Source organism: Lampetra fluviatilis, chromosome 2, assembly GCF_964198595.1.
Source record: "Lampetra fluviatilis chromosome 2, kcLamFluv1.1, whole genome shotgun sequence".
In the NCBI taxonomy this organism is placed as follows: Eukaryota; Metazoa; Chordata; class Hyperoartia; order Petromyzontiformes; family Petromyzontidae; genus Lampetra; species Lampetra fluviatilis.
Window position 1 is genome coordinate 4,034,590 of NC_136276.1, and position 72,089 is coordinate 4,106,678.

At 42.8% G+C, this 72,089-nt stretch overlaps 2 protein-coding genes across 2 annotated transcripts; one reads left to right on the plus strand and one right to left on the minus strand.

Annotated features, from left to right (window-relative positions):
• Window positions 1-7,325: 7,325 nt before the first annotated feature.
• TMEM101 (transmembrane protein 101) lies at window positions 7,326-16,903 on the minus strand. Its single transcript, XM_078866746.1, has 4 exons — window positions 16,725-16,903; window positions 15,325-15,505; window positions 14,024-14,170; window positions 7,326-9,603 (listed from the first exon to the last, which is right to left on the minus strand). Exons 1-4 carry the CDS (start codon window positions 16,853-16,855, stop codon window positions 9,295-9,297), a joined length of 768 nt encoding a protein of 255 aa, XP_078722872.1. The 5' UTR covers window positions 16,856-16,903; the 3' UTR covers window positions 7,326-9,294.
• Window positions 16,904-21,865: 4,962 nt separating this feature from the next.
• On the plus strand, window positions 21,866-34,805 carry SH3BP4 (SH3 domain binding protein 4). Its single transcript, XM_078866747.1, has 5 exons — window positions 21,866-22,156; window positions 26,658-26,801; window positions 27,477-29,815; window positions 30,725-30,913; window positions 31,330-34,805. The coding sequence occupies exons 2-5, from the start codon at window positions 26,684-26,686 to the stop codon at window positions 31,552-31,554; spliced, it is 2,871 nt and encodes a 956-aa protein (XP_078722873.1). The 5' UTR covers window positions 21,866-22,156; window positions 26,658-26,683; the 3' UTR covers window positions 31,555-34,805.
• The last annotated feature ends 37,284 nt before the right edge of the window (window positions 34,806-72,089 follow it).

A 72,089-nucleotide genomic window follows, 5' to 3' on the forward strand; every position in this document is an offset into this window, starting at 1 on the left:
GCTTGATGGACGATGGCAATTTTAGTCTAAACACTTCAATGTTCTTTGCAATGAATGCCCGTGGCATTATTTGTGGTCGGAAAAATACAACTTCCTCGTATGTTTTGTTTGCACAACTGAGCATTTTGATTCATGGATTGTAATAAGAGACAACCCTGTCAAAGTGCTGCATGCTGTTCTTCAAAGGTTTATCACATAGCGCATCTGCAAAGGGTCTGCAGCCAGATAGTATATCAGTTTCCTTTAACTGTGTGAGAGCATCAAGCACACAGCCATTCATTGTCCGGGTGAGCCCGATCATGCAAGAAAGATCAATATGTACTTTACATAACATATATATTAGTGTCATAACCAGCAGGTTGTAAAGGCAAAATGAAGATGTCTGCAAACACCCTCCTCCAATTTTCATGAACTTTGGTGACTGTTAATGATTGGCCCTAGCTTAACTCCGTGATGTTGTTAACCTTAATGTTTCCAGTTATTCCCTCGTTCATACATGACAGAGTTATTTACAAAATAGCGTTGTTGAAGTGTCATGTCAAATTCATCGTCATTATCATCAGCAGTGACGATTGCACTTCTGGATGAAGGCCTCCTCAATGCGTCGCTATCTTTCACGATCCTTGCGATTTAACAATCCACCTAGCACCTGCACGCGGGCTGATTTCATTGCTCCATCTCCTTAGAAGCTATCCTCTCGGAGGTGTTCCATTACCTGGCTGCAACTTAATCAAATGCAATTAAATTTTGGGTAATTTGTCATTTCTGGATATTGGGTATGGCACCGGCACAAATGGTCAATTATCATGAATGATATCACACGATCTCTTCACATCCATTTAACTGCAGATAACGTTGCTCCAGTGGGCTCATCAAAAAGCAGGATAATACTCCGAGGCATCACTCGGTCTCAAGTTACTCCATATTACTTAGCGTTGGCAATGCATTGGTACAAGGCCAGTTAAGTTTACCCCAGGCATGTGCACTATAATTAACCTTAACCCTAGCTATGGTGTATTATTTGGGTCTTTCGGTAAAGTCACGTAGATAGGTTCAAAGAAAACAACCAAAAACTACGTTTCGATCGCAACACAAGCGGTCGATTGTCAATCCCACGCCGATAATGTCACCGAATGCGATCTCGGCCTCTGTCATAGAGACGCAGCGTGGCACTGCGGCTACTGCTGTGACCTGCCTCCTGATGCTAGGTGGGTGGTCTCTTTTTGAAAGCCTGACAGCACATCACGCATTTGCTCTTACAGCTTTCATGCTCTTTCCTCTATTTTCTCACTATGCGGCAATTAATGTCATGCTACCCTATGGCTAATAGTATTTAAAAACATATATGCAGTCTTATACTGTGTAGATTTCTTTATTGCTATTTTACACTTTATTGATATTCATCATCAACAATTATAATCAATCTACTGCTGGATGAAGGCCTTCCCAAGCCGTCGAAAACTCACGATCTTACAATGTAGTCAGTTTTTAATGGAAATGTTAAGATGTAAAAGCCACTTCTTTCACTTTGGCAGATTAAAGTATCTCTTGTGAGACATACAGTAGCAGCATCCATGATGCACATTTTCAAATTCTTCCTACACTTAACTCACTTCTTTAGAACTGCTCTTTGGGTTTCGTTACATACATACGTACATACATGTATAATTATTTCTGCATAATAATAATAATAATCCTATTTATGAATCGCATTTCATTAAGGATCTTAAAGTGCTGTACATGACACAGCAGATATTCAGCATGACAATAAATCATGAAACGAAAGAAAAAGGGCAAAATCATAAATTTAATGCTGAAATCCGTTTGCTGAATTAGCGACAAGTTGAATAAATGGAAGTGTGCGGATAAGATTTAAGACGAGTTTTAATCATGTTCAGACTCGGAGATCCTGAGAACTCGTGGAAGAGAGCCTCTACCTGGGAACGCAGAGATGATCTGAGCATTGCATATCTTCCTTTAAACCGTTTAGGATCTCACTGCCTGCTGCACGATCCTCTATTTTTATGCTAGGCTGGTGCCATCCATGCTGAGTGTGTTCCAGGTGTCTTCAGTAGCCCTTAGTCCTTCCCTAGGGAGCCAAAAGACGCCGTTTGATTAAGCCGGTGAATGAATATGGCCTGCTCGTATGGATTTAAGATTATGTAGTTGTACGTGCCGACATAAAAATGTTGGCATTTATTCTTAAAGGTACCATGAGAACAAGGCTTTGTGCCGCATTACCGTCGCTCACACTTTGACACAAGGTCGCCACTGCTGCCGTGGCAACGGCTGGCATAGCGGGAAGCGTCTGTGCGGCTCTGGGAAAATGCTAATGTCTTGTATAACATTAAAAACACTGGGCGCTCTTTGCATAGCTGAGAACGAAGCAGTGTTGGACACAGCCTCAGATGCACTTGTTTATCTTGTGAATATAACCCTCATTTTTTAAAAATACAAACATACAATGGTTTGTGCTTGAAGCAAAAAAAATATGCTGTGCAGCACTTCGCATTAAATAGTTGGTTAAACTTCTGCGCTGATATTCGTACCCTGATTTAGAGTACATTACTTTCGTGACGAAAGTCTATCATGAGAGACATCGTCATGGTAGTCAACAAAGTATTAAATCACGTAGTTTCCATGGACACATAATTTCTCCAGTAGTTTAAAATCCATTTGTATCTTAACACATAGCCAATATTATGATTAATAATTATAGATGTTTCGGCTATCCCACGGAAAGATCTTGACCCTCCACAATTTAGAAAGGCAGACTTCCCGGATTTGTATTATGGCTGGCTCGATCTTCTCCTAGAGATGTTTGACATGGTTTCAAATGTAACGTCTAACATAATTGCTAGATTTGGTTGTGAGAATTGTTGTTAAACTTACCGGTGAGCTGAAACAATATAACCATTGGTGCGTTATACAACGCGACAATTGAATGTGTACCCGTGTCTGGTGGTGGAGGGGCTTGACAACAACAATTGGCCAAATCATTGTAGCCTTAACCCAAAAATCAATCCTTTTATAATCACTCGAAACACTTTTGTTTTATTACTATCAGCAGACACTTAACAAAGTACATGTTTTTGGAGCTAAGCAATGAGGGTTTGAATATTACTCAATTGCCACTAAGCCATAATTAGCTTATTAGTTAATTTGCAACAAATATAATATATACATTGCCTAATGTACATTACAAACCCCCTTCACTACACGTCAAATGTGAACATACCAAAGTTGGGAAACTCCCTGCTCAGGATAGGTTAGATTTCAGTTGGCAGAATGGACGGCTGTTGTGAGTTTAAATCTTGGCCGATGTTTACTCAGCCCAATCATCATTGGGCTGATAGATCAGTGCCAAAGTGATCACCGCTTGAAGAATAGCCGACAGTGGATTTGTTATGAGGAGACTTATCATGTGCGAATTTGCATCCACCCCTGGCTCAAGGCCATCGAGGGAGAAAGGCCACCACCCGAATCTCGTTCGACCTTGGGCGCACGGATTCCCCTCTCCCCCCACGTTCCCATGGTCATTTGCCCATGGGAACGTGGAAATGTTTTGGGCCCAGTTTTTAATGTGTGCTACTAGGGAATGTTAAAGTTTGGATTGAAAAAGAATGTGTAAATGTCTTCATTACAACTTGTGGAATGTCACAAAGGAACGCGTTGTAGCAATCGTGCCAAAATCTTCATCTGGCCTTTCGACTTGAAATTTGTTTTGTTTACATTAAATATTTTAATCAGGTACAACGAAATGAGTACTTCTAATTACATACAAATGATCAAAATATAAAAGGTTTTACAGCCTTATTAAATGTGTAGCATGAACCTATTCCGAAAGTGTAGCGAGTTGAATTAATTTTAGACGCAGCTTCAAAATAACATGCATGTCTGCCAGCGCCATTATATACCAATTCTGTGATATATAAACAAAACACAAAATCTTTGTACGTGCACTTGCATGGCCTTCGCCATTGACAACGAAGCTCTGAGGGCAGGCCCAGTGTGCTTGCTGTGTCACAAAAGGTTCATTGTTATCGCGGACCATTTATTTTTTCAGAAACCATTACACAAGGCACTGGCCATGCAATGTTTTTTTCTGCACATTTGAAACACTGTCCCTATTCCAAACCTTTTTTAAAAACCTGCTCAGATAAATGTTGATAAAGCTCAAGGGAGATACACGAAAATAAGAAATTGACCAGACACATGTTGCTAATAAAGCATAATTTTGTTTTACTTTTTAGCCTTGAATTGTATTCGGATTTAAATAAATACAATCGCTAAGCATTCACTATGTAACACAATTTTTTTTATTGTTTATGCCTAAAAAGTACAGAAAATGGCTATTATTCCCAACAAACTTTGCTTTTGTGACCAGGATTTTATGTGAACGAAAGACACAAATGCACACCACGTTTTCTCATTGAAAATAGGTAAATTTCAAAATATCACTGTCCTGGTCTCAAAAGCAAAGTTTGTGGGGAATAATAGCCATTTTCTGTACTTTTGAGGCATAAGCAATTATGAAATAACACTTACTACCCAGGAACAATTTTTTTTTGTTAAACATAATTATCTGCATGTTCGTCACATTTGTTTACCAATATAATTGCACGTTTCCAATGATCAATGGGTGCACAATTTGTCGACTCATACAATTGTTTCTGGACATGAAACATGGCATTATACATCATGACCACACTAAATTGCTTGCGAATCAGTGTTCGTTAGAATATCAGCTGTGAGTGGTAGTCTAACAGTTAGCGCACTGCGTTACGAACCTGGCGACCTGAGTTCTGTTCCTGCTCCCAACACCAATCACGATATGAGCCGGTCCTGGGCCTCCCCTATGTCGACTCAGCCTTAAATGAGTACCTGTGTCTCCCACTGGGGAGACAAAAGCGGCTTGGGGTGGTGCTGGTCACTCACCCCTCTGTGTGCTGTGCTGGCCTTCATAGGTACGAGCGAACAACACTTTCCCTAACAGTATGTTAAGGCTATGTGGGGGGATCTTTGTATTTGCCTTTGTTAGAATAGCAACAGTTCAGGAGTTTAAAATTTTGATTTAAAGCTTTCGTGACTGCAGGGATTCATATTATTGGTTCTTTCGGTAAAGTCACGTAGAAGGAAAATAATAAAATAATAAAAATATTAACCAATTAAATTATCACGACGTTTCGACTGCAACACAAGCAATCGTCATAAGGTGTGAAATCTACAGCAAGAAAATTTTCTTGCTGTGGATTTCTCCTGAAGCCCTGCCGTGGATTTCACACCTGATGATGATTGCTTGTGTTGCAGTCTAAACGTCGTGATAATTGAATTGTTTTATATTTTTATTATTTTATTATTTCCCTTCTACGTAACTTTACCGAAAGAACCAAGAATATAGTTCAGAAGTTGGTAAATACTTGAACAAATTGTAGTGAATTCTAGCTTATGTTGCCTCTTGTTGGCACAAGATTATAAGTGTAATATATGGGAAGAGTCTTCAAGGTACAGTATTTGTAATTTAAACATGGCCATTCCAAATTTGTAACCACGTGTCATGTATTATATAATAGCTCTCTGGTGTGTTTTTGCATTATGCCGTGTGTTCTTCGGTTCCTAACGAAGCTCAAGCACGTGAAGCACAACGTCAGACAACATGCCGAACAACACGCGATAGAACCTAAAAGGACGTCAAGAGAGTAGCAAAAAAAACGTACGCAGCAGTACGTATGCATTTATTCAGTAATGTTTTATTTCAATAGCTATGCCAGTTTCCGTGTGCATCCTCCTCTAGGCGTTGTCTATGTTCCGTCGTTTCATGTTCCTCCCCCCAAATGCCACCGTCAACGCGAGCCGCATCTCGGTTAAGCATTCTGGCGAACATTCTTAAAATGACTGCACGAATGAACGAAAACAGAAGAGCAAGTCGAAACAAAACAGCCATCGCCCCCCCCCCCCCATTCCAGATGAAATATATGGAACAGCATTTATAAAATTGATAAATCACATATGAAGGCGATGTATGCATGTTGAACTTCTTTCGCACCGTGCGTAGTCAACTGTCCTAGTCAGAGGTGCAAGGCTACGTAAGCCCTACCACTTTAAAATGGAAGGCTTTTAATTATGTAAATTATGCAATTGCACGTGATGTAAGGTGCAAGTAAAATATTGTGGAGGAAGACACCTTCAGGATTAGATCACTCAGGTAAATACACTTATCACGCAGAAAATATCACATTTATCCAACACAAAACAAGTTTTCAATGGCTTTTTGGTCTCAGAAATCATATACGTACCCACAAAGGATTAAATTAGGTGCGGTCATGCTATTGCAACATGTAATAAGCAGACTGCAGTTCACTGCAGTAGTGGCTGTTGAGCAATTGCATTTTATGATGACACATCCAGCTCCCAAACCGTTCCTACGCTTTTGGTGCAAGATCTACAAAATGCAGCATTGTGCTTTTGCAAACCCTGGCACAGAGCTTGTATTTAACATGGCGTTACACACATTGCCACCACTCTATTGCAAAGACCTTATTTGACAACTGTAAGATATTCAGAAGAGATATATTGCTGTGAATAACTGTGGTATGTCACTGGAGTGGTTATGAGGTGATACTAACGCACCATTATATTCGTAACAATGGGTTGCGTCATTTGCATGTTTACTGACGAAATACATTGGAGAAAAAAAACTTTAAAACATCGCAAAAATGTGTTTTATTGAACGTGGATCGTGTTTAAAATGAGAACAGAGAGAGGGTAGCACCCAGATCAGGGTATGCAAATTAGAGACAGTCTAAGGAAAGTGGGCTTTGGCAGGGCACAATACTATGAAGGATAAACATATTCCTGCGGAGGGAGCTGGTAGGAACGTTGGGTTGCTCGGTCAATGTCCTGGGTCAACGGCGGCGTGGTGTATTCCGCAAATATGCCCGACTGTGAGGGCGGGCACAAGCCGGCGTGAGTAGGTTAAACGTTGAGTTTTAGAAGGGCACCACGGGGTGACCAGCCCCTCCCCACCCATCCCACCCAGCCCCACCCAGCCCCTCCCTCCCCACCCAGCCCCTCCCTGCACGACGGACGCAATAATCCCCTGTGGGCTGGTGTAACCAGGAGGTTCCTACCAGTATAATGGCAGTCAACAGAGAACATGCTCGATAGTATGACAACTGTAGAGATGGAGCAATGGGATCAATCCATGGGCAGGAGATGGATTGTGGCATCAGAAAACCGCCAGGGATGTTGACAGCATGGGCAGGCCTTCACTAAGCAGTGAATAGACAATGGATGATGGAAGATGATGAAATATAAAGCTCACATTTCTTAAAAATAACAAACTTTATTCACTAAATATTTCATGCGCAACAATTTCGAGCAAATGTACATCACCCGCTTCCTTAATAATATTAACACAGGCAATTTTAATGTACGAGTAGAAATGTCATGAGCATACTGTAAAAATGGTGAAGGAAACATTTAAATGCAACAAGTTACGTAGCACTCAAAACTACATCATAGCTGACAGCAGCAGCCAAGACATGGTAAGAATGTTCATTGCATTCCCATAATTTGAATCGCATAAATGGATTTATCCATAACAGGTTGCGAAACAAAAACGTAAGCTACATTATTCTACACCTTTGTAAAGCATGTGAACCAATTTTATTCCATATTTCATTAAATTTAAATAGCCACATCAACCCAAGAGGCCATGTCACAATTAGGAATTTCCAGTGTTTTGTTCTAGATCTCTTGCATATGTGTGTGCAAATACCATTTATAGTCAAATCAGGTAATACCACAGTAGCACAGTGATACGATTAATGGCAAGATACATGTTTGAAACAGTTCAACTAAAACCTGATGATTGAACAGGCCTGACAACCAGGATAGATAATAATGTGATGCCAGTGCATGAACATTAATGAAGGGAAGACAAGGCCATAAAATAGCCTCACTACGATAGCATGATACAGGGGTGGTAACTCGAGTCATGCTGATGGCTGGAACTGTGCGTATGATGCGAGTTTACTGCTTTGCCGTGATGTTGTTCACTCAAGTGTTGCTGGGAAATCCTTTGCCAGTTCGACATGTAGGGGACAATGTAAATGATATGTGGCAGTAGGAGACGAAACAATGTGAAGCTTTCCAAGAAGAAAACTTCATTCAACACAATTAACTACAGCATGCATAAATGTAATCGTTTTCGATCTGTATTCATTTGTACAAACAATGTGAAGGTTTCTGCAGTATTAATTAGTTTAAACACCAATTATTTTTAATTAACACATTTCTCAAGGATTGCCATGCACCCCACTGCATATGTATAACAGCCTTTTTTGTTGTGCTTGTACAATCAATTGTTTCCTGCTAAGCTTAATTTAAAATAGCAGGCATGCATTAATTATATTTAGACATATTGTGTAATGTGAATTTAGAAAAAAAATCTCCAATACAAATTTTTTATCAACCCTATTTACAAGCATGGCTTAAAGGGTAACAAACATTTAAATATGAATTTGCAACAAAAACATTGCCAGGATTTCATATCTGTAAACACGAGTAAAAAAAATCCCAAACACAATTCAAACTGGCAGGTTAACTCTGAAATTACTGTGCTCCAGAACATGCATTTTTTGCCAGGTGAAGCAAAACTTTTAATTAAATAAATAGATACACAATTGTGAATGAGAACACGAAGGCAGATGTATAGGCCAATAAGCTCAACATCAATTCCAACTATTACATCCAAACAAAAGTGCCACCTTATTCAGGGCTGCTCTGATAGCCTATTACCCACAATATTAGTGTACTATATATTTTTTATGTTTGGACGGCAAGTTTTATGCTTGGGCTTGTACAACCACTACCACTTGTCAATTATGGGACTACATTCTGGGCAGCGGAGGAGAATGCACCAAAAATGCATTGTTGTACTGTAGTTGTATGCGCCCTCATCTATGCTTCTCGCCCTTTGCCAACCCACATTGACCAGCGTGAAGCATGGCCAAATAACCTCCCATGACCCATACGGTGTGGTGGGAAGCACTCAACCAGAAGTGGATTGACAAAAGGCCATATGTGTACAAAACGGTCAAAACACTCCCTTTTACAAAAAATGTTGAACACAGTAACATGAACACATTTTGGCTTGCAATGATTGTCTCTTTTATTGTATTTTCAGCACACTTAATGCCACGAGCGTAAATGTGCAGCAAGAAAACTAAATTATATATTTGTCATTACACGACGGCACATGAGTGAGGCAGCTGGAGTGATTGGAGTCTCCTATCCATCCGTGGCCAGCAGCAACATGGCACCTAGGATGGCTACATTTTGGCCGACAAGACGCAACTGCAGCCAGAATTCCACTTTGCGCAGACTGTGCCAGTAGGACAGGTTCCCGTCGGTGAGCAGTGTGAGAATGGGCAGTAGGATGGCCAGTAGCTGGGCAGCACGGCGCACGTATTTCCCAGACAAGAAGGCCAGCGCCAGGACACCGTAGAGGAGAAAGAATGCCTGCAGCACCAGCTCACCACCAGCGATGTGTGCAAGGTAAGCTCCCTGGTCCTCCTTGCTGTACTGCAGCGAGTAGGCCTGAGTGAGAGCACGCGGATTTCACGTGAGCAGGGTGAGAGTGATAGAGCAGAAGACAAATAATGCCAATGATTAACTGTGGATTTTGGACTGTAACTAATGCGTTGGGGAAACAAAAACGATTTTAACAGCTAAATTCACAGTTATGTGCCCTTATGGACCAGTTGCATTCGCACGGCTTATGATGTATTTCTAAATGAAGAATAACGTCAATAATTATTTAATGTTTAACAGCAACTACGAGATTAGTTAAAACACACATCTAAGCACGTGCAAAATGAAACGTGGGAATACAGGTAGTCCTCTACTTACGATGAAGATGCGTTACGACGACCCCATCGTAAGTCAAAAATATCGTAAGTCGAAGATGGCCTAGCCTACCCAGGAGTCTTAAAGAATGGTGATAATATAGCAAAACAGAGCAATTTACAGTACCGTACTGTATAAACTATATACTGTATGTATTTATTAATTACTATACTATATTGCACAGTACAATGTAAAGTAAAAAAACAAGGAAAATTCTTAGCCTACCGATATTTACTGCAATTTAATAGAAAGTTTTTTCAGGAAACAATCCTATCTGCATCACACAAGGCGAGAGATGCGTACATCCTGGCAGCGTCCCAACGTACAGTATCGTACCTCGTACGCTGCTGCATTTACCTGCCGCGCAAAATTGAAAATATTTTACAATTTTGTCGTATCACTATCGCCATCGTAAGATCGTCGAAATATCATAAGTCAGACCATCGTAACTCGGGGACTATCTGTATATAGCAAATGTGAACAAGTGACAACCAACAGCAGTACACTTGAGTGAGGTCACTGGTAATGGCGGCTGCTACAAGTGCGAGGATAATAATTTCACATGAAGAGGAATAAATTGGCCAGGTTAAGAAATAGCGTTTGAGACGAGGATGAGAATAGTTAACACGAATGCAACAGCATTGAGAGGCACTCAACCATATTATAGTGGAAAGAAACGAAGCAGATATGCAATCAACGATGTTTTTTTCACCAAAACTCTACACATCTGATTACAGACTTCAGATAAAAAATACTATGCGGGAATAGTTGGCAAGTGCTCCAATGAAATAACACGATGAATAAAATACTAAACATTTGAGACAGGGCAACTCCCCCACTGCACTAAAGTAAAATGTACCTGTCAACATGGCTATATGTGTACATATTTTAACACAAACTGATACGAAATTGTTTGCCATTGTGGTCAGTAAGTTTATTGGGTTAGTTGAAAAATGTAAAATAATTAGGGGCGTTTGCACAAATGATATCTGACTGTGAGGCTGCAAATAAAGTCTGAGCACAGTGTTGCCCATTAATTTACTGCATCACCTTACCACTATAACACACGACTGGAAGACGATTGCAAAATACAAAATACACCTGCCACTGTCAGCAGGAGTCCAGCAGGCTCAGCGCAATCTCGAAGAGCTGAAACAGCCCTTTGTGTAACCTGATCTTGAACTGTAAACCAGCTTCATCCATTAAAACTCTTGTTGGCACACACCCTGATTCCTACAATATTTCCTTGAGCCCCAAGAAAAATTATGCAAGTGTATTTAAATAGGAATGAATGTATCATTTAAAGATCACACGTAGCGATATTTAACAAGAAACGTGTTCCTATACAAGAGTGTCGATACAAAAAAACAAGTGTTTATTGCAGTTTGGGGCCACTAACAACAACAAGTGCATCAGTTTTAACCGTGCCATTCCTGCGTACTCGTAATAATGCACGTTCATCTACAATGCATGGTCTGGTAACCAGGGTACATGTTCAGAGCTCTGCACCTGCCCTGTATTTTGTGGACAGATTTGCATTGGTCAGTCAACATATATGATAGACCTTCGTAAGTTACCATAAAACTCCAGACAACTGGCTGATACATTCAATACAGGTTTTGTTTGTTACTGCCTATCCTGTCCAATTTGAGCATAAATATAGGTTTAACCCCACTGGCAGACCAAATGATTTGTGCACACACGATTCAATTGCGTGTGGCTTGAGCTCCAAAATTATCACACTATGAATGGATGCAACATTACACCCCTCATGCACAATACACTTAAGACCTATGAGCTACCACAAGCAGATTTCAAAGTGTTTCCATGGATAAACGAGTTCAGCAGAAGCCAAGTAAACGTGAACTTATTTTCAATATTGAAGTAGGACAATTTTTGATTTGTAACTTTATATAAAAATGTAATTTATTTCATGACAGCAATATAATGAAGACAATTGGGCAAGGCTAAGGTATCATACCATTTTCTAGCAATGATAAAAATGGGATGTCTAACAATACAATTTTTCTGAAAAAAATATCCATCAGTCAGATTTCAATTTAGATTGAGCATTTAATTATAGAAAAAGAGGAAAATGTTCCACTCAACAAGAGTATGCAGAATATATCATGACAAGGGAAATTATCTGAGAGTACAATTCCATGAATAATTTAGCTGTTAACTGTCAAAAGCTCCTTTATATAGACTTTACCTTTCAGGCATTCTGTGAACAATTAATGAACCCAGCCATATATTTCAGAGTTTGAACATTGAAATGGCTTCCCTGCAGTCAGATGAAAACAGCGTTTTATATATATTTTCTTGGTGCAATCATGCACTTTCAAAGAATATATGACTTTCAAAAGAACACAATTTTTAATCAATTTAAAACATTACACAATATAACACAATGCAGAGTCAAATATTTTCAAATGTACAAGTAGAAACTGTAAAGACACCTAAAATGTGTAACTTCTCTAACACCCTGATTAAAGCTAGATCTCTATTTATATTGATTCAATAGAACCTCAACGCAAGTGTCAAAGGTAACTGTCATATATATAAGTAGATTTCCATTAATTTATCTTCATGCTGTGAATAAATGTTTGTATGTTCAATTTACCCATTTATTCGGTGGTTGTACTGCAAATAAGGTGACATATTCGTTGACGCATCTAACATTAATTAGAGGTGAATGCTACACAAATGCACGGCATGGCACAACAGCAGTTGGCAACCACAGCTCACAATGCAAACCTTGTGGATCCAGTGCAGTGATAAACAATGTACTAGTCACATCCAACACAAAAATTACATTCCTTGCTCCGAATGCAGTCACCTTGGCCCTCTGCAAACCCCTGCTAACAATTTTACTTTACAGACCACTCAATTAAGATTGCAGCCATCTTGGGATCCAGAAAGCTCTGGTTGGGAGCATCTGGTAAAGCCAAATTTTATCCATAATACAGATTTTTTTTGGGGTTAGATCCGCGCAAATTCTGGCTGTCGCCTGTTGAAGCTAGTTGCAATTATTGGCGAAACGTCGTACTCAGATTATAAATGTTGTGGATTGGCTCTCCAACACACCGGTGTGCTGTACTAGTAACGAATTTGCCTGTTCTGTTTAAGTGACAAACCTTACTAATTGGCTGTGTCGGGTGGTGGCGGGTTTAATGACACATTTAGATATTTTACGCGATCTAACCCAAAAAAAACCTACATTATGGATATTGGTCGCGAAAGTCTACGTGCCAAATTTCATATTAGCAAGATTAATATATGTGCCGCTTATACAAACTAATATTTAGAGTTGCAATGCATCGTACTGAACTGTATGCAACTGTGCAAAGGGAAGTAACAGCGGTTTCGAAGCCACAGGTATGACTGAGCATGTCATGATGACTCAAGGGCTGTTTAGTGTATCAGGTTACACGTGCACACCTGCACCACAGTATGCGCATTTGACATTTAAAGAAATCTTTTGTCCGATTTGTTGACCAGTGCAGCAAAAACATTTTTTCATACTGTATTATGTCCCATCTATGTTCCCCCCTTCTTCAACCCATACTGACCAGCATGGTTGAAATATCATCGAATGACCTGCATGGCATGGGGAAGCCCTCACCCAGCAGAAGATTGACATATACGGTAATTTGGCAATCATGTTTGAAATAAAAAGTTAAGTTTAATGGTTCAGTAGATGGCACCAGCACATATAAACACTATCATCAGCTATCACAAAAATAAAAAGGAAGCTTATGACAGACCTGACAAACTGGTTGTCTTCCCACGAGCATGGCAACTCATTAGCTTGGAGAAATTTCACAACAAGCTACATCGGTTTCTAGTCTGCCAACATGAACCACATAGCTGGAAATTACACAAGACATTAGACTAACTGTACATATTATAGTACTGGTGGCAACTTTAAATTAAATCATATTTAAAACTGATGGTTGGTCGATACATTGCATGTGATCATTAAATGCGTTTTCCCAGAGGACAGACCTTTTTAAAGAAATCTCCACAGCTGGTAGCATTGGTGTAAACTTTGAACGGGTACTTTCTGAGGTACCAGTCGTGTCAATGTTCGCATGTGCAAGATTCCCACCTGGCAGATGAGGTAGATGCCAAGGAAGACTTGGCCTATCGTCTGAAGAGACCTGGCTCGGGCCTTTTGGCGGTAAGGCTCCCCAGCACCGCTGGCCAGCACCAGGAAACCTCCCACTGACGCCACTGTCCGAGAGTACATCCTTACCTGTAATCCACAAGGCAAACACAACCTTTCCGTTTAAAAACATCAAGTTCAACGCACGCCGTGTGTATTCTGATGCAAGAGTCACTCACAATGTATACACTTTCTAAAATTCAAGTTTACATTAAAAAAATATGTAGAACGAGGCTTTCTCGGTAATATGTTCTGCAATGAACATATGTTGCAATAATAAATATGGATATTTATACACGGATTATATTGGTACACACCATCAATTTAATGAAAAACTGCACGAGGCTGACTAGGAGAAAAGTTATGAGTTATTGTAATCAAGTTTGCACCATTCCAATCAACAGTGTTGGCTGTGCATGAGCTTTAAATATATTTAAATCCATTGATAACCAATTGAGGCAAAAAAATAAGCAATTAATTTTGTGAATATAAATAAATATCTGGGTAAAATTATTTACAGAGCAATTTCCTCCAAGCTTGACTGCCCATTGAAAAATTCAATTTCATCTTCGAATCTGTGTGGTTATGGCATAAAGCAAGTTTGGAACCTCAACAATATTAAGTGCACATCCATTCAAATAAGGATTTTAATAGTTATAGGGAAACAGTACAGCAATCACTTCCTTTTTGCAGAACTAGGTGAGAGCCCATTGTTAGACAATGTATTTCACAATGCATACGTGGATGCAAGGCTTAAGCCACTGTATGGAAATCCCAATTAATAAACAGGTGCTCCACATCTAGTTCAGAACACATTAGTCGTGATCACAGTTGCCGGTGAGCGTTGGAATGCTTGACAGTTTGAATAGACGCGGAACTAGATGGCAATGCTGTGAATTCTTACCAGCAAAAAAAAACCGTGGTAAAGTCGACTTTTAAAATCTTGACATAAGCAAGACGAGGATAAATTTAGTTGAGTGCTAGTGTGCTGGCTTATGTTGTACATGTTTAAAATGTTTCATGATAAAATACATTATTTTAATAAATAACAACCTAACCCAGTCACCACTACAATGAGCTCTAACCGAATCTAGAAAAGTGAAATGGGTCCTCACATAGTTCATTTTGGAAAAGTAAGAGTTCTATACTGTTGTGTACATAGCATATGCGCAGTATGCTTAAATGTGAAACAGTATATACAACTGTATGTGTGGCGAGTGTGATATGCTAACATATTTCCCCACCTTGAGCCACTCTCCATAGAGAACCTGCCCACTAATGTGGGCTGCATAGGCACTGAAGGCGATCTGCAGCGCAGCCCCCAATGCAAACCATCGCCGCTTCACTCCAAATGACATGAAGCTGGCACACAGCACAGCCACTCCCAGGTCCACATAGAGCAATGGCACTGTCAGATCTGGCTTCCTGATAAAGAAAACAGAACACCATTGTTATTTCACGTGGTCAAATCGCTTTATTGTACACAAAGTGGATGATTAGTGCAGTTGCAATGGGACAGAACAGTTGCTAACCCTAACCATAGCCATACTTAGTTTGGCTACAAATTGGGTTAAGGCGGTTAACCTACTTAATTGAATGTACTTAAAGAAATTCCCATTGAAATACATTTTACACTACAATGAAGATTATTGCTTGTACACTCTTCAAACTTAAAATTTTGGGTAATGTCACCAGCACGCAATATCCTACTTCTGCAAATGCTTTCAAAGTTTAAAAGTACAATTTTAACACCAGACAAAAGGTTTTGGAAACCATCCTAAAAGTAATTGTCATTGGTGGCAAATGACTACTTGGCTCCTTGTGTACTAACACAATGTCCTAAAAATCAGCCACCATAATTGATAACCATAAACAAGTGGTGTAGTATGCCTACGTCAACATCCGTAGATTATGTATGCCTCCTATGCAAGTCTGCTAATTCTGCAAGATGTCTCCAGACAACAGAGAAAACCTTACAGATCTCAATTAAAGTCCTCGAGATTCGTAACATATGACCGATTGCTTTGCCAAAAATCTGTCCAATAACCTTTAAGGAATGCAATAACCCTGCATACCAAAATTATGCGTGGTTATAAGGGCTGATGACCAATGATCATGCGGAGTGACAGGCAAAGTGAATGGACCTTCTAGAGAAGAAGAGACGGGGCGATTAATCAGCCGGTTATACATCTCAAGAGCGTAAAAGATTTGGCTAAAACTTATGAAGGCCTTTGCTGTGGAGATTAACCACGAAGCCGCGTGACGCTGACACAAGATGGCAACGGGCGATACAATCGTGTTCGTCCCCATCGCTCGGGTAACAAAAGAGGATTGACTCCCGGCTGATCAACGAAAAGGGGGTCTCGGTATCCAGAGGTTAAAAAAAAACCCTCTGATAGCCACGTGCAACCACCCCACCAACCAACCAATCACGAGCCGAGATAGCGAGCGGGGGGGGGGCGTGTCTAAGGACGCGCACGCGGTCCAATCGGACGTGGGCACTCGAAGCTCCATTGGGTACACTTTGCAAAAGCGCCTCGTGCGCTTATTAACGCTATTCAACATGGGGCGGCGCGCGGCGTTCAATGGGGTTTTGGGTGGGGGGGGGGAGCTCTCGTCTCGGGAGCACCGCCCGCGTATATACCTCTTGCTGTCGGCGCGCTCGGCGAACAGCATGAGCATGCTGAAGCAGTTCCAGAAGGGGAAGCGCGTGAGCACGATGGCGCCGAAGCGCATGAGGGCCGCGTTCACGCGAAGCCGCGTTAGCGCCGCCATCGCTGCTGCTGCCGCTGCCGCCGCCTCCGCCTCGAAAACCGGTGACGTGGATCCGTGACGTCATCGCGCGCGCGGGCGTCCTCGGATGGCCATGGCAACGGAAGCGAAGCACGTGACGCACCCCCGCCCACACCGCCCCGCCCCACCCCGTGTCCACCTCCAACATCCTCCTCCACATTCTTGTTCGGGAGGCGTGCAATGTCTTGTGTAAAACAAGGAGAGATACCATTTATATAAATATATTATAGCAAATATATTTAAAAAAAATTGTACGAGCACAAATAAAAAAAAACCGCAATGTCCCGTCTGTTTTGAAAGGACAATGTCCGAAACGTCGCGAACTTTATATATATATTTTATCTATTAAGGTTGTTTTGTATGTGCTGACGCTCAGATATCAATCGGCCATGTGGTGGCTCAGCGGTAGGGTGAAGCGGCTCAAATTCGAAACGAGGTTCCGAGTTGAAATGCTGGACGGGGGTTATCAGCCCATCATCCCACTCTCCGACACAATAATGATTGAGTACCACTTGGTAAAGAAAGTCAACAGTGGTTTGCCCTGTGGACAGACTCCCGTATCATACATGTGATTGTTTCACCACTTGCTCAGGGCTATGAACGGGAGATGAGATAATTTGAGCAGGTGATCACTTTGACTTTTGACTGCCTACTTACTGCGAACGCAAAATGTTTGTCAATAGACATCAAGTGACTTCAAGTCTGGTTGAACTATAATAGAATAAAACAAATGATTAAAATGTCTCCCCAGCTACCACCTAAGTTCCCTCCAAGGCTGCTCACACTTTACAGCCAGTAAACACATTCCTGCAGAGGGAGCTGGTAGGAGCGTTGGGTTGCTCGTTCAATGGCCAGGGTCAACGGCGGCGTGGTGTATTCCGCAAATATGCCCGACTGTGAGGGCGGGCACAAGCCGGCGTGAGTAGGTTAAACGTTGAGTTTTATAAGGGCACCACGGGTGACCAGCCCCTCCCCACCCAGCCCCACCCCTCCCACCCCCCACCCAGCCCCATCCTCCCCACCCAGCCCCTCCCCACCCTCCCCACCCAGCCCCTCCCCACCCAGCCCCTCCCCTCTCCACCCAGCCCCACCCAGATTATTGTGACGGACACAATAATCCCCTGTGGGCTGGTGTAACCAGGAGGTTCCTACCAGTATAAGCACCTCTCTCTTTGATCTGACTGCTGGCGACACTAAATCTCACGCCATGCACTGGTCAAAATGACGCATTACCCACCTTAAAATCTTGAGAGGTCTCCCCAAGCCTTTAAAACGTAAAATAACTTCTCATAACAGTGGTTATCTTCCCCTTACACTCGGTCTGTCCTCATAAGACCAACCTTTTAATCACAATGCCACAACCCAACATTGTACAACCCCACTGCCCTATGTCTGATATTATTTGCTAAGATTATGTAGCTAAAGGCCAATTTTATAAAGTAACATATAGTTAGGTGAAAGCTAGTTAGCGAGGTGAAAGTTAGTTAGTTTAGACAGTACTGTAGTACGTACATACAAATTGGTCTTGTAAATCAGTGCAAGGTGACGCTTATTAACATGTCAAGTTTGTCTGTAACCTGATTAATCCAAACCATTCAAAAGGTTACCATAATGTACAACACAAGGCAGCAAGATGCTCAGTCAACGTTCAACACTTTCTGGTAAAGTATCACTTGTGATTTGAAAAGAATGCTACATGTTTAAACAAGACCCTCATGATTTAAGTTACAGGATTTGGCAGTCATGCCCTAAAGGCAAACTGGCATAGGTCGCCTTATACAAGATGTATAAAGCAATATAAGGTGAGATTATATACCTAATGCCCCCAGCAAGACATTGAATATCTATATACTGTAGTGAGCACAACGTTTGAAGCTCATTGACGCATCTATTTACATAACACTTTGCTTATCAAACGTTTGATGTGTTTGGCATACGTAAAAACATCACGCACTTTCTTACGCGATGTAATTTTACTCTAGTATATTCTTTCCGTCTCAACAAGGACACAAACACGACTGTACTAAAGTAAATTTAAAGGTGACCCGATGCAAGACCTCTAAGAACCCCCCGGTTCCCTCACTGCTATTCCACTCCAGGTTTTTAAATCCTTTATATTAAGTTCGCTTGCTTGCTTACAACCGTGCAAATCTTTCGGTCGTTTTTTAACCCACTTCCCGTGATCCAATCGAGCTGACATTTTCCACACAGACTCGTTGTGCGTGACAATTAATGTTCGTGAAAATGTTTTTCCAAAATTTTACACTTTTTAGGACAAACATATTATATTTAATTACCAATTGCTTAATGGTGCAATGCAATCATCTGACCCATAGGTGGCAGCCATCTCAAGCCAGAGGACGAGAGGACTCTAGCCGCCACGCATATAAAGGATTTATAGTGAAAAACTTTGTTTTTACGGGTTAATTTTTTTTTTGTTGTCCATAGAGGACCTTGGCTGGGTTTCTGGAGTGGGGGGGGGGGGGTCATCGTGCAGATGAGTGAGCCACAGGGTGAGTGGTGGGGTAGCAGAAGAAGCGATGAGTGGAAGGCGGATAAGAATATCGCATACGTGGGTGATCCGAGAGAGTTGAAATGATCACATATTAGGTAGACAGAGGACAGGGTGAGTGGATGAGTAGAAGGGCAGAGGACAGGATGAGTAAAAGGGTGTATATTTTGGGTCAGAATAATGTGAGTGTCGGTGTAGCTTCTAGGCATGTCGATAAAAAACATTTAGTACTACAGTAAAAACAACCCTAAACATTCTACTCTATGGGAACCTCATTTGCCAGTAAAAATATGATAATTGGTTTTTTACCCTTCTATCTGGCAACAAAACTGACACCTTTTTACAAGGAGTCATGTTTGCATAGACCGCAATACCTGCAGTCATATTACAAACAAAAGACATAACTCTGATAATGTGCACTGTCCTTGAAGTTGATTGGTCCACACCCGAGACAGCTTTCCTTAGAGCCTAGTCTCACATGGGTTGGACCAGATGACGCCAAAAGGCGCACAACTCAAAGACAATGCACCATCAGAGTATGAGAGCTCGGGGCAAGCATCTACACTATGGGAACCTCATTTGCCAGTAAAAATATGATAATTGGTTTTTTACCCTTCTATCTGGCAACAAAACTGACACCTTTTTACAAGGAGTCATGTTTGCATAGACCGCAATACCTGCAGTCATATTACAAACAAAAGAACATGCCAGAGCTCTCATACTCTGATGGTGCATTATCTTTGAGTTGTGCGCCTTTTGGCGTCATCTGGTCCAACCCATGTGAGACTAGGCTCTAAGGAAAGCTGTCTCGGGTGTGGACCAATCAACTTCAAGGACAGTGCACATTATCAGAGTTATGTATTTTGTTTGTATTTATGACTGCAGGTATTGCGGTCTATGCAAACATGACTCCTTGTAAAAAGGTGTCAGTTTTGTTGCCAGATAGAAGGGTAAAAAACCAATTATCAACCCTAAACATTCGTTCATAGCATATGCTAATAAGAAGGGCTATTGTCCAAAACGTCGCTTATCACTGTAGATATATTTTTATTTTAAGGCAGTTTCATTGACGAATGTGTTTAGTATGTGTTATATGTAGTATAATGTATGTGATTGGTGTATGGAAATCCTGTAGATTCGACATGCACGAAGACCAAAAATATTCTTTTGAAAGGAATGGTGAACCTGAACTCACAATTCAACGGAATCGTGAAGGGGGGGGGGGGGTGAATGGTTAACAAGAAAGTAAATCACAAAGACACCGTTTCACAAGCATATGTTACTGGGTTTCCAAGTCACGTTTCTATGCAAATACATTCCGTCTACTCCGATTAAAGTTATTCGAACAATCGACAGGAAGGTTAGATATGCGCAACAAAAAATGCATCCTATTCGCAAACAAATTAAACATACGACCCGTATATTGCGTCGAGTATTCAGGATGCAGCGAGCAAATGCTAATGTAATTCTAAATATCCTACAAATGAGGGATTTGTTTTGTAACAGATTAATCGTTAGGTTCATTACAATGACCAAGGCAATGGATTTAACGAAACCATTTATTTTACCAGGTAAGGCCCACTGAGCTATATATCTCTTTTCCAGAAGCGACCTGACCACAAATGAAATCTTATTGAAGCGGCTTATCATGTGGATATGTATAGCAGCCAAATAAGGGCCATTCCGCTATTAAGAAGGCCCATTGCCCGGAACGTCGTCTATAAAATTACATTTTCAAGCCAGTATTATTGACGAACGTGTTGTACCATTGGAACCTCATTTGCCAGTAAAAAATATGATAATAGTTTTTTTACCCTTCTATCTGGCAACAAAACTGACACCTTTTTTACAAGGAGTCATGTTTGCATAGTGCGCCTTTTGGCGTCATCTGGTCCAACCCATGTGAGACTAGGCTCTAAGGAAAGCTGTCTCGGGTGTGGACCAATCAACTTCAAGGACAGTGCATACATTATCAGAGTTATTATTAGAGTTTGCATTATGACTGCAGGTATTGTGGTCTATGCAAACATGACTCCTTGTAAAAAAGGTGTCAGTTTTGTTGGCAGATAGAAGGGTAAAAAAACTAATTATCGAACTTGTTGTAGTTTGTGTTATTTGTGCGACACCGCCAAACGCAGTAACCACCAAATAATGAGTTTAGAGGGCTTCAAGTTGAGGAGCGAGGGTGCGGGAGTCGTTGGCTCAATCAAGTGGGTGGGGGAGTGGCTTGGGTTGGTGTGTGGGCGGAGTCAGCATACGAAGGTAGGCGTGGCCCTGTGTGGCTGCGAGTGAAACAGCCAATCCCGAACGGCGCGGGGGCGGGGTTACCGAGAGTTGGTAGGGAGCGGAGGGGGAGTGATGGGGGGGGGGGTGAGGGGGGGGAGGTTCGCGCGCGCACGCGGTGGGGGGGGGTGAAGGTGTCTGGGAGGGAGGGGAGGGGCGCGTGAAGGTGGTGTGGGGGAGGTGTGGGGGAGGGGCGTGGTCAGACGCGCGTGACGTCACGCGCGGAGCGAGCCGCCTGTTGCTGCTGTTCGCGGTGGTGTCGGTGGAGCCGCTCCGTCTCCCGCATTCGCTCTCGCGTCTCTCTCGCACGCTTCTCTTACGGAGCAGTGGTCCATCACAGATTTGTGTGTTTTTTTGTTTTAACACGGACATCATCTCGAGGAGTCTTCTCCACCCATCCACCCACCCCACCAAACACCGCGTGTGTTGCGTTGAAGCCCTGCCGGAGTGAGCGTGGATCCGCGTGTGTCCGTGGGTGGCCGGCTCAGGTGCGTGCGTGCCTCGCCACTAACCATCACCAACACCATCATCATCAGCATTTCTCCACTTCTCATTACGTGCGCACTGTAATCCCAGGGGCATCATCACCGTCGACAACAACCAGTGGCTGTTTTGGTGAGCGCCGTGATTGTCTTGGGGCTTGTGAGGGGCGCTCAGGGCGGGCTCGTTGGCATCGAGCTGTTGTTTAGTAATGTGAATATTTGTTTACACGTGGAAGGGCATGAAGATATGCGAGGGTGGCCTATTATATGCGTATATGTTGCGTTAATATTTGGCACGACGACGCGAATGATCATTGTGTGGTTTGAGGTGATATTCTTTATGGCTTTAACGGTGCCACACCAGGGAGATGTGGAGGGGGGGTCACCCACTTGTTGTTTGGGGTCATTGGCAACAAGGGTGCCACGGTGGCTAGGAGATGTTAACTACCTCGCCTGGTGTGCAGGAGGTCGTGGGTTCGATCCCGACCCTGACGCCTGCCGCTGTATATTTGGAGTTTGCGTCTCTCTCTCATCATCATCACGGTGGCTAGAAGATGTTAACTACATCGCCTGGTATGCAGGAGGTCGTGGTTTCGATCCCGACCCTAAAGCCTGCCGCTGTATATTTGGAGTTTGCGTCTCTCTCATCATCACGGTGGCTAGGAGATGTTAACTACATCGCCTGGTATGCAGGAGGTCGTGGGTTCGATCCCGACCCTGACGCCTGCCGCTGTATATTTGGAGTTTGCGTGTCTCTCCCCGTGGTCGCGTGGATTGTTCTCCGGGTTTTCCCTCCACATTTAGAGAAACACGCGTTGAGAGTGTTTGGCTGCTATAAATATCCACAAAATAGGCAGCTTCGTCGGGCTGTCATTCGTGGAGAAGTCGCTTCTGATAAAGAGTTACACAGCTCAGTTGGCCTGACCTGGTAGCAATAGAAATTCTGCAGTTTTAACATTTCACGACGATGTATATGCCGACTAATCCCAGCGACGAGACCAGCTTCAGCCTTTTCCGTATCCAGCATTAGTGTTGTTGACTTACACAAATGCGTGGGACTATTGTTAGGGAGTGAGCAATTATGGTGCCCTGCTGTTGTCCCTGTGACCTGTTGTTGATCAGATTAGCGGTTATTGGGGCTGTTTGAGGCTGGTGGTCCAGATGTAGATCACTTCGCTTTTGTTTAGAGTCTCTAACTCCGATTAGCACGGTTGGCTACGTATGGTGCGAAAGAACGTACAACAAAATGCATTTGTCCAACCAGCCGCCAAGAAACATGTGCGTTTTCCAGAAATGTGGTCACGATCCAAACGAAGTACCTGTTATTAAAATAGGCAATTCAATTACGTTTGTAATTGCTATCAAAATTGCACGCTTCGAAGTAATTGGTCATGTGTATCCGGAGTAAACGTCTCCAGTAAATTATAATTTGAATGATTTTAGCCCGCGCCTGTGTTGCCGATCATTGATTGAGCTCACTTCGTGGCACCATTCCAGTCAAGGCTGGGGTGGCGTTTTTAGTTGTTTCATGGAAGCAACTCCTTTGTGTAGTAGCGTAGTTCTTAGCGCAACGATACCCTAACAATCCCGGCGACCCGAGTTATATATGCGACTATCGCGGACACAAGTGACGATTATCCTGAACCAGTCCTGTTGCCACCCTTAGGTTTACTCGGCCTTAAATGAGTGCTGTATCTGAAGCGGTGTGTAAATGCCGGCACTGGGCGTTTCTGGCCACAACCACCCGCTCGTGCACTGTTGCGGTCTAAGTGCTAACAACATTCACCCCCCCCCCCAACAGTATGTATGCATCTATTGGGGGGTGTTTATCCACGGGACTTCAATAGATGCTCGCCAACAGTTAACCCCCTTGTGGTTTGTACGTCAGAACAGAGGGGATGTTTGTCTTTATCTCCGCTGTGTTGGACCTGGACCTGTCCGGATCTCGTGCCCGCGTGTGACCTCTAACTTATGCATAATGAGATACCGTTGCGCTTGGTGGCATTTAATGTTTAGAGTTCGTGTGGCCCTTTGCTCCTTTGAATCCGTTCGGTATCTCCACATAAGATTATTTGTTAATACCGTCAGTCTATTAACTTTTCAGACCTACATCTGACAGCATCTGTTTTAATAAGCAATTTGTGAAACGGTGTTGACATTCTTGGACTTCTTTAGCAATCAGGCTGGATACATTTTTGCAGAGGCACGCTTGCTTTGGTGGTCTGATGTTGTACAGACCCAAGTATGTAAGCATATACTGCGTGTAATCAGAATTACAGTATCATTCACAGCTATTTGTCAATTCACTGCTGGATGAAGGCCTTCCAAAGCCGTGTTGGTCAGGGGGTTTGTTTGACCATACTTCACCACGCTAGTCAGTACGGGCTGGTGAAGTGGGGATCCAGGCCCGGTTCAAAAACAGTTAGTCATGGCCGGGAATTCAACGCAAATGGTCGGATTCATAGTGTTGACCCCACTGTGTCATCGCTCCAGCCTTGTGCTGTGTGTACCTGTGCTTGTATACATACACACTGAAAAAAAATCTATTTCACGTGCTTATCTTCTTTGGTGGCCTTGAGCCATTCGTTACCAATGTACCTACGATGGAAAACAATCTCTGTAGAAGTTCAGTAAGTACTGTACTGTACTGCCCCATACACCTGGATACCTGAGTTTGGTTCCTGGCCCGGCAAAGACAAACATCAGTTGGCGAATGATGTCTGAACCGAGTTTTGGTGCCCAACCCGCACAAACCAGTGGGGTAAAGTATGGTCAAACAACTCCCATTATCTGTATGGTTTAGGGAAGGCCTTAATATAGCAGTGATTTTTCAAAGGTTAATGCAACAAGGGATGTGTTTATGTATCAGTATTGGTACATACTGTAGTTGTAGAACAATATCCAAGTGCTGGTGAATGGAGACACGTGTAGATTAAAGAAATCAAATCCACAGAAGCTTAATCTGGCTCAATAATTAAACCTGGCACCTACATATTGCACGCACATCTGATACCATAGAGTACTATACAGTACGATGTATTGTGGCTGTTCTGCCACGTACTCATATTTGCGAGAGAATGTTGATTACATTTCTCAGATAAGTCACTATGGTGCAGTACATGCGCTGCTCATTTTGAAGGAGATAATGCTTGTACTTGAAATACTTGGCACGTAAGTCGGCCTTTTGGATTTAAACAGTTTAGTTTTATGGCTGAGGTGTTTTGATGGGCTGTTATGGCAAGTGCCCTAAAGGATTGTTGAGTAAACCGGGACAAGTGAATATCTACTGTTTATCAGCAAAGGTGATGAGGTGTCTTTCCACTGCTCTTCTTTCCACACTCATGCTGTCTTTTTCGTGCAAAGAAGTAAGCTTTTGAGCATTCTAAACTATTTTATGAAGCCCATGATTTACTGAATACTCTTGGTGGATTATACAACAAGACCATATATCAAACCTTTTCCAATTTACTACTATAATGAGCCAATAATGTCTGTGTGTCCCGCGCATGACGTCACTCCACGTTGGCCAGCCCCCCTCATTAATAATAATTAGCGGGTGACGTCACTCCACATGGGGGGGGGGACGAGGTGCCTCCTCCCCCCTCCTCGGCGTCAACTTACAACCCACACTACAAAGGCAGAACCCTCACGTCACGCTATCTCCTAAACGCTATTGAGACATAGAAGTAACAAGGACGTCATGATGAAATATGTCTGTGTCACCGCGGCCTTACAAATTGCACACGAATTGATGCAATGAATATCACGTCGCGGTCTGCTTTTCGCTTGCAAGTTTCAAATTTACTGCACTACACCCATCCTTGGATGGGCAACAGGCTCGTGTTTTTAAATAAATTTCCAGTTTTTATGTATTGTATTTATGTTATTATTTAACGATGTGAGCCCTATAGAGTTATTATATTTTGTGCAAAGGAAAATGTGTATTTTAATAAATCAAAACATTCATGCTTCTATAAAGAAAGCTACGGTAAATTTTAACTTTTAATTCCAAAACGAAATGCAGAAAGACCCTAAATCAAAATGCAATCCTTTTGTTGTTCTCATTTACATGTGAAACACCACCTACCAGAATACAGTAACTATCTGCAGTCTGAGTCACAACACTTGAGTATTCTTTGTCATGCAGAGTTAATTAATTACTCATTCTGATCAGAAGGACCTGTGATTTTGATGCTGACCTATGTACATCTTTAAGGTAAAGCAGACTCACCGAAATCATTGATTGAGGGTAAAATCAAAGAAGGCCTCAGGTCACTCATTCCTTGAAGTTTTATTACAGATTCTAAATGCACTGCAGTGGTATGGGGCGATTCCACCTTGACGTTTTATAATTCCTTTGATGCAAATTTAATTGCGCATACATACTAGATAAAAACCAAGATCAAATCAAGATAGATAAGTGAACACTAATTTAATGCAAAATGCCACATTAGGTTTCTCTTGAGTGTCGAGGACTGGATTACATTTGCGGACTTTTATCCCACAGTGACATGAGATCCTGGTGCTGACATAATGGCAGCCAACAGAATCCGTGCTGCAACTGGTGGAGGCTTGCCCAGGTGCAAGTCAGAGGGGACTCTTATTGACCTGGAAGATCAACCATCGGAGCCAAATTTCCATGATTTAGATGGTGGGTAAAATTTTTACACACCCTTTTCACATTCCATTTTAGCTGTGCTGTCGTGCGCTCATGAATTCTTCACTTCTCTTGTGCCAAGGTGTCAAATGTGATAATAAGCACAACCGCTGCTCAGAGCCAAAAAATGTTTTTGAGAATAGAGGAAAGTGGCTTCATTGAAAGTTCACTTTTATGTGTATAATAACATTCTTAAGAAAGCTGAATGTATTTTCTCACCGCAAAGCAGTACGGTGTTATAATTTGATTTTCATATGTTATTTATTTGATTGAGTATATCATGAAAACTGATCTTTTTATCATATTTTTCATATTGTAAATATTGGAGTGTACACAGTGTACATCAGTATACACATCATCCTACGTTAGATAATTCGCCATTTGTGTTTTTTTGTTAAAATTGTTCACTTTAAAATAAGCAAAACGTAGAATCCCATGTGTATCAAAGTTGTTTACATTGGTACATATGCGTGCTAAAATTGGTTCATAGCACACTTTGTCATCTCGTATTATATTTCTAATAACATTGGCTACAGTTTAGATCTAGCTTTTAATTGTGTACTAGCACTGTTATAAAATAACAATACCACAGTTGCCATTTGCTGTGCTGAATTAATTTCATGTTGGTAACTATCTGCAAGTGAATTGTTTTGTAATCTCTCTTTGTAGTGCCTTCTCCAAATGGCTTGCTTGACAAGGGCTCCCTTACGATGGAAAACGCCCACGAGGTCGTGGCCATCAAGGACTACTGTCCCAATAGCTTCACCACATTGAAGTTCTCCAAAGGCGAAAGACTCTACGTGATGGACAACTCTCGGTCTGAATGGTGGTACGCTCACAACAACAAGGAGATGGGTTACATACCGGCCTCCTATGTGCGACCTGTTGGCTCGTTGACCAGCACCTACAGTGATAGTGGCATGGTGGATCACATTCCTGAGAGTAATGGCTACAAGCAGGAAATGGATTTGCTCAGCGGTTGGCCAGAAATCATTGGCAAGCAGACTAATTTGGTCGCTGTTAATGGCAATCCTTTTCGGCCAAACCTATCTGCTTCTAATCCCTTCCTTAACGATATATCTCTGATGTCTACCGGCGCTGATGAAGTGCAAAAACCAATATCGTCAACTGAATGGTTTATGTTCGATGCTCTAAAACCCAGCAGCAGTATAAAACACAACAATAAATCCGCAACAGACTTAGATCTGGACTTCTTTGAGCGTCCAGTTACTCGAGGCAACCCATTCACAAGCAGCAAAAATCGTTGCTACAGTATGTCTGAACTGTCAGTGTTGCAGGAGCAGGCACAACCAAGTAAAACTAGCCAGATGAATTTCACGTCGACTTTTAAATCGATGGACATTGAGAGCTTTAAAAATGACAGAGATGCATTCAGAACCGCTTGGTTAAACCGACGGAAGCTGGCACGTTCGTGCCATGATTTGGGTGCCCTCGAGCAAAGTCCCGGGTGGGGACAGACTCAGCCCGTAGAGACACACATGATTTGTAGGCTGGACAGCTCTGGGGGAGTCGTTCAATTGCCAGACACAGACATTGTTATTCACATCCCCGAAGGCCACGTAGATGCTGGAGAAGACCAAGAGGTCTCTGTGAAAGCATTGCTTGAGCCACCCTTGGAGCTGAATAGTGACAGATGTACCACGGTCAGTCCGCTCATCGAAATACGCCTCAATAATCTGGACGTGCATAAATTCTTTACGCTAGAGATGAGTGTCGATACAGAAATAAAAGACAAAGCTGCCAAAATAGTTTGCATGAGGAGTTCACTCAAAGATAGCTCTTACATAAATATCCCAACTACTTACACGTATGGCAACACCATTCAAGTCCAGTTGGAAGACCTGGGACCATGTACCTATGTTGTGGCTGTAGCTCAAGCCTCAAGTCTGAAACATCCATCCACAATTTGGGACTGTATAACCAAACATCTCACTGTTGGTGTGTACGGCCCACGGCACATTCACCCTTCATTCACTACTGTTGTGGCCATGTTTGGTCACAATAGTGCACCAAAATCTCTCACGCTGAATGAAATCACCAAAGGGAAAATCACTGGCCTTCCGTTGGCGTTGCAGCTCTGGGGCAAGTATAAATTTCCCGTAGAGAAACCTCAAGATGTAAGCTTTTGCCTCTTCTCAAATGATGCCAACTTTGAAGTCAAGCGATCTGGCCAGAACAGTTTGGTTCGAGGCTTCCAGATGAAGCTGGGTATGGTGAGCCGTATTCCATTCTCTGTCAATGTTATAAATGAGGAAGACATGCAAGAGTTCACCCTATGTGTCCAATTTAAGGATGACAAAGATACACTATTGTCTCAGTTTTGCATACAAACACCTCAAGTGGCACCAAAACCGGCAATAAAAACGGGCCAGAGGAGGTTCCTGAAGAAGAAAGAAGTGGGAAAAATCGTGCTGTCCCCGACTGCCATCACCGCCAAATACCCAACATTCCAGGATAGACTAGTGCCAAACCTAAAGTACGCCATAGCCACCAAGACCGTGACCCGGCAGCAAAAACATCCGTATCTGCTCGAGTACAAGAAGGGGGACATGATGGTGTTGCTGAGTGAGGAAAGGGTGCGTGTGCGTGGGCAGATTCGCAACAAAGACTGGTTTGTGGGTTTCTACGATGGCAAGCTGGGTCTCGTCCACTGCCGGAACGTGCTACAGCTTGACAAAGACCGCTCTGGGCTCGCACCTGGGCCGAAGCTTACCACAGCAGTGCTGCTCGAACAGATGCTTCAGCCGTGCAAATTCCTGACCTACGTGTACTCCTCGGTGCGTACCCAGCTAATGGAGAACATTGGGAGCTGGAGAACATTCGCAGATTCCTTGGGATATGCTGGGGTACCACTGAGCGAGTTCTGTCGGGTGGAAGTGGAAAATGAAGCAGAGAAGGTGGCGTGTGTGCTCGAGAAACTCAAGGAGGACTGTAACTGCACCTTACAGTCCAAGAAAAAGAAGTCTTTCCAGAAGGAGCTATTCACGGTAAGTTAAATCTCCCGGCTAAATGTTTCGGAATGTTTGCAATAATTTTATTTAGTTCCCACCTCTCTTCCCTAAGAGACATTGGGGCTGAATCAGATCTCTCCACTTGTTCCAGGTCTTGTGCCAGCTTTATGACTTCCCTTTTTTACTTATAGCCCTTTTTGGTCAAAATAATTTTTTGCTGTGTTCATTCAGAGAAAATGTGTTGTTTCTCTTTCACGTTCCCTATTATATGTCATCTAGAATGATGGGTTATTTTCCTTTTGTGCATTGTGACATGCTGCATTGTTATTAAGTTGAGAACATAATTCAACCTGTGTAACCACACACTATTACCATCTACTTAATGAAATAGTTGAACGTGCTCCTGAACCAATGAAACGTGTATACATTAATATTAATCACTTCTTTGCAAAGTCAGTTTTTCTAGTAGAAAGATTCAATATTTTTTCTATGAGCACCATCAGTGGTTTATGTATAATGTTAACAAAATGAACTAAAGTTTTCCTTAGGTTAAACCTGTAATGTAAATGATAGGTACATTATTCACTTTAAAAACAGTAGTAAATAGTAAAACTACATAAAATGTCATACTACAACTTTAAATTAATAATATGTGGGTTTACAAATGTTAATGCTTCAAAAATTGCAATTAAAGTTAAAACAATTTATAACGCTTACTGCCAAAACACTCCGGGTACCTTCCATATTAAAGGCTAAATCATGTGGAATGCCTTGCCAAAGAACATTTTCCAAATTTTTACTGTAATCTCCATGACATCCATGCTAGAGTGATTTAAAATCGGTAATGATCTTTAACGAGATGAATGTTTCGCATGACTGGGAGAATTAGCGCAAACGCCATTGTCTGCTAACTCAATGTTTTGTGTGCATGTGTTGACATATCAGGCCCTGCTGAAGATCGACTGCCAGGGTCTGGTGGCACGCCTCCTGCAGGACTTTGTGCTGCTCACCACAGCGGTCGAGGCCGGGACCCGTTGGAGGGAGCTCGCTGAAAAGCTCTCCAAGGCGACGCGGCAGCAGATGGACGCCTTTGAGGTCCCTCACCGTGACAAGAATGGAGAAATTGACGATGAGGCAAGTGCACTTGCCCACGGCACATTCATCGTATGTATGTTGAACTTCTTTCGCACCGTACGAAGTCAACCGTGCTGATAGGAGGTGCAGGGGAAGGACAACAAACTAAACACAAAAAGTAGGTTTAAAGAAATGAATTCTCCATATATTACTGCAATATGATGCACAAAATCAGTACACGCCTATTTTTTCTTATAGTGTTAACAGCTCTACCTTGAAATGTACAAAATAACACATCTGAATATGTGAGCAATGTGGCAAGCTGACAATATCTGGTGAATTCATAAGACACTATACTTGTTCCGCTCTCCAGGAACCTCTTTAATTTCTGATAGACGTGTATTCTAGCATTTATATTGGCGCTAACCAGTGTGTATGTGTGTGTGTGTTAATCGTGCATCTGTCTCGGTGATTAGACCATGTGGAAGCCAGCGTACGCGTTCCTGCTGACGTGGAGCGCGAGGCTGGGCGACAGCTACAGGGACGTGGTGCAGGAGCTGCACGCCGCACTGGAGAAGATGAGGAACCCCATCACCAAGCAGTGGCGCCACCTCACCGGCACCCTCCTCCTCATACACACCATGGACATCCTTCGCGGGGCCGCCTTCAGCTCCCCGAGTTTGGAGGACAGCACGACCTGATGCGTCAGTGCGTGAGCCGGCGTCACGCAATTTGGCCTGCTCTTTAAGGGTCGCGGTGGTGAAAAGTGAGGTTTTTATTTTATTTTTTTATTTTATTCCATAAGAACAGAAGAATGTGGAGTGGTTGTGTTGTGTTAACGTGTGGTGACTTTGAGGCTGGTTAGCCAGGACCAAAAAACATGTTGGGTTTATGCACTGTTGCAGTCCAGATTAACTAGTTTGCAAAAATCAGTGAAAATCTCTAAGACTATATATTTTTACTTAAATATACCCATACAAGTACAAAGGCTTACACGTAGTAGCTGTAATAGTTTAAATATTGCATATCTTAGTGCTATTTTTCTATTGATAATTTGTTTTTAACTTTTGCTTTTGTATGGACTTTGGCAATATTGTTTTAAAAATATCAAATGTGTTGAAAGGTTGACACAATTTAATGTTCTTTTATTTATAACTACTGTATGTGACTACTTGTAGCAAGGTTTTCTCTTGAAACGATTGTCACTTAATTGTAACATTTATCGATTTTTAACATTGACATATTAACATGCATTGTGATCAAAAGTGTAAATATGTATCAATTACTCATGTTTAGAAAACAACTCTTCACAGGTGTCACATTAAGGTAATATAACACCTGGAGAGGAATCAAGCGGTCATTGCAATGCATAATTGCATTGTCCCGCATTTGTCAAAAGGAACTCCCTCTTTGCCGAAGCACAACTGGATTGACTATTTGCTAAGATTTAACTAGTTTTGTGCTAATGTGTTAAATTGATTTGCACAACTCTCAGCGCCAGCTATATCAGGCTGATAATGATGTGTAAGGTTATCCGGTTGTATGGACAGGCTCTTTTTTTGTGCAGTGCTGCTATATTGTTACAGTGTTAAATGTGGATGTATTGCAATGTAGGTAAGAAAATGTGGATCTAAAAAAACATAAACAAACCTGATAAAGAAGCTATTTTCCCTTGTCTTCTAAAACCAAATTTACCAGTTACAAATTCTGCAATTTTACCCAGAGCTCGACATGACTGCATTTGAATAGAAACAGTTATTTATTCATTTTAGTTATTTTTTTAACTCTTGAAATAGATTTTTATTCTTGCCAGTTTGTATATATATTTTTTAGTATTTTAAAATAAATATTTGTACATAACAGTGGCCTTGAAAGTGATAATAGAAGCGACAGAAAAATCTATATATTTAGCCTGCTGTAATTGTACATTCCTTTGAAATATGGGGTATGTTGTACAAGCTTACAGGGTACAACATAAGGTAATATTGTATGGATCGTTGGAGCGACAGCTGGCTCATATATTTGACCAAGTTGTATGCTCATTTATAAAATAGGTCAGATATAACCCTTGAACATAAAGCTATAGACGATTGCATGTTAACATCAGAAATCTGTAGAATTAGCATCATGCGTCCTATGTAGTATAAACACTGCTAGTAAATGTTTTAATTATGTATGTTACACATCAAAAGTATAGTCTAATTGTTTGCTAAGGTGTGGATTTTATCCATTGTCACATTTCTCCACCTATTGCTCGAGTTTTAACCTAAGCATTGCCTCTTGTGAAAGATAAGTGCCAATTGTGGTGAACGTGTTGGTGTTTTTTATCACGTGCATTTTCTCGTGGAACAGCTTGAACCAGCTTCTGCTGGGGATTTTAATATACAGTACTGTGCTTTATGTAATACAATTCTGTCTAAACTCGGTAATCAAGATTTGTCTCAACTCATTTTCAATAAAGGCACTATTAACAGTGAGATGACGAGTAATATTAATTGTTTTTCAACTATTTATCCTTGCTAAATGCTAATTGACTTGGTCCTAGACTATGACAAATTAGTATTTTTAGTTATAGTGCTTTTAGTTGTTTGGTTTTTGAGGTGAATTTATAGTAATTGCCAGAAAGGGTAAAGCCAATTGTTATTTCATCACTTTGATACTGGCAAAAAAGGTCCCCACCGTAATTTAATGTTTGCCTTGTACGCGAGGTTCTATCTTGTGCGTGAATTAGGTGTTTAACTCATGTAGTACTTTATCCTTCATTTCAGCTTCAGTCCACAATCTTGAGAGCCAAACAACCTGTGCTATATCTAATAGATTTTCAAAGCACCGACAAGTATTTTTTTTTAATGAGTACATATGAAGCAAATTGTACTTGGCAGTTTTTTTTTTGACTTTTTATTTCTTATTTTCATTTATCCTCGCCACCGAGTGAACTTATTATCATGAATGCATTCGATCCAATGAATACTTTATTGATTTGATCGTGCGAATATTTTTGAAAAACACAGTAATGTGTCATGCTCAAAGTTGTGTGTAAGCTCAGTTATATGAATGTTGTTGGACTTATAATTAAAGCATTGTATCAGTAGGTGCAAGCAAATGTTATGAAAATGCATGTGTCCCATGCCTATAAGAAATTAAGTACTGCACATGGGTTTGTGCCACAGGCAATCTAGCAATGTATATTTTGTGTACATCTTTAATAGTATGATGAGATAATACTACTTTCATTTTATATATCGTCATTCATGCTAAGAGCATCCCATAATGGTGTACATTAATTATATATAAGGACCAAATCCCATATATGGCCACATCCAAGCAAATTAAAACCCTACTACCAAATGCATTTCATAAGATAGCAAAGAAAGCATTGTTCTTTACAGAATTCTACCTAATACTTTAGTTTCCTTGCGCACAGTTGAATTTACAAAATCGTTTTTAAATAGCAATATACAAATTATTTGGGTCTTTTGGTAAAGTCACGTAGATAGGTTCAAAGAAAATAACAAAAAATCACAAATAACAGCAATATACAACTCATGCTTTTCTTGTACTGGCAACGGCAATCCCAGTGCTGTACATGTGATTCCATGTTTACAAAACAATAAAATACCTTTGATCCTTTCAAAAGCAGAATACTGAATGTACATTTCTGAATCGGTGTTTATTTAGTTAAGTAAAATACACAATCGTTTTTTTATTCACCAGCACTCAAATAATGTTTAACTATAACGTCACAAATGCAGTACAGATACTGTATTTTAATTAATTCAATTCAATATGTCAATTCAAAGATCACAGCCAATCTGAGCACATTGAGGTTAATATTTGTAATATTTTTCTTACTTTTCCTGTGACAAGTAGTATACTTAATGACATGTTGAGCTATAATATATACCTGATTGTTTTCACTGAAATGGATTGTATTTCTCATTAATTAAAGTGCACATTTACCAAGATCATGGTCAGTTGCATATTTGAGTTGTTTTCGTCAATGGAAGGTCATTGCTGTTTTTCTACTATTTAAGCTTGCCTTGTATTTGTTCTGTTGTGGTTTCATCAGTTGTTCATTGGTGAAATTTTTTTTTACTGATTAACTTTCTGTTTGTCCCGAGGTGACTTGGATAATTTGTTCTCTGGTAATGTTTTAAGTTATAGTCACTTGTCTACCACGTGGGTATTACTGATGTGTGCTTTAAGTGTGCTTTATTATTCATAAGATGTACATTAAGTACTTTTTGAAGTATATATATTTTTTTCATTCAGGAAGCTATGAAGTTGCTATTTTAAACCAAACTAGACTGGCACTCATGATGATTTTCTGTTATGTATTATAGAGTTTAACATCAAACTAGAATCCATATACAACTCTGGTAATTGAGCAGCATTGGGGAAAGTAAGCCTGACTACTGATTAGACACTGATTGTCAAAACCGGTCCAGAGTTTGCTTGTGGCTGATGGAATGTCTTAAAAAACTATTTATTTGGAGAGAAAGGTGCCACTGCCCAACCCTACATTTTCTGCAGTATACCATATTATCCCTTCCATCGCTTTTGTCTTATACATGTTCTCTCTCCTGTCTCACTACGAAGCACTTTCCCAAACCTTCCAGCTAACCTCTTTCCCGACTTCCCATCCTTGTTGCTGCTGCTGCTCATCACCAACACCTCGCATCTGCTCATCCCATATTATTGGATTTTGACTCGACCGGCCTTTTGGCTCCTGTGCCTCATTGGCCATAGGCCACTGTGGCCTCAACCCTCTTCCTGGTTCATGTTCCCTCAACCTCTGCTGGCCTCAGCTTACCCTGAGGACCCCCATAGGCACCTGGATCTCAATTGCCACCACCTATTTCTGTTATGTCCACATACCCTCTTGCTCTGAATCCGGTCAGTCTGCTTCCTGCCCAGTGCTTGTTGGCCTCAGGCCATACCTCAGCATGACCCCCCACGCCTTCTTTGCCACACAATACGATAAGAAGACAATTTGGTTTTGTACAGCATCTAAATTCGACCACATTTCAAGGCACTGTGCAGACAATGGGATTTTACTTTTGAGAGAGGCAGTCGGTCATAGGTAAAGTTAAATAATAAAGGTATTCCAGACATGGTGGCAGCAGAGGAGAATGAGTGACCTCTCCCGCTGAGCGACGGTTGACATAAATACGTTGTTGCTCAAATATACCGTGTGGAGGGGAGTAGAATAAGATGGCAGCAGAGAGGTATTCAGGGACACATCCATGGATGACCTTGATTGTGAGTGATCTTGAAATTGATCCCGGATTGGATTATTGGGATGATATGGTTTCGTTTACAGGTTGTGGGTGTGAAGTCTCCCATGCATTACCATCCCTCAACCTTAATTTGGAGCTTTCGTGACTGCAGGAATTACTCTTTGGTTCTTTCGGTAAAGTCACATATAAAGAGAAAATAATAAATTAAATAATAGCATACGACGTTTCGATTGCAACACAAGCAATCATCATTGTTAGCCGACTGTGTTGTATTGCATTACATTTCTAAGTTTACTAGGTTTGTTTTCTATTTCATCTATACCTGATGATGATTGCTTGTGTTGCAATCGAAACGTCCTATGCTATTATTTAATTTATTATTTTATATTTTTCCGTGACTTTACCGAAAGAACCAAAGAGTAATCCCTCAACCTGTCCCCTATCCAGGGGCTTGAAATGTAGTTGAATGCACATCAAATTAAAACAATATCACTTTAATGTGTAATTGTACATTGTATGTGTGCATTATAATGTGCACCTTGTAATCACTATTGTCACTACACGGTTATAAGTTAATAATCTAGTTAAACGCTTGTTTATAATTAATTGTAAGGCTTTGATCTGTTGGTAGTTTGGAATGTGGTAGTGTCATGCCTATTTCATGAAAGTATAGGAACGAGTTTTACGGAGAAAAACCCCATAATAGGCTGAAGGCCATGCCGTTCTAAAAAAAAAATGTCTGAAAGCATTGCGTGTAATTGTGCGAGTACTCTAAATAATGATGGTGGGAAGAAAGCGGGAGTCGTATGTGCCCCTAAACCCTGAATGTTTGTAGGTGAATCGTGAACCATAATTAAAAGCTCAGTTTAGTTATCGGTGAACCTTTATTGTTTGTCATTGAATTCATTTCGCACTTCATTGGAAACCTGGGGCCTGCCCATTCATGTAAAGCAGTAATACATGAATATGTTAAAATCACATCAACATAACCCAGATCGCCCTAACTAAACAGGCAATGTTTCATGTGTCTCAATGGGTTTATAAAATCTCATGGTGAAATAAAGGACAGTGACTAACTGACCTGCAGACATGTTTGGATGTGCTACGTGCACACGATTTTCAGGCACTTTTGGCAAGAATATACCTTTTTTTTTAATGAATAAGTTCTATCGACAGATTATTTATCGTTGAAGTTACCTACGTAGTTATGCGCGTCCTATGTCTTTATTTACCTGCTGCTCTGCATCAAGCACTGAAGTGAGCAAAGTGTGATGGTTACACACGCTGGATATGGCTTTGCCGGTGTACGGCAGTCACGTGGTGTTCGCAGAAGGGGTGAATTTCTGGGGATACTTTGAGCACAATTTTTACCTGCGATATTTCCGCTACGTATTGAGTTGACTTGATTTGCCCATTGTAAGATCCGCCTGCATATATTGGGGCTAATCAACGAACTTAAAGAATGATTGAGTCCACATTTATGTCTAGCCACTGGGTAAATGATTTGTCCATCCGGCCAATACACACAAAAAAAGTCATTCGGTGGGACCTGTCTGCAGAAAATGGCATTCACTATCTTTCTGTGACTCACTGCAAATGCAGCCACAGAAAGCCAAACCGGTTTGCATGCAAAACAGCTCACTGACGCCACCACCCAGTATTGAGCTGTAAACACGTGTTCTCTCAATGCGCGTTGCACCAGACAGCACACACTTTGTGGGTGGGAAATCTTTATAGCCCGGTCTTAAAAGCCACTGTAGTGTATACCTCAATGAAAAGGGGAATACACACTTCACTTCCGCAACGTATGGCTCTTAAGTAGAATTAAAGACGACACCCATCATTTAAAGTTGTTTAAGGGTTCGTAAATACGGTGCATGGAACCCTGAGACGAAGGAGCTGCATTTGTGTGCCTAGAAGAGTGGTGTCGTGCGGCAAGTATAAACATTGTCGAATATGTATTGCATAACTCGGGGTGTCATGCCAAATAACACAACCATTGTGGTTAAATGCCATGTACTGTAGTACATATGTGGTAATCGTTTTTGGAGATGAAGCAATCAGCCCCTGTAGTATTGCGAGATGCAGGGCTGGTGGCATGGTTTGGTTTTTGAGACGTACCTGCTCTTCGTATGTATTTAAAAAAAGCATTACAGTATTGCACATGTAATTCGGGAAACGGTAAGATTCGAGGAATTACCTTAAAGCCCCCTGTTAATTATCATTCACAGTCGAGCGTTTGTGTCACAATGCGTTGCTTGAATATAAAAACAAAATACAGTACTGTATGTACTGTACATAATTTCTCTCACATTTTCATGTTCTTGGTTTTAATGAATGGACGTCACCCGAATCACTTAAAATACAGTCATGTTCATAACATATAATCTGTTTAATCGCTGTTAATTCTTCCACGTTAAATGTGTGATCAAATTGGCTTTTTACGTGGGAACAGTGGGCTTCGGGTATTGGTATAGAATCAGAATATTTATTTCTAGGTATTGGAGGAATCCGAAGAGCTATGAAGCGTTTCTTTACAGATGTCCAGTAGTGTTGAGTGCAATGTTGCACTTAACACCCCGCACTTTAGGAAGAGGGCCTGCTCTTTAGAGGATACATTTTATGATTCAGTATTTTATGGCTGAACCATATCTCCGTTTTTAGTTGAAGTGCCACAAAAATACTGTACAGGAAATGGCCTTGGTAAAAATTTCATTGTGATCTAAAATACTCTGCGCCAAATTATGTTGCTGTCTGTAACCGCATTTTATTACAACTATTATTCATTTTTAAATTGCCACAAAAATACACTTTTAAAATTAATCTGAATAACAAAATGCTTTACTCCAGTATCCACGTTAAACATCTGGATTAACCACAACTACTTGAAACGCAATTTGTAATAAACATCTTATTGGTTTTCATGTTAGCTCTGGGTGTTTCAATTGTTATGAAAAACCATAACATTTAAACCATAGCACAGAGTTAAACTAAAACATAAAAGCCAGCAAGCATTTTTGTTTTCAAATACATGGACTCCACTACTTACGAACGAGTTAGGTTCCAGAGGTCTGTTCGTAAATCGATTTGTTCGGAAGTCCAACTTTACTCCTCTTGATTCCAAATATGTTGTGCGGCATGTACACTAAACACGGGGAATGGCTTTAAAAGTTGTATCATCGCCTGTAGATGTAGATGGCACTGGTTCTTAATGTTCTGCATATGTAGATGCCACAACCGCCATTTATTGTGTGGCGGTTGAACTTACGACTCTCGGTCCGAACAGGCAACTGGAGAGTTCGTAAGTTGAATGTTCGTAAGTAGAGGATTCACTGTGAAAATATGATATGTGGACGGTTAGGCACAGTTGATGGGCCCGTCTGGATCGCACAAGTGACGCCACCTTTATAGTAACAGTTTGCACATCACACCGTGTAGACTAAGATCATTGCTTGCCATTCAGATGACATCTTGTGATACAATTGGTGCTAAAAAAACACATAGCATTAATAAATTGCGTTGTAATTTCGCATAGTACATAGGAAATGACGAAATGTGCAATGGACACCTACGTGCTATTTGCCCATGGATCGTGATGATGATGACATAGTAAATATACAACACTGTTTTGTTTTTAATAATAATAGTAATGATGCGGTATGCTTAGAAACACCTGTCCTGTTTGTTTTCGTTGAACTTTACACAGTTCCAAACACCGCGGTGGTTTAGGTTTGTGCAACATTCGTACATCCTGAGGAAGGAAAAAAAAACATCCACAAAGCATCATTATCTCCGTAACCTTTTTGCTGCATGCAGTGTGAGCCAACCACTGCAGGTTTGGGGTGTGGGCTTTGAAGGACCCTACTATGCACGGCACAGTGAGTCAGTGTTGTTTTCACGTGACAGAAGACATTTAGGCGGTCCCCTGTTTACGAAATACGGAGGCAGAATTCAGTTTTACCCACGTGACTTTACCGAAAAAACCAAAGAGTCAGATTCTAGATTTGAAGCTTTCGTGACTGCAAGGATTCATACTCTTAGGTTTTTCGGTAAAGTCACGTAGCTAAAAAATTAATAAAAATATAAATAATTTAAATAAAATAATAATTCATTATTTTTAATAAATAGAATAAATAATTATTTTATTTATATTATTTTTATTTTATTTTTTACCTACGTGACTTTACCGAAAAACCTAAGAGTACAAAGAGTCAGAATTCAGTTTGTTCAGCAGGCCGGGGGGCCCCAGTTAAAGTAAACCGCCAGTAGAGTTCTCAGAGAGGATTGGAAATAAAGGAACATTGAAAAAACAACCAGCCCCCCCACGCCCCACAGCAGTGATTTAAGACGTTTTAGACGATGGGCATTACCGTGGGCCCACTGTTTTCGCATGTTATTGTCCTTGAACTTTTGAAATGTCTCCCTAACGAGTGTGGCTATCGCCGGGAAAGAGAAGGGAACGTGCTTTCTTTTGTATCTTAAATATAAACAAGTGCACTCATTGCATTATAAATAAACATGTTCTCGGCACACACCTATTGGTGTGACTTTGCAAAAGTCACTCCAGTTGTTCCGCACACAGAGTATTGTTAAACCCAATGCAGCATGATACACGTGCATAAATATTGTTTTTACAAGACATCAATATACTTTTTTTTTGCTCCGTGAAATAGCCAACACTCATTTAACAATATTATTCTTGCGTATAGCAGTATGTTCAGGAGTTAAAGTCCAGTGTCAAGGTCTGCTTGCCACGAAAGGGTTTCAGGAGAGAATGTGTGCTGATGCTGTTCCCCCGTTGAAGGAGTGCATACACTAAAGTGGTTTGTTACCGCTGTGTATGCTTCTACCTACTCAATTCACAAGAGCTTAGGCACTTTGCCTCTTACACAAAGAAGGTTTAAATTTGTTTACATTATCAACGCACATCGAGAGGAGCAGGGAAATGTGGGGGCAGTGGTTTGGAAATTGGGATGTGGATTGAGTAAATTGAGCTCTATTCTCGGCCATGACTAGCAGCGTCAGTGGTAATTCATGTCTAAATTATTCCTAGGGACCTCTTTCCACTTCACAAACCCGCACTGGCTATCGTGATGAAGTGTGATCAAACAGCCCTCATGTCTGGCATGGTGTGGGAGGAGGCATTCATCCAGCAGTGGATTCACAGAGGGCCGTGAATTATGCCACTTAACGTTATCCCCCTTGTTCAGGAATAATTGTGTTTACTTAAAATTACCATTGAAGGGATGTTGTAATGTTTGAATGATAGTTATAATTTCAGCTAAGATAATGTTGAATATGCTATTGTAAAAACAGCCTAACCTTAATGCAACCCTTCTACAACTCAGAGTTAGTCACTGCTCAGAATAAAGAATGCCAATTGGGAAGAACAACCTGTTGGCTGTGATTGTGTAATGAATCCAATGTACGCCGGAGAAAGAACACACGGGTTTATTTTTGGCGTCTCATTTGAAAAAAGACTCAATGACTGACGTTACATTGGACTGCAGTCTACACTGGAGTCTGCGTTTCAAACACCCCTTTATACAAACTTAATTTGGAGCTTTCGTGACTGCAGGAATTACTCTTTGGTTCTTTCAGTAAAGTCGCGTATAAAGAGAAAATAATAAATTAAATACTAGCATACGACGTTTCGATTGCAATACAAGCAATTATCATCAGGTATAAATGAAATAGAAACACAAATCTAGTATACTTAGAAATTTAATGTAATACAACAGAGAGTCGGATAACATAACAGTCAAACACCCTACCTGGTTGATTACGTTCTTCCTGAGAATGCTAAATTTGAGAGAGAGATAAAACACAGAATCAGAGACATATAGACAGCCATATAAGCAGACAGATATCACAGAGATACATAGAGACACATACATAGGCACACAGAGAAACCACGCCTCTGTGTCGAGGCCCTTTATACACACGTACACTATGTGAATACGTGTGGATTAATTTCAGGAATTAACTAACCATTCAGTAGTTACATTAAGTATGTTTCATTACGCCAATCTGCAGTGTCTAATTATTTGGTTTGTGTTGTTTTAATGCACTGCATTACAAAGCTTGCGCATATAAATTAGGAAGCCACTTTTAAATTTGAATCGAAAACTCAACTCTTTAGAACTGCTTTTTGTTTTTAGTCTGTACGGCGCTAAAGACGTGTGGTTCTTAACCTTTACTGCAGCCTTGCACCCCTTTGATTCTCAATCGTTCTATTTTTTTTAAATAATGTTAATACATACAGAGGTTTGATGAAATTAAGTAGCTTTATTTACGTGCACGTGCTTAATTTGTCTTTCCATGATTTACCTTCTAAAAAAGTCCTGCATGTCTCGCACCCCTACTGCACGAGTGTATTGCAGGTAGGAACAACAGGTTCCACACTGCCCACCAGGGATTGTCTGTCTGTCGTGCACGAATGCGCTGTCCAATCAAGTTCCTACCTGCCCACTCCGAAGGAACGTGTTTAAATAGTTGTATACCTGCCTGCAAAGCCATATTCAAGCAACCAAAAACAGTTTCATCTGCTTGGTTCTTTCGGTAAAGTCACGTAGAAGGGAAGCAATAAAATAATAAAAATAAAACACAATAAAATAATTCTCACGACGTTTCGGCCACAACGCAAGCAGCCGTCCTCAGGTGAAAACCAGGCGACAGAGTCTGTCGCCTCGACGGACCTGGTTTTCACATGAGGACGGCTGCTTGCGTTGTGGCCGAAACGTCGTGAGAATTATTTTGTGTTTTATTTTTATTATTTTATTGCTTCCCTTCTACGTGACTTTACCGAAAGAACCAAGAAGATGAGTCCCTGCAGTCACGAAAGCTTTAAATCGAAAAACAAAAACAGTTTGCTCAAGTGTACGAACCACAGACAACCAGGTCAATGGAACGCTGCAGGAAAAGCGATGCCTGCAAGTGTGGTGGGGCGATGGAAGTTTTCAGTTAGCACGTCCTTAAGTTTAAAACGCAGGCAACTCTTCCCCAGAGAAATACCCGACTTTCAACAACAGTTCCCACACATTCCTTTCGCGATACCGCGGGTTCATTCTCGCGCTGATAACAACGCCGGTGGTTACATTTTACTTGATAACATGCTGGCATCTTTAGGCTTTATACGCCTCACTAGCTGGACTACCCGGCTTCGCCCGGGACTTGCATTCACCACGCCCGGCCGCCTTTGTCTCCCCAGTGGCGATGTTCACACACCACACCAGTTACTCCTTTGAGGCTGAGTCGACCTAGGAAAGGTTAAAATAATCGTCACCGGTGGTGCCCGTGAATGGGAATCGAACTCGGGTTGCCGGGTTCGTAGCGCAGCGCGCTAACCGCTACACTACAATGCGTTACGCTTCCACGTGCGCGGGGCACGTGACAGATTTGATGTCACAGCTCACTTGCCGTGCAAAAAAAAGATGCATTATTGAGCTCCCCCCCCCCCCCCAAAAAAAAACTAAAGTGTATTGTTATAATTTTTGCATGGTGTACAGTCTGGAAAGTACCCACATGGCAAATTTGAAGTTTGTTGCATGTCGGGAAGTACGTTAAACATTTTGAACAGACACACATAATCACAACTTCGCCTTTTATATATATGGAGATTAATTGAACCCACCTTTTATGCAATATTCCTTGAATGTTGCGATAGGAAGAGCAAACATCGCGTTTGTCTTGAGCACATGTTTTCATTGACATTTGTCCAGTATTTGGTGGAAATGTATTGCAAATGAACACATTTTGTGTTTATGCACAAGTGGAAATGTGATCACATTCTTTATTTATAATAAAGAAAGCTGCGTGGCGAAATGTTAACTACCTTGCCTGGTATGCAGGATGTCGTGGTTTAGATCCCCACCCTGGAATTTGAATGTTCTCCACGTGGTCGCGTGGATTTTTTTTCCCGGGTCCTCCGGTTTTTTCCCTCCACATTTAGAAACATGCATTTAGAGTATTTGGTGGATATAGATTTCCACATGATAAGCCAATTAATTGGGCTATCATTTATAGCCAGGTCGCTTCTGAAAAATAGCGATATTGCTCAGTGGGCCTTACCTGGTAGAATAAAAACATTGTTGAGTTGAAAAGTTGTACTTATTATGCCGAACTCTACACTTCTGATACTGGTAGGAACCACCTGGTTGTACCAGCCCACAGGGGATTATTGTGTCCGTCCGTCCGTCGTGCATCCAAAAATGGGAGGGGTGAGGCTTGGTGGAGAGGGGAGGGTGGGGAGGGGCTGGGAGGGGAGGGTGGGGAGGGGACAGTGGGGAAGTTGGGGCTGGGTGGGAGGGGTGGGGCTGGGTGGGGAGGGGAGGGTGGGGAGGGGCTGGGTGGGGAGGGTGGGGAGGGGCTGGGTGAGGAGGAGAGGGTGGGGAGGGGAGGTTGGGGCTGGGTGGGGAGGGGCTGGTCAACCCGTGGTGCCCTTATAAACTCAACGTTTAACCTACTCACGCCGGCTTGTGCCCGCCCTCACAGTCGGCCATATTTGCGGAATACACCACGCCGCCGTTGACCCTGGCCATTGACCGAGCAACTCAACGTTCCTACCGGCTCCCTCCGCAGGAATGTGTTCTAGGGGGGATCTCTAGAGCGCCCCCGAGTAAATTGCTGCCAGCAGTGACGTGAACAATTAATTGCTGGGCTGCACGTGTACCTTATAATTCTAATGCTACTATTGCATTGTGGAGGGTTACAGGTTCCTCATTGTATCCCTCCTGGTGGATGCAATGCGACAATGATGGATTTACCACCACACTGAGAACATTCAAGTGCAAAAGACAGCATAAATAACGATTTAAAATACGAGTTAATTTTGCTTTGTGCCATGTAGCGTAAGTGCGCTTCCAGCTCTGAGTCTATAAAATAGGGACACATTTAATGGCGTGACTAACTTGATTTCATTACGATTAAGTGATGTCAATTTTATCATGGTATATATTTCGTGCAGGATTTATAAAGCAGGAAATAAACACGTGGCATATGCCATGTTGAACATTCAAAGAATGTGGCCAATTATTTACCGTAAGATATAATAACAATAGACTTGTAATACTATACTTGTAATTTTATATTTATTGTAAACTATTGTAATGTAACACAGCAAAGCAAAATTTTGATTCAAGTGGCTTTGCCAACATACCAGAGGCCATTTTAGGCACTTCACATATTTAAGAACAATTATAAAAAGCATATGAAATTAACAAGCCCTGGGAATCGAATGTAAAGTGTACATGATAGAGTGTCCACATTTAAATACAAAACTGATTGCATGTGTGCGAAACTATTGGTGCGAAATGTTGATGAAACGCATCACTCCTTGTATGCAAACAGAGTAAACACGCAGGATTTCAAGTTCTCTCGTGGCATGGGCATGCGTCACACGAATCTATATTGAGCAATGTATACTTTTCCATTGGAAATGTGTTCAGTGTTATACGCGTGAGTCATGCACAGATTCTCCCTCGTTCAGCCGATGCCGGGAGCGAGCTGGCGCCTAAATTTCGATTTCAAGCTTTCGTGACTGCATGGATTTAAAATAATAAAAATAAAACATAATAAAATACAATTCTCACGACGTTTCGGCCACAATGCTAGCAGCCGTCCTCAGGTGAAAGACAGCGTCCGAATGAACGGCGCCTGTTTGAAGACTTCGTCGTAATCAGAGGTGACACGTTGTGATTGTGCGCCCCCACCCGTTCTGTATTGGAATAGCATTTTTGCACTTCTCCAGTCGTGTTGAGTGGTGGCTATTACACGGTTACACGGATTACAAGTGCAGTGACGTCATGTGCAGGATGTCCACGTGCAGTGCCGACCCTAGAGAGGCACGGCGTGCGGTGTAAGGGGCCGTCCATAAATGACGTCACGCGATTTTGGACAATTTTTGACCCCCCCCCCTATCGTCACACAGCGTTACAAAAAGTCAGACCCCCCTCAAATATGACGTCACAAAGCTCTGCCCCCCCCCACATAAAAATGCGCAACTTTAAATAAATATAGACAACACGTTCTACTTAATTAAATAGACTTTTTAATAAATGTTTGCTCCTACAACATCAGAGTGCAGCGGCACATTAAATACGCACTACAATAACAATAGTTTAAAGCGATTTGAAGCATGTTTTATTTGTGGGGGGGGGGGGGCAGAGCTTTGTGACGTCCTATTTGAGGGGGGGGGTCTGACTTTTTGTGGCGCCATGTGACGATGGGGGGGGGGGGGGGGTCAAAAATGGTAGGTTCAGCATCTGGTAAAGGGGCAAGTTGCCCCTTCGTGTTAGGCGTTGGTTAATAATTGCGTTGCCTCCAACCCGTACGACTGAGTGTTCGTTTGTGCCCACTACACGTGTATAATTTAGTGTCACAATCCATTTGTAAGGTTGCAATTCACCTTCGGGAAAAATACACTGAACTGAATAAAAACTACAACATTTAGTTTCGTCCACAATAACTGTGCACTGGCATGATCTTATCAACTGTATCTGTACGTTGTGAGCTGAATGCAGTATTGCCCTTTAAAGACAATGTGCCTAATTGATTCATTATTAACGTAGTAAAACATAGAGCCCCCGCCCTGTCACTCCACTGCTGGATGAAGGCGTCCCTGCACCTTTGCGAGCCATGACGAATATTTGACCATACTTCACCATGCTGGCCAGTCAGTGCGGGTTAATTCAGGCGAAGGGAGTGCTGAGCACAATACGTGATGTACAACACTGCCCTCTACTGCCCACAACACCATGTTACACATCTTTTAAAAATATAAATATTTTTTTATTTACCCGGTAAAGCCCCACTGAGATTCGGAGCGATTTTTCAGAAGCTACTTGACTATCACAAGCGATGTCTCAATGAAGTGTCTTATTGTGCGGAAATTAAAATCAGCTGCCAAATACTCTAAACATCGTGGTCACCCGTTCAAGCACTATTTACGATCAATTTTGCTTAGCTTGCGAGATCTCACGAGATTGGATACAATTTGACGTGTACATTGTGTGTACGATTTGTATACAAGTTACCGCCAAAGGAAATAAATGAAACTTCATATATACAGTGCTATCCATAATGTATGTTTTTGGGTTAGATCGCGTAAGTATAAATGTGTCGTTAAACCTGACACCACCCGACCAACAACATCTAAAATTTGGTTAACTCTCCAACACACCGATGTGCTAAACTAGTAATGAATTGACATGTTTTGTTTACGTGACCAACCTTACTAATTGGCTGTGTCGGGTGGTGGCGGATTTCACGACACATTTATATTTACGCGATCTAACCCAAAACCATCGATTATGGGGATAATATTGGTCGCGAAAGCATATGTATATACAGTACTATATAAGGATAGCAATGTCTACACAATTTTAACAAAAGTATATTTTTCAAGGAGATATGTGATGCCAAATAAAGAATGTACATCTTGTCGACATTTTTTGTGTGGAAAAATACGATGTAAAATAAAAAATACAGTCAATAAAATGTGGAAGACATGAAAAAAACCTTTTACCGAGCCATCTGCAACAATGTGTAAACAATGCTGCTGATATTTTCCGTAGTTTCCCTGCATTACGAATTCCCACAACAATAACAGGCATAATTTCCGGTAAATACGTCAATTTCGGGAATTGACTTCGACAGATGATGGCATAGATAACAACAAAAACGGTGCAGTACGCATGCAGGTGCATGCATTTGTGTGTGTACACATTTTTTAAACAACTTTTTGCATTTATTCTCAGTAAACAGCAGATTATTTGTGATGCGTGTACACTACGGTTTGCCTGTGGATGACGGAAATGTGTTAATTTTGCTGGTTAGATTTTGACGTACGCCACATTTACCACGGCAATTTGTTTTGCTCAGATAAAAACTCGGGACTGCAGTGAATGACAGTGGTATTGATCAAACATGAAATATGCCACGCAACAATGGAACATTGGATGCAAGCTTTTCAAAGTTGTTTTTGGATCCAAATTGTATACACAGTATCGCAATGGAGTCAATAATTGACGTGATAATATGAGAATAGCCCTTTATTGATAACCAGATTAATTTAAAAGGCCATTGAGACCAGTACTGTCTATTGCAAGGGACATCTAGGGTTTGAGCGAGTAGAGCAAAGCAGCAAATTTAAATATGTTTACAAATACATAACGTACAATACGACATGACAAAGCGCGAGACAATGAAGAATGTACATTATAGATATGTTAATTTTCGCATGTATGCACGTGTGTTGTTTTCAACAAAGTAAGGCACTGTGCTCCAGTTCCCCCCCCCACATATCACACAATCCTCAGAAAGAATCGGCAAGCATCCCAAAGCGTTGCCTGCCACCTCCACCTCCAGAACACGTTCGTTGTTGACATGACTTCAGCAATCTACTGCTGGATGAAGGCCTTATCTCGCCGTGTCTATCACGGGGTTGTATGACCATACTTCACCACACTAGGCGGGCGGGAAGCTGGACATGTTTTAAAGTTTGGTGATGGACAGAGTAATGATGACAAATAGGGAAATATAGGACTGAATACAAAACCAAACACAGGTTGTTCACCTATAACGCAGTAGTTGCGTTCCTGATGAACACCGCGTTATGGAAAAGTCGCTTTTAAGATTTTTTTTACAATGTTGACCCCCCCCTCGTCACACGGCGTCACAAAAAGTCAGACCCTCCCTCAAATATGACGTCACAAAGCTCTGCCCCCCCCCCCCACAAAACCATATTTCCATTTTGAAAATAAAACATGCTTCAAATCGCTTTAAACTATTGTCATTGTAGTGCGTATTTAATGTGGCGCTGCACTCTGATGTTGTAGGAGAAAACATGTTTTTAAAAGTCTATGTTTATTAAAAGTTGCGCATTTTGATGAAGACGTCACATTTCTCACCCCCCCTCGTCACACATCGTCAAAAATGTCTGACCCCCCCCCCCCCCCCAGGTGCGTGACGTAATTTATGGACGGCCCCTAAAGCACAGTCCGTGATAACACGTGAGATGCGTACGCAGGCTGAACAAAGACCAAGGCACGTGGGTCGCAACTAGAAGCATCCAGCAGCATCCCACATTGTGTGATGCTATGCCGAAGCAGTCGTACAACCGCCTGTTACTACTCGCGCGACGTAGTTCTCTTCACTCGATCGCGTTATATCCAATAAGCGTTATGAAAACACGTGCTATAGGAGAACATACTCTGCAAACTACATCGAGTTGTACAACCAAGTCGATATAATATAATCAATAACTTCAGAGAGAGAGAGAGAGATTATCGGCTGATTGAGTGGTTTAAAAAAGAACCCCAGATCTATTTCTATGTGGGAAGTGCATGGGATGATGGCCCATGTATGTCACCGATGATGGAGTGGCAGCCAAAGAAGAAAAAAACTCGAGAAAACATCCACTGCAGAGAAAGTTGATGAAATCAGCCCATGTGCAGGAGTTTGAGGGATTGTTGCATTGTGATGGTGACATTTAACAGGACCCTGCGGGGTGGGCTGGTAGGAATAATACTAATACTGTACCGGTACAGGGATATCGACCGCACATACGCGCACACACACACGCACATACGCGCACACACGCACATACACGTACACACGCACACACACACACACGCACACACACCGCACGCACACACACACACACGTACACACACATGCACGCACGCACACGCACACGTAATGAAGTTGTGTTGCTACGCTTCCAGTTCGCCGTGAATAACGATCCGAAGCCCAATAGCGCCCATTCATCACGCCGCTCGAGTGGGCCGGACACGCACACACGCACGCACACACACGCACACAGTCACACATATACACACGCGCACGCACACACAGACACGCACACACACGCGCATACACACGCACACACACCCACGCACGCAAACACACACGCAACAACAACAACCGCCATTCGTCACTAAGTGGCGGTGACGTCACCACGACGCTTGTGCCAGGCCATGTGCATCTTGAGGCCACGTGAAGTGTCGAACGCCCGCTGGCAGGAGGTCACGGGGCAGACCCAGGTGCCACGGGTCGACTGACCGAGATGACCGAGATGACTGGCTGATGCACCACCTGTGCCCCCTACTGTACCAACTTGCTGTGCTTTAGCCACCCGGCGCTCCGCTCGTTGTTGTGAGCGTCGCTCCTCCGCCCTCCGTTGTTGTTGGAGGGCGACTGCCTCCAACTGCCCAGTAGCGTCCTTCACGAGCCTCCTCCACTGAGGCCGATCTTGACACCGCTGGTACCAGTCATCGGCAAGTCCATTCAGCTCCACGTCCTCCTGTACCACATCACTCCATCTCTTCTCCAGCCCGTGCCGCGCCCGTTTAGCCCCCTCGATCCGGCCGAACAAAAGCTGTTTAGGCATGCGGTGGCTGGGCATGCGGGCTACATGACCCAGCCAACGCAGCCTTGCCCGCCGGAGGAGCTCACTGATGGGACTTTGCCCAGATCTTTCAAGGACTTGTGAGCTCCTCACACAATCCAGCCTGGTTAACCCCAGGATGGATCGTAGGCAGGCCAGCCTAAATGTTTTCAACCGGCGAAGATGCTCCACTAGGGGAGTCCACGTTTCGCAAGCGTAGAGAAGGGAGGGAATGATCGTGGCCGAGAAGACCTGAAGCTTAGTGCGGAGCGACAGACCAGGTAGCTTCCACACAGCGTTACGCAACCGATGAAAAGATATTGCCCGTCGACTGATTCGGAGTGAGACCTCTGCTGATAAACTGGAGCCGGTCATAAGCACACTGCCCAGGTATGGGAAACTCTCCACTCTCTCCACAACTGCCCCATCACCAATTGGGAGTTGTGGGGGTGGAGTGTCCGATGGTACAAAATACCCAGGTAGGTGCTTAGTTTTGGTGGGGCTGATGGTAAGGCCCCACCTCTTAGTGGCACGCTCCAGTCTCAGTAGCAGCGTCTCCAACTCCTCTTCTGAATGAGCAGCTATTACCAAATCATCGGCATACATAACGTGGTTGACCAATAGGGAGCCATCCCTTTATCGCACCCGGGCGTCGATCAGCCTCCCATTATATCTGTACCAAATGGAAATTCCCCCGGTACAGCTATTGTCCGGCAAAAGAACCTCCTACCTCCTCGCGGTGCCGGACGGGCAACACTGTCGTGGGCAGTGCTGTGGGGGGAGGGCCAATGCCCATTGGCCTCTCCCCTCATGGTGTCTGTGACCACCACAGTGGCTAAACGGGGGCTCTGGACGGGTGCGAGGGGCTGGTAACCCCTCCACCTTCAATTAACCACCACTAAGCTACGAATTAAACACACACGCACACACACACGCGCATACACACGCACACACACACACACATACACACACGACGCACGCACGCGCACACACGCGCACACACACACACGCACCTCTCACCTGCAAGGCAGCGGTCGCCGCTTCTCCTCCCACATCTCTCGTCGCGGCAGCTGTAACGATGGTGCAAGTTTGTTTTTATCATCAATTCCTCCTCCACCCCTCCCCGCCACTGTTCACCCACCAGAATAAATGAGTTCGCCCATAGTCAGTCGATCAAAAAGTTTCGCCGTGAGGCGCCGGAAGCGACGGCCATCTTGTTTAATTCACAGATCGCAGGGGGAGCGGGTGGCCATCTTGTCGGACAGGGTCATGCCAAGTGTTTGCAGTAGGGGGCGATGTTGATACACGGACGGACGGACGGACGATATAATCTATTGGTGGTCTGGTCCACTTCGTTCCTACCAGTATAAGACGGCCTTCATCCACCAGCGCATAGATCATGGCTGACGGTGATGAATGAGAGCAGTTTGTCATTTTAATGTAATTGTGAGTAATGCTTAGTTTGGGAGAAAGTGTCTTGCGAAATTATAAATAGCAAAACTAATATGCATTTTTAAAAACCCCAAGTACAAATATGTGTTTTGGATGTTATTATTTATAACCGATGATGACTACTACCAACAAGTATTCATCTGTACAGTAAATATATTAATGGGACTGCAATAGCGGGTTGAGTGCATGCAGTGAATGCCCAACTACAGTATCATTAATGGAGGAAACCGCTTCTGTGAAAGGCTTTGTTCTTAATGTGAGCAGCCACTAAATATAGGGGCAAGAGTTAAGGTGGAAGCTGTCAGGACTGGTTCTGTCATTGGCTTAGAAGGGTCATCATCTGCACACAAAGGCATCAATCATCTTGTCTCTCAGCAGCTGCCCCTAATCCCAACGTTTCCCTCGGCTTGCATTCAGATGCAACTTTCCATGCACTTTCCTAATTAACTCTGGCAGCTTGCATACTGTGCAATGGGCCTCAGGCAATTGGGCCCATGTTCCCAAATATGAGCACTAGTTGTGATCGGTATTGGAACTTGCTACAGACTTAACATCTAGGTTTCCTTTCCTTTTTGCTGACTGACAAACATGAGCACTCGCTGCAGTGACCACTTAAGCCAGCTGGTAAATGCAATAGTTTTCTTGGCGCCTGCCTTATGTGGCATGCCATCTCTCATGAGTGCTTACTAAAACACGTATAATAATGATGATGAGGCGTAGTTATACTTTACACTACTGCGGATATCATCAAGAGTTGAAGTCAATATGATTGCACGTGTGAGTGTTGGAGGATATTATGGCGTTAGAGACCTAGAAGTGCCTGGCAAGCTTTGTGTGGGAATATAAGAGAGTGTGTGGAGTTGGCTTTTGTTTGTATGTATGTTGCACTTCTTTCGCACCGTACGTTGCCAACCGCGCTAATCGGAGGTGCGGGGGAAGAACAACAAACTAAAGACAAAAGTAGTTTAAAAGCAACACTTTAAATCTAGAATTAAAAGTGCATAGATCCAGTGGCTTCTTAATATCGGAAGGAAGAGCGTTCCAGACGTCCGCGGAAGCATCTTTGTTCGATGGCTAGCCAAAAGCTGTTGCGAGGATGACCGGAGTGTGCGTGATGGTTAATGCTCTGTTATGAAATCAGCAAGGTATTGTGGTTCATTTGTGGGAAGCACGTTGTGTGTTATGTTGTGGGGTGTGGTGAGAGAAGTTGAAAAAATGGGATAGGATAGGGCACACCTGGTTGAGGAGCGTGATGGGAATCATGGAAATATATGTATAACGCCACAAGGTTGTACTAATTTGAGGCTGAGTTGACCTAGGAGAGGCCCAGGACCAGTTCGGGTAATTGTCTCTCGTGTTAGCCATGGAAAGGAATCGAACTCAGGTCGCTGGGTTCGTAGCACAAGGTGCTAACCGCTCCACGACCACTCACACTTTACCACATGAGCCTTGTCAAATGACTCTGGTTGTATACATTTGCTGTGAATGTCTGGACGGACAGGCAGTGGGGTTAGGAATGTCTTTGTTTAAAAAAAGAAAAACGTTAAAATGGGATGTAAAAATAGTAAAGTAAAATAAACCGTTGCAATGTTACAAGATAAGTCCTTGATTGAATTGTACAATGCTGTTTAAGGGGAGTAATCTTATTAATTTGTTTCACTTCAATGCACATGTCAAATTGAATAACCTTGCTTCTTCTGATCAAATGAATACAAATTGAGCAAACGTCATAAGCGGCTTTGTTATATATACATACAGTAATGTTTGCTTAGTTGTATTTGGAGATTTTATTTAATCCGACACATTGGGATTACACTCAAATGAGAACTTAAATGCAAAAAGGGAGTACATGCTAAAACATCAGCCGTATTTATAATACACCTCAGGTTTTAATATTAACGGGTCAAAACACTGATTTCACAAATGTCTGATACAACTACAGTGAATCGGGATAAAAAAAAAAACTGGTCTGATGCACTTTATGTTTCTACAGAGGGATTATATCATTAAACTAATACAGAAACTTACAGACCCTGTGCCGACAACACTGCTGGGTGAAGGCCTCTCCATTCCACGCTGGTCATTTACACGATCTGTCTTCATCATACTTCACTCTGCTGGTCACACGGAACCAACGACAAAGTCAAAAATCACTCTCAGGTCACGAGTTTCAAACAGCGGTGTGCTAATTACTCTACCACTGCTCTAGCCTTAGTCGGATTATTGTTTGATCGTATACACACAAAAACAGTGTTTCTTTAAGAGGCCATTACATTATGAATACTGTATTATTAAAACATTGTAATTGTTAAGATAGCGGAGCTGTATAGGGGAGATGGTGGAGCTGTATAGGGGAGATGGTGGAGCTGTATAGGGGAGATGGTGGAGCCATAGAGGGAAAACGTGGATCACCTAGAAAAAAAGTGGTTTACGTTGCACAGCTAGTTGTGGTGATGTGAATTGTTTCGTAAAGGATGTTTTGATTTTTTTAAATACCCAGTAAAAAACAATCCTTTACTATTGACTCATATGAAAAATATATATCCACCATTTGTGCTCGTTGGTAGTCGCTTGCCGTGCTCCCCCTGTAATTCGCGATTTTATCACAGATTGCATTTCCAGGGGAACACGGCATGAATGTATGCAGCTAATTCCTCACATCATCCCGTGGAACACCTCGCTGGGCTACATTTTCTTTGTTTCACCTGCACGGTTCCCCGACATCAAAGCGGATTTTTGGAGTTCTGCTAAATTGAAGTGCAGGATAAAAATAATAAGATTAAATTCTTATTTTAACAAATACACCCTGAGTCATACAGTATTTAGCATATGTATTACTGTATATACAATAGTTTTAAATGTGCATTGTTCTGATCGTATTACTGTATACAAGCGAAAGTTTAATTAAGTACGACTGCACTTTTGAGGGCATTGCAACATTACTGTAGCTTTTGGACCGCGTTGTGAATAATATTGTTTTGTAGTTGTGAGTTGTCGAGGTAAATGTAAGGTGATCAAAATGAGTTATTTATCTGCTTACAGGGATGGGGTTATTGTGGGAAGAGCCAAACGTTGCTTTCCATCCATGTATTATTCACACTAATTGCTGCAATAAATCATTAACTGGCTTTCAGGAAATGGAACAATCACCTTAGTAGGTATTTAGCCTCATTTGCTTTGTTCACTAAATGCACCAAGTTGCATAATAGTGCAGAGTATGATTGCATGTTTTTGTAAATTGCTGAGATGCCTTATGAAAAGCTACTGCTATTGTCCTTTATAGGGTTCAATAACATCCGGGCGAGGTAATGCGAAGCCAGTATAATTTCTGACTCGACAATGGGATTCTTGTCCAATGCGGCAGATAGATGGCTGGGTTAAATACCATTATTAAGATTCTTTTTTTAAAGATTTAAAATAAGAATAATTCCACATTGAGTAATGCAGCACCGTATGACCACACCGCAGATGTTTCAGACATTCTATTTGTGGCCCTCTGATTGTGGTGGAAGCACAAGACTTGGCAGTGCTATTTCAGTGTTGTCATCATAAAAAAACTATTTTTCTCGCATCCGTCATCGATGGCCATGGCGGTTCATCTTAAATATTGTGCCACACGCAAAGTGTGAGCCTTTGAGACCCACACGCGTGCGTGCGTTCTCTCCTGCGTTACAACATTTCCTTTCAGCTCCATGACGGATTTTTGGTTAAGGGCAACAGTTAATGGCACGATTTGAAATGTCGGAAAACGATCGTTGTTTTTAATCCGCTGTAAATAATCATAACTGATGTGAACTACTGCATTTGGAGAATCCACCATCTTTAATCAACAGAAAACAATGACACATTTGTCACACTTTTTTTACAGCAATTGTTGATAAAAGTTAAGAATTACATGTTTGTTTACAGTACATTTTACTTTTTTCCGTCTTGACAATGAAAATGTTTTCTTTTAAAATGTAGTACAATATGAAGGGCTCGATTATAAAATAGATTCAGTGGCGGCGCAGTGGTTATGCCCGCTACACTAAAAACCTGGTGACCTGAGTTCAATTCCCAGCCAAGGTTAACATAAGTGGTGAGCGATATCTGATCTGGTCCTGCCAATCTTTCCTTCACCAACTTGCACCCGTCAGCATGATGAAGTATGGTCAAACAATCCCCATGACTGACACTGTGCGTGGAGGTTTTCATTCAACAGTGGATTGACAAACGGCTGTGAATAAAAATAAAATGAGGAAATAGAATATAAGAGTACTGTACACTGAATAGCAGTTTTCAACCAAATATTTTCATGGCAACATGCCTGTTGAGCTGTTCACAAGACCAGTAATGCTCAGAATAAAATATATACTTGGAATGCAACAGTCAGAGGTTTATTTATATATTTTTAAAAACATGGAGAAGACATTATCAGATGAATTATTTGTCTTAAATGCCTACCCATTTTACTATTGCACATACCCAAGATATGACTTTCAGAAATATTATTGGACTTAAATGAAAATTAATTAAAATGTATGCGGATGCAGTTAAATACTTTATTGTACAGTATTTTAGAGGGAATTAAGTAGATGTTGTTGATAGCTATCTCTAATCAATGGCCGCACCTGATATTGTGAACTACCTATGCTCGATTGCTTTGCCTGATATTGCATTATTCATGGTGGCTGAAGTTGCTGAATAAATGGGCAATTAAGATATTATTAATTCTAGATTTTAAGCTTTCGTGACTGCAAGGATTCATATTCTTAGGTTTTTTCGGTAAAGTCACGTAGGTAAAAAAATGTAATTAATAAAAGTAAAATAAAAATACGTCGTGATTTTTATTTTATTTTAATTTTACTTTTATTAATTTTTATTTTTTACCTACGTGACTTTACCGAAAAAACCTAAGAATATAAAATATTATTAATATATTGTCCACAGTTTTGTGTAATTGTGCACAGAGGGCAACAAAGGAATTGTGTTAAATATGCGTAATTATGATTCATAATTTATATTTGAGTTAGGCCATGTAACGATATGATACAATTTGTGTCGTTAAGAACCCTCAGCCACCCGACACACATGTGTAAGTGTATAATACACCAATTTTTATTGTTTCAGTTGACCGGTAAGTTGGTTCACAATCATCAGAATGAAATTTGGTGATGGGATACGACGTCTCGTTTGAAACTACTTTACACATCATCAGGACAAACCCAGGAAGTTTGAGCGACAATCCAGGAAATCAGAATCTTTCACAACACAAATTTGGTCAGATCATTACGTGATGCGACCCAAAACGTAAATCGTGAATCATATTTTTGACTGAAAAAGTCCGTGTAAGTTATTCATCATTATCACTGCCAGTCAGCACGCCTCGGTGGCTAAAATCTACTTAATGCATACAATATAGATGATCTTTGTCTCAAAGTGAAACCCCCTGAGGATTGATATTCTGCATTACGAAGCTGTTTATGCTGTCTTCATTCATAAAACACAACGCTAGCGTTAGCTACTCACAAAAGTATGGGGAAACTATTTTTGTTAAACATAATACAATTAACCCATGCTTTCATATTTTCTTCTACATAACCCACTAAAAACAGTCTCCATTATTAAAATGCAATACAATTACAAGCATCATAACACTCTCACCCATTTTCAAATCCCATTTCGTACAATTGTATCATCACGTAAAAGATTGCTTTACTTGAATTCACTTATTTTTCTTTCTTGGAATATTTACTCAATCTTTTGTTTTTGCACATCTTACAGATTAAAAGAAAATTCATTTTTAAATACCAGCACAATTATCTAGCATGATAGCCTATATAGATTCAGAGTCTTACATCTATAGGGTGTGCATTCATAGCCTATTCATGAGCAAAGCACAAACTCCAGACATTGACCAATAAGCCCTCTTGGCACTGACTGCACCCTGCCACTACCTTGTGACCTCTCAGGTTCGAGTGCCCCCGAACTTATTAAAGAGCTGGATATTGAGGAAAACAGCAAATACAACCAACCCCCCTCTCTCCAATGTGTTGTCTGGTTGCACGCGAGAAGCTTTACGGCATGTGGGGCAAAATGCCGGGACAGCATTCCCAACAACACGTGTCACATCGGAGACAGATATATCGCACAATAATGCAACCTCATATTCATATTCTTAGGTTTTTTCGGTAAAGTCACGTAGGTAAAAAATTAAAGTTCAAATTAATAAAAGTAAAATAAAAATAATTTTAACTTTTATTTTTTAACCTACGTGACTTTACCGAAAAAAACCTAAGAATATGAATCGTTGCAGTCACGAAAGCTTCAAATCTAGAATGAATGCAACCTCCCTCTGTTGGGGATGTCCACTCAGGGCATATCGTTGTCTTCCGTCCAATGCTTGCCCGTGCGCTTCTTGCGGTTGCGCTCAGCCACGACGATGGCAGCGACGATGGCGACGGCGACGGTGATGGTTATGATGAGCATTGTGGCCGTCTCGGCGACGCACAGCTGACTGTCCATGCTGGCCAGCGTCCTGTTCTGCAACGACGGGGGCCAGTGGCACTCGACGTGGCCATAGTCCTCGATGGCCAGGCGACGCACCTGCTCCAGTTTGTTGAACACTCGCTGCAGCTCGCAGTCGCACGCCCAGGGATTGTGGGACAGCTGAATCTGCGTGTCCTGCGTGTCGATGTTCACGAACACCTGCGTGGCACGTAGCGATGGACAGGGCAGGCATGAGACACTCTGGCATTCACACGTGAGCTGAACTTTTAAAGCCACAGCGCGGTTATTCACTGAAATAAATGACATTGGTTGTTTTTGTAAGGAGTTGGTTTGATTTAACGATAATATATTTTAAATGGGTACTTTTTTTTCTCAGTGTAGGTTTAAAAAAGTCAAATTAAGCTATTTGAAAATATAAATTTGGAAATAAAATGTCTTATTTGTTGTGCTGATGAGTCGTAGGCAATGGAAGAAAATAAGGTTTTGGTCCATCAGCGTATGGGCCTTCTGGACCAATGTTTTCCACGCTAAACTCTGCTGATGATACTCAGTTAAAGTTGAAACCAGTCTGAGGTTTCCCTGCTTAAACAGACTCTGGAAAACACTGGTCAAGGGTCAAGGAGATCCAAAGGCAAGTTGATATAAAAGTGGTTTTAGTGTTTTATTAGGTAAGACAAACACATGTATGTTATGTAATAAACTATGTTCCATTGTATACTGTATATCATGATCTGAAGGTGTAGCAAGCGGAGTAAGAATGTATGTATTTTAATAAACAGTGACCCAAAAGAAAGAACACCTAGCATTAAAACATTTTAATAGTGTAGTTTTACATTTAATATTTGATCTTTATCATTATTAATATCTATTTGTATTGTTCCTTTTCAAATTGCATTTAAAAATGGAAAGAAATTTCACTAAAGAAAAACGAATTAAATTCGTTTTTTCATTTATGCTAAAGAAGCCAGTTGTAACCTTAAAAAAGTCCTAAATTCATTTAAAAAGGGAATTCATGCGTGCATTAATGTTAAGGGAAGTCAGTTTGAGCATTGGTTAAAATAAATGAAATAACCCTTTGTGATTTGTTAAAATATAATAACACTCTGTCCCCTGACTTTTGGGCTCTCTGTATATTCCTTGAGGATGTTTCCACCATAAACAATCATGCCACGTGTGAGCACAGATTTAGTTTTTCTCTACAAAGGTGTTGCATTGATTATCCAGAGCAAACACACAGTTTCAGTTACCTTAAATGTTATGTCACTCATGTTATTGTGGCTCAGATCCAAAATGATCAAGCTGCGCAGAGACACAAAGGCGGTGGGCTCGATTGTGGAAATGCTGTTGTTCTGAAGTTCAAGGACCTCCAAGTGCTGCAGCATCGAGAACATCCCATCTGTGAGCACCTCCAGGTAGTTGTTGTTGAGATTCATGTGGCGAAGTCGAGTCAGACTACGGAAGGCACCCACTTCAACGTGTGCTATCTTGTTGCTGTCCAATTTTAGACTTTCCAGCTGCCCCAGACAATGAAACTGCGCGTACGATACGTTCATAATTTCATTGTCGGTGAATTTCAGCTCGGTCAATTCGGACAGGCCATAACAGAATCCATTCGGGAGGTCTTGTATTCTGTTACCGCTCATGTCCAGCTTCCGCAAGTTGTCCAGGTTCTGGAAGGCGCTCTCTGCGATGTGCGCCACGTTGCTGTTTCTGACCACGAGGATGTGCAACCTGCGCAGGAGGGTCATGGTTCCGGGACCGATGCGGGTGATGTTGTTGTTGGACAAATCTACGTGCTCCGTGTCTTGAGGAATGTCACTCGGAATAGCAGAGAGGCCTGCCGACGTACAGTTGACAAACTTTGCACCTTGAAAGCACGTGCATTCGCTGAAGCACTGGCGAACGGGAGTCCCGTGAAGAGCGTTGATAGTGCTTCTGGCGCTGAGCAGTACGAACAGCACGTACTGGATCATGGAACTGAGGATCATACTCCCCATTTTGTCATTTTAATGCTCGTCAGACCTGTGAATAGGGAATCCGTGTAATTAATTTTAGTACATTGCATTTAGGTACATTTGCGTGCAATATATATGAGTATAATACTGTCTTAGTAATTATATCATTATATTGCTCGATGTTGCATTTAATAGAGGGTAACTCATTTATCAAATACCACAAGTCTTGAAAAATTGCTTAAAGAGGTTGTACAGCATTTACATATAAAGCCCCAACAATATTGTTTTAAATTAAATGTTTCCCATAGAAATTCAAAGCACAACAGTGTTCAAAATTACAATGTGTTGCAAATATATAGGTGGGGGGGGGGTATAAATTAATGTGTGGCATTTTTTGTTGAGTTTAGGGAGCAGAAATACAGAGGGTTGCCAGCTGTTGGCTTATTAATAGGTTATAAAATACAATACAATGAGTTCAGCTGTCCAGAACTGAAGTGTTTGTTTTTCTTTAGAGACCTTGTTATTATGTTAGTATCCAAGTTATTGAACTCTTATAATGCGCTTTTACGATATAATATTCACAGGACATAGAACACTTTTGACAATGTCATTTCTGACGTAGATTCCATGTCTGAATAGTAACACAAAGGCTGGCTTCATGAGATACCTTAAAGTACTCTTTGGTTATTTCGTTAAAGTCACGTAGAAATAAAATTAAATAAATAATAGAATACGACGTTTCGATTGCAACACAAGCAATCGTAATCAGGTAGAAAAACAAACATAGTAAACTTAGAAATACAATGCAATACAACACAGAGAGTCGGCTAACACAACAGTCAACACCCTACCTGATTGATTACGTTCTTCCAAAGATTGCTAAATCTGAGAGAGAGACAAAACACAGACACGGAGACACATAGACACACAAACAGAGAGAGACAACGCAGAGACACAGAGAGAGAGACACACACACGTAGACACATAAAGACGATCTCTGCATGTCTCTGTGTTGTCTCTCTCTGCTTGTGTGTCTGTCTGTGTGTCTCCGTGTCTGTGTTTTGTCTCTCTCTCTCAAATTTAGCAATCTTTGGAAGAACGTAATCAACCAGGTAGGGTGTTGACTGTTGTGTTAGCCGACTCTCTGTGTTATATTACATTGTATTTCTAAGTGTAATAGATTTGTTTTCTACCCGATGACGATTGCTTATGTTTTAATCTAACCCTCGTATTCTATTATTTCATTCATTTTCTTTCTACGTGACTTTACCGAAAGAACCAAAGAGTAATTCATGCAGTCACGAAAGCTTCAAATCAAATACATTTAAGCGTTTATTTATTTTGTAAACAAAACAAAAACGTCCGGTAGGATTGCCTTTTTAATTAGAAGGCTAATGGCTTTAACACCGAACTCTAATGTACTTTGATAGTTTTCACTATCACGAATGTGAACACACGTTTAGTGACCTTCAGTCGCAGGGTCCAGCACGATTGTTCAACAGGAAGCGTGCTTAGGAGCCACCCTGTGTGTTGCTGGCCATGCGATACCCAGACATGCAATTACCTTTGAACGCTGTGAGCTCACAAATACATTCTGATGCAAACGCGAATGCGGATTTCGCAGCTCCAGTCGCACGGTCCGGTATGATCGATTGACAGGAAGCGTGCTCACCTGCCGAGCGGATTGGGAGCCACCCTGCGTATCGCTGGAACACCATGGCATGGTCAATGACTCTCTCGCTCCGGGTGCCGAGCACGGGAGCCCAGAGCTGGGAGAGGTGGCGAGGCCAAACAGCCCTGAACCTGAGATCATCCTCATCACAGAGTCACCTGGCTCAGCCTGTAACTCCCTCCACGTCGTATCCAGAGCCCAGCTCATCACCCAACGCCGACCCACCCATCTCCCCTCCCCCTACCGCCCCCTCTCTCTCACACACACACCGGTGAGGCATTTGCTTTTATGACCGTAAGGTAAATGGTTGGTTTCATTGGTGTTGTACTTAATAGAATGCATAATGGAATGTATAACAAAACATGATTAAAGAGCTTGACAGGGAAGGCTGTTAGGTGGGGCTGAAGATGATAAATATAAGCAAGGTTTAAGTGACGTATAACGTGTATTCTGAACTTCTTTCGCACCATACGTAGTCAACCGCGCTAATCGGAGGTGCGGAAAATAAACATGATCATGGTCACTGATTAAACATGTTCACTGATTCAAGAAAAAAAAATGTTTAAGGGCTCCTTCTGGAAACACACAACGGTGTTGCAGGCCGACTGGAATCAAAGTGATGAAATAAAAGAGGCAAGCCAATGGCAGCGTCGAGTGCTTTTTAGAAAATTACATTTGACAATTAAAAGCAACGACATCGTTGTGCGTAAAGAAAAACAGGATTCATTCCCTGCATATTATCCGCCGTGGCATTTATCAGAAATATAAAGTCGGATAAAGAACGTGGAAACAGGAGCTGAAAAGTGTGTATAGGTACGGTGAGATAAATGCTGGGAATGCCATTGACAAACAGAAAGGGGAACGCATGGATCGTTGACTAATTGCATAATAGAAACTTCTTATTCAGGAAAATAAGCAGGCTTGGGCAGGACATACCGATGATGGAATAGCAGCCAAAGGAGGGAAGCGCTTGAGAGGATGACTCCAGAGGAGATGGAGCAATGAGCAGGAGTGAGTTGGATTGTGGAATTCCAGGACCGAGAAGGATGGCGACAATGCTTTCAAGCTATCAATTTTGATTCAGTGGTTCTGCACTCGCTCTATTACTATAGTACTATACTGCCTTCAGCTTTTATGAACGACTAGGTGTTTAAGGTTAGCGATTTGTCCTATTATCTGGCTGTATAGCAAATGAAAAAATACAATTACTTTACCATTCAAGTAAAAAATATGTGTATTTTAATAATCATGTTTTATTTATTTATTTAGGGCCATGCTACAGGCCCCACACTAGCTTAATCCGGCACTGGCTGGTGATGGTTTACTAATTGTTTTTCACAAAAATGAAAAGAATAATTAGAGAATGATAGCTCAATATTTTGTTCTGTTTATAAAGGGACACAAACTACAACATTAATATCCATAGTTAAGCAAGATGTAACCAAGATGTAACCAAGATGTAACCAGGATGCAACCTAAATTGGCCAACCAACAATGTGAGCAAGCTCGATTTTGGAAAGCTTTTGCCACAATAGAGAACATGCATATAATTAATCATATTCCAGAAAGAATAAATGAGTATTAAGCGCCATTATGCGTGTAATTTTTGTGAAAAAATTTGACTCGAAGGAAATTGATGAAGTCACCAAAGATTTCATGCATCAGTGTCTGATCAAAGAAATAAAGCACCAATAGCGCCATCGTGGTGAGAGATTGTTGTCTTTCAGTGTGATTCATAAACACGTGGATTAGGGAACACATTGAATTGAGAGACATCTTATTAACTGTTTATGTAAGCAATTAGGCTTGCCTAAGGACACGTGTCGCAGTCATGATGGGTGAGAGACAAGACGTAATGGCAGCCAAAGTATGGAAAACAACCACCGCATGAATGAGCAATGAGATCGGTTTATGCACGGAAATTAGAATCATTGTGGCACCGCAGGGCCACCGAGAGATGGTGACACGATGTCAAGAATCATCCAGCAGCGGACAAACTTAATGATGATGATCTGGCAGTTATGTTAGGTACAAACCTTGATCGCCACAATAGCAAAAATGGCTTTACACCATGTGTGTTGTGCCATCTGCAAGGGCATAATGAGTACAGTTTATTGAAGCATCGCACAGGGTACAAGTTTAAATCCCAGACAGGGGTCGACTCACCTATCATCTTTGCAGGTAGATAAAATGAGTACCTCTTGGTAGGAAATTATCATCGGTTGTCTTGTGGATGAAAAGACCAACTTATGGATGGAAAGGCAATGTGGGTGGAATGTCAATGTCTACCATTCGTGCTCATTAAATAAGACGAGCGAAACCTCATTGCTTATATGAGCACGAAGACGCGGTGCTTTGATACCGGTTGGAACCACTGTAGTTAATTGACGTAGACTCACAGAGAATACCTAGAGTATATGCAGAGCCGGCCCAGCCACTAAGCGACCCTTGCAATTGCAAAGGGCCCCGTGGCCAGCAGAGGGCCCCCTAGAGTCACTGCTAGCGAGTGGGTGAAAAAAATCATACATCAAAGGGGCCTCCAACCAAATTTTGCTTAGGGCCCCCAAAGGTCTAGGGCCGGTTCTGAGTATATGTAACCACGTGGACGCTGCCGTGGTATATGTAATGTAGTAACTCGGCGGGAGACGACTTCACGGGTAACACACTCTTTATTTTATCAAACTCGTTCACAGGTGACTAACACCTACTTTGTATCTCGGGTGACAAACACCCACTTAGTATCTCGGGTGACAAACACCCACTTAGTATCTCGGGTGACAAACACCCACTTAGCTACTTGGCGACTAACGCCCACTGAGCTACTCGGATGACCAACATCCACTTAGTATCTCGGGTGACAAACACCCACTTAGCTACTTGGCGACTAACGCCCACTGAGCTACTCGGATGACCAACATCCACTTAGTATCTCGGGTGACAAACACCCACTTAGCTACTCGGCGACTAACGCCACTGAGCTACTCGGATGACCAACATCCACTTAGCTACTCGGCGACTAACGCCCCTGAGCTACTCGGGACACTCCCTGCCCGGGGTATCCGTCTCGACTGTGGGTCCCCAGCCCGACCCACGGGGGCGTCGGACCCCGGGTCCCACAGCCTCGCCTCCGAGCCACACAGGGCCCCGGTCCCCACAAGGACGGCGGGACTAGGGGTCTCGTGGCACTAGGTCTTCAGCTCCGTCTTCGGGTCTTCAACTGGGTAACTCTCCCCGAGTGCTCTCGCGCGTCCCCCTTTATACCCCACCTGCGGACGTCGCTGCGAGCACCCACTTATTCGACCAATCGCCGGGCGCTGGCTACGATCCTCTTTTCCCACATCTCATCGTGCCTCACCACTCACGCCGCGCCGCCCCGTCATCTGTCACTCCCGGCGCGCGCGTCCACACCACGCCCACAACACGTGCCCAACCCCGCACCCCGCGCCGCCCCGTGATCCATCACTGTCACAGTCGGCGCACGTCAATACCACCACTACATCACCCCCTACCACATAGCTCGCAGCCGCCCCGGCTGCTATAAAAATATACAAACCCCCCTGTGTGCCCCGTAACACAACACAACAACAAGAACAACAACTAACCTAACAACACAACACGACGCGAACACTACCATCCGCAACCCTCAACCAATGCCACCGCGACAATAGAACAATATATACAAACCGGCGAGTGACAATAGCAATGTGTATGCAAAAAGGGAAATAAATGGGAAAATTTTTTTTTTCTTTCGACTCGTGCAGTGTCCCCTTTTTCTTCCGAGCGTCCCTACAACGGGACATTACCCCGGCAGAGGGGAACACCGGGCGAGCTCGGTGTAGAGAAAAAACGTCTTCATGAAAATTGTTGAGACCTAGCCCGAGTCCGCCTTGCCGGTCCGTCGTACGGCACCAGACGCGGTTGAACGTCCGGTGGTGCCGGCGGTTCAGGAAGACATCGGCCAGGCATCGAGGACTCGTGCGTGCCCCGGGGTTCAGGCTCTCGACGGTCAGCAGCCGTCAAGCCCGAGGCACCTGGGGGTGGGTCAGGTGGAGACACGTGAGGATCAGCCTGCGACACCTCCCTCCCCGAGTCGACGGTCACATCACACGCCCGGTCGTCACGGCACAGAACGGGGTCACACGGTGCCGCATAGGGCTTCAGTCGGGAGGGGTGCACGTACCAACGGCGTTTCCCCCATTTAATCTGTATACTCTGGGGTCGTGCAACCCGCACAATTTCCACCGGTCCCCTCCAAGGTCTCAACAACTTGGGGGACGTAGCCAACGGTGCATGTGGACAATGCAGCCAGGCCTTATCGCCTGGTTTCCAATCATGCGTATGCACCCTCCGCTCATGCAATTTCTCGTTTGCAATTTGCCGCGACCGCGAATTCAACCTTGCCGCCTCCCGCGCTTCAGTCAATTTGGCGATATTAAATTTGATGTGGTCTGCCAATTTAGATTTTGCACGTGGCTGGGAAATCCCCAGTTGGACGTCCATGGCCGGATCGGCCTCCCGCCCATACATAAGAAAAAATGGGGAAAACCCCGTCGCCGCATGAGGGGCCATTCGATAGGCCGCGAGTACCCCCGGCACCTGTAAGTCCCAATCAACCTGATCGTCGCAGACCTGTTGGCACAACATAGACGTAATCGTCCTGTTCAGACGCTCAACCATCCCGTCAGTCTGCGGGTGGTAGGGGGAAGTACGCACTTTCTTTGTACCCAACAGGTCGCACACCTCGCGCAACAAAACGCTCGAAAAATTCTTCCCTTGATCCGTCAGCAAGCGTTCGGGGGCGCCCTTGTCCAACACATAACCCTGGACAAAGGCGTCCGCCACCGCCGCAGCCGACTGGTTGGCGAGCGGCCATGCCATAGGCCATCGGGTGAAGTATTCCACGCCAACCAGCAGGAACCTATTTCCCCTTGGTGTAGCCGGAAAGGGCCCCAAGATGTCCAACGCTACCAATTCGTTTATACGCGAAACCTGAATGGATTGCAGCGGTGGATTAGCTGCCAATGGTGGCGGTTTCCTTTTGGCGCACCCTACGCATCCCTTAAGAATATTCGCCACGTCGTTACCCATCCCCGGCCAATAATAGTCTCGCTGGATTAGGGCGAGCGTTTTGTGAAAACCCAGATGCATGAGCCGTTCATGAGCTGCCAGAACAACCCTACCCCGCATAGCGACAGGCACAACGAGCACGTGACGCCGGGACATGTTGTCCCACCTCATCAAAAGGCCCTGTCTGCACACCCAGGAACCGACCCGCGCCTCCCCTTCTTCGGGAGCGCCAACTTTCCGACGTAGCGTAAGTAGGGAGCTGTCGGACATCTGGAGGCGGCCCCACTCAATGAGGGGCAACGACAACAGCGAATCCCTCCCCGTGGGGGCGTCCTCTCCCGGGGTGTCAGTGGCGGCGAGCGCAACTCCCGGGGTGCCGGCGACCGGGGGTTTGCACCGCGCCGATCCCAACAAACATGTGCAGTCCGTGCACGGCGGCAACCGCGACAAGGCGTCCGCGTTTGAGTGTCGCAACCCCTTGCGGTAAATCGTCGTGAATTGGTAGTCTTGAAGGACCTCCAACCATCGGGACAATTGGCCCGATGGCTGTGCCACGCGCATAGCGTATTGTAGAGCCGCATGGTCCGTCCGGACCGTAAAATGACGGCCGTAAAGATACGGCCTGAATTGCTGTGTAAAAAACACCCACTTAGTATCTCGGGTGACAAACACCCACTTAGCTACTTGGCGACTAACGCCCACTGAGCTACTCGGATGACCAACATCCACTTAGTATCTCGGGTGACAAACACCCACTTAGCTACTTGGCGACTAACGCCCACTGAGCTACTCGGATGACCAACATCCACTTAGTATCTCGGGTGACAAACACCCACTTAGCTACTCGGCGACTAACGCCACTGAGCTACTCGGATGACCAACATCCACTTAGCTACTCGGCGACTAACGCCCCTGAGCTACTCGGGACACTCCCTGCCCGGGGTATCCGTCTCGACTGTGGGTCCCCAGCCCGACCCACGGGGGCGTCGGACCCCGGGTCCCACAGCCTCGCCTCCGAGCCACACAGGGCCCCGGTCCCCACAAGGACGGCGGGACTAGGGGTCTCGTGGCACTAGGTCTTCAGCTCCGTCTTCGGGTCTTCAACTGGGTAACTCTCCCCGAGTGCTCTCGCGCGTCCCCCTTTATACCCCACCTGCGGACGTCGCTGCGAGCACCCACTTATTCGACCAATCGCCGGGCGCTGGCTACGATCCTCTTTTCCCACATCTCATCGTGCCTCACCACTCACGCCGCGCCGCCCCGTCATCTGTCACTCCCGGCGCGCGCGTCCACACCACGCCCACAACGCGTGCCCAACCCCGCACCCCGCGCCGCCCCGTGATCCATCACTGTCACAGTCGGCGCACGTCAATACCACCACTACATATAGATAGGTCCACTGCAGTCGATCGCTAGCATGTGTGTGGTGGGGTAAAGTGTGGGTACTGTCACATCTTGCAAGACATCATGGCCACAATGGAAGACTAGGCCAACATAGCCTCGAGAGAGACTCTATAACTCCCCGCTAGTGGAGGCTTGTTCACCAGCAGTGGCATGAGTAAGCAATTTCAGCGCTGCACCTTTATCGATACACAACAAACCACAGGTGTGTTGCCCTGCCTCTATATATACCTGTGCTCCTGTTTTAAATAATGAAGGATTTTTAAAAAAAACTTTCATCACCTATTCTATTATTCTTGTTTTAAAGCTGGGCTGCATTTATATAAATCCCCAGAGGGATGTACGCACAAAGCATTGTTCAGCACAACTTCATTGTTGCAAAATGTTTTCCAATGGTACCATCACATTACACATTGCACAAAGGGCAAGCGTGCCCACAACGCATGAACGTGTCACTGAACGTGTGAACCGTGCGTGGTGTTACTGCACCGTGTGCGTGTGTGGCGTTCACCCCCATGTGGCTAAAACTGCATTTGTACATTGGGTTTACACAAATCGTAAAAAAAAACAGACCGATTGATTACCGTGGCTGCAGATAGAAAACATCGAATGAGATGTCACCGCAGTATTTATAACAGTGCGGGCAATACTACACGCTTTACAAAAACGCTCAAACATAATCTAAACAGGAACATCGAATGCCTCTCTCATTACTTTTATGATTGCATAACCGGCTTTGGAGCAGGGATGGCATGTTTTTGTTGTTGTTTGTAGACCCTGAACAGACACAAAGACAAAGATCCTCCCATATAGCCTGTACAGACTGGAGGGACAAGTGTTGTTAGCGAACACCTATGCACACGTACACATTGCACACAGTCATCCTTTACATCATCGTCTTCAGCGGCAATGATCAACCCACTGCTTGAGGACGGTACCCTCGCCATCCTCACGGACTTACCATGTCATAATACACACCTCGTTCCGCACACGAATTCACACCACGATGCTCCACATCTTCTCCGGCATCTCCTCTCTCTTTTGGCTACATTCCAACAAAACGTCTGCTAGCATCACAAGGGGCGCTGTGTAATGGTTAGCACACTGGATTTGCGATACAGAGGTTGCCGGTTCGTGCTGCAGGTGTGGCAGTATTAATGGGGAAAACACAATTCGTCGATTGGCAAAGTCGTTTGCGGTGGGGTGAAGTGGGGCCACGTCCACCTATATCCAAAATGTATGGTCAGCGTGGAAGAGTAGGCCAAATACCTGACAGAGGGACTCTCTCGAGCTCCACTCTAGTTGGAGGCCCGTTTGCGAACAGTGGCATGGGCAGGTGTTATCATCGCAGGGCTAAATCTTTACCTTTAAAATATATAAAAAGTTGGGCGATCCAGATTTCAGAATTTTTTTTCCTTAAGCTTTAAACACCCTTCATTGTGGTATATATATAAGATGTTGCAAATTTTGAGAATTGTCCATCTACATGTTGATCTTTAGCTGGGTGATTTTTTAAAGTCTCTTTAGGTCAGCTAGTTGTCTCACTTAATAAAAGAAAGACTTTACATCCTCAGCTTGCTTCTACTCTACTACTTTATACATTGCAATGTAATAAAATGTGTGTTTAGTTACTCAGTTCATAAACAAAATTAAAGCGCTGCAAATGTAATGTCTTTTGAAAAAGGCAGGTAATTAATATTTTAGAATAACATGTTTGTGCAATTATATCAATGTACCTGTTTACATATTCCTTATCTTTAGAATCATGAAATTGCTTTCAAATGCTGTAATTGTATAATTATGTTTTGTATAATTATGGGGGACACTCATCATCGTATTATTTATCATCTGACAAAGAACAGCGGCTGTTTTAGAATATCGTTTGGTGAAAAGTGCAAATCGTTGAACTTACAAAAAAAAATCTATGGATTGTATCACTTCCTGTCCCACATGAGCAAAGCTACTGAGCTGAGCACAAACACAAGGTGCTGCTATGTATGTGTAATAACAGCTATAGTGGGTTCACGTGGGGGATTGGCTTGCCGGTCCTGCTTGTAGCCAATAAGGGTCGAGATAGGGAGCGTGGGGCCGGCGTGATCACGGCATGTCATCAGGGGTGATTGGCCCAGCCATTGGGGCCCCAGCTAATGGGGATCCGGATAAGAGGCGTGGTCCCGGGAGTGACAGGGAACCATCGAGAACGGTCAAGATTGCCCATGGAGGATTGGCTGGGGGGACCACGTGACGAAGGGATTAAGAGGGAGGAGAGAGGGATGATCGAGAGGAGACCGGGGAACTGAACGGGGTGAGAGCCACGCGCGAACGGGGCTCCGGGTGCCACGTGCGCGGTGGGAGTTGTGGGAGTTTGCCGCTCTCCGTTGTCTGCCAGCAACGGAGCGTGTGGGAACAAGTGTACCGTGAAGTGAAAATAAAGAAGACCGATTCCGAATCCGTCTCCGGAGAATTATTACAGATGTAAGAATAACCGCGAGCAATCATTGTACAACTGCACCTAATCCGTAAGGAGCCTGCAAATAACAATATTAAATTTCGCCACTTATAAGAATCATAATCTTTATTCTGGAGGAATCCGATGAGCTACAAAGACTCTTTTTCACATATGTCCAGTAGTAACAGATGTCCAGCAGCTTGTCACCATACTAAGGTTGCTTCATTGAGAGACTCTCTAACAAGTAAGCACATTCCAACGGTGCGAATCTGAGGTGCCTTGTTTCCACTAAGAGCTGGTGCCTGTCGGCTCATGAACGATCCAGGTCTGGTCCAAGGAACCGCACCAAGGATGGGTTCATGGGCTTTGTTTCCACCAACTACATTCCTATATTCGTCAATTTCCTTCCCCATCCACTTCACTGCCACCCTCTAGGGCTGTGAGTTCGGATTAAGAAGTAACCTTTAAAAACATACACATGGATTTGGTTCGATTCATCATCGGCCATGTTCTTTCCCACTGTTGGACGCAGCCCTCACGTTGTCACCATCTCTCTCGGTCCAGCAGTGTCAGAACAGCAACAACAACAAATTTACACCGACCACCGGAAGTCAGCGTTGGACGAGGCTCCTAACGTCACAAAGTGCCGCATTGGTTCCAACACCAGGGGGCGTGCCATCACTAATAACGCTGTGTATCAAAACAATGATTTTTTTGTTCCTGGGTAGTAAGTGTTATTTTCAAATTGCTTATGCCTCAAAAGTACAGAAAAATTGATATTATTCCCCACAAACTTTGCTTTTGTGACCAGGACAGTGATATTTACAAATGTATATATTTTCAATAAGAAAACGTGGTGTGCATTTGTGTCATTCCTTCACATAAAGTCCTGGTCACAAAAGCAAAGTTTGTGGGGAATAACAGCCATTTTCTATACTTTTGAGGCATAAGCAATTAGAAAGCAACACTTACTACCCAGGAACAAAAAACGTGTTACATAGTGTTATCATCAGACCATTCCAATTGAACATGCATGCGTTTTCTCCCAATACGTCCGGTAAGTGAGAAGAATGGAGGTGTTCTCCACTTTGGCTGTCCATCTAATTCCTTCTCAACCACTTTCCC

Excerpts from the sequence above, each read along its gene's own strand:
- TMEM101 (XM_078866746.1), bottom strand. The coding sequence starts at position 16,855 with ATGGCGGCGCTAACGCGGCTTCGCGTGAACGCGGCCCTCATGCGCTTC. Across the intron at positions 15,506-16,724 it reads GAGCGCGCCGACAGCAAGAG|GAAGCCAGATCTGACAGTGC; the intron begins GTATATACGCGG and ends TTTCTTTATCAG. Across the intron at positions 9,604-14,023 it reads GCATCTACCTCATCTGCCAG|GCCTACTCGCTGCAGTACAG; the intron begins GTGGGAATCTTG and ends GCTCTCACTCAG.
- SH3BP4 (XM_078866747.1), top strand. The coding sequence starts at position 26,684 with ATGGCAGCCAACAGAATCCGTGCTGCAACTGGTGGAGGCTTGCCCAGG. Across the intron at positions 26,802-27,476 it reads AAATTTCCATGATTTAGATG|TGCCTTCTCCAAATGGCTTG; the intron begins GTGGGTAAAATT and ends CTCTCTTTGTAG. Across the intron at positions 30,914-31,329 it reads ATGGAGAAATTGACGATGAG|ACCATGTGGAAGCCAGCGTA; the intron begins GCAAGTGCACTT and ends CTCGGTGATTAG.